This window comes from Atractosteus spatula, chromosome 4 (assembly GCF_055471065.1).
Source record: "Atractosteus spatula isolate fAtrSpa1 chromosome 4, fAtrSpa1.hap1, whole genome shotgun sequence".
Taxonomy (NCBI): Eukaryota; Metazoa; Chordata; class Actinopteri; order Semionotiformes; family Lepisosteidae; genus Atractosteus; species Atractosteus spatula.
Genome location: NC_142709.1, coordinates 39512016 through 39573219, shown reverse-complemented (window position 1 = coordinate 39573219; position 61204 = coordinate 39512016). Strand labels below are relative to the sequence as shown.

Sequence of the window (61204 nt, the reverse complement as noted above, 5' to 3'; positions counted from 1 at the left end):
TTCACTCCTCTGTTCAACAGTGTGCTATAGAGTAATGTATATGGGGAGATGGCAGGAAGCCACAGGAGTATTGGGGTAGCAAGTTTTACTTGCTGAGTACCAGATTTTAACATTCACGTGCACTTATCACACAAATGTGGGTGGTTTTATCCCAGATCTATTGGGTTGGAATATTATGCATTACAAAGAATGACTATCCAGAACAGGGTATCACGTGGCTTCAACTGACTGTGATCACTCAGTATGTTGATGGTATTCTGAGTGCTTCCCCTGATGAGGAAACCCACAAGTCTGAGTTGCTTCAGCTTTAGAGTGTCTAATAGAAGCAGTTATGATAAGGCCCTTTTGTGTCTAGCATTGTGAAATTTTAACAGGGCCTGGGTGCAATGTTTTTACGGGGTGCACAACTCTTAACAGATCTGCTTAAGGGGGGAGTGCAGTACAAGGACAAGATTGCCTTGGTTCCAGCAGCAAAAGCCGCCTGTAATAATTTGAAACAAGCTCTCTTACAGGTGCTGAGACTGGGGTTTCCTCAGATGGATCAACCATTCTTTGTATGTAAGTGTGGAAAAAGGGTTCTGGGCAGCTGTGCTGACGCAGGAGCATAGAGGTAGGCACTATTATACCATTAGATGCTGTAGCCAAAAGGTGGGGGACCGTGAAAATTTAAGAAAATATAATACTGTTTATTGATGGGTCCTCTCTGATGCATGAGGGAGAACAGAGATCAGGCTGAGCCGTTACAACAGAATTCGAGGTGCTAACAATCGGAAAAATGCCCCTCCACTGCCTCAGCGCAGCAAGCCAGTTAAGAGCACTGATGGAAGATTGTAAAAAGAAATATGTTAAAGGGTTACTGTATATGTATATAATGTATGTATTTGTTGCATGTAGGCCACAATTCTGGATGGCTATGGAGAAATAGGATTCTCTCACAACGGCAGGGACTCCAGTTAAGAATACTGGGCTTGTCTCTGAACTGATTTGTAGTTTTACAGCTGCCGACAGAAGCAGCTTGAGTAAGGTGTAAATAACACAATAAATAAAGAATTCCAGTAACTCAAGGTAACAACCATGCAGATGCAGATGCCAGACGAGCGGCACTGGGAGAGCGGGAGTCTGAGAACCCTGTGAAACCTCTATTGGGGAAAAGGGAGAATTCAGGTTGAGGCCTTCAATAGATGTTTAATAGTGGTTAGAACAAATGTGTAAAGGGGTTGTATGATGATGGGATGTGGGCTGGCACATACCCAAGTGTATGACAAAGATGATCCCGTGGTACGGACTGCCCTGCCCCTTGGATACTGATCTAGGGGCATACTACACTGGGAAGGTGTGTCAGGCTGTAATTGCCTCACTAGGGGTAAGTTGGAAGTCACATTGCCCCCATCACCCACAGTCTGAAAGACCAACTAAGGAAATATCAACTGAAGGAACACCGTGGGTAGATGCTCTACCTGCAGTCCTGTGCGGTTTGCGGGCTGGAGCAAACGGAACTGTGAGACTGAGCCCATTTGAGATCATCACGGGCAGCCAAAGAAACTCCCTGGAGGCCAAGTTTGGCTAACACACTGATGAATTTACTAACTCTCTATTAAAGTGTTGTAGGTTTGTTAACTGAAGCGGTGCACAGGGCTCGTGAACAGGTGCCGGACGCTTGGGGACCTCCAGTAGAGGGGAGACACGACCGGATGCCTGGCGAGTGGGTGTAGGTGAAGAAGAGATACCCTGCCAGACGTTGCAATCCTGCTGGGAGGGACCATATCAAGTGCCACCAACTACTGACTGTGCCATCTGAGTGACAGGATGAGATCGCTGGATCCGCGCATCGCACTTTCACCGACCCACGGCACCAGAGACTGAGTGAACAGAAAGAAGGATGTTGTTACCGTTTCTGTGTTTGATGCTTCCTAAGACCAACAGTGTGCTTGTTAGGCCTGAGGAGTATTACTGGGAATATGCCATCAATACATTCCGGGTGTTGGCATATCTATTCAGCCAAAAAAATTATAATCGGAGTTGGGCCAATATTGCTGTTCCAAGATCCTGACGATAGATCTCCACATGACTGAGGTCTGCGTTTGGGTCCTGGGGTAGGACTTTATGTATTTGTAGGATTAGGATTGTTTTATGTGTATAATTGTAACTATCACTTGTACAAAAACATCAATAACATCTTGTTGTAACCGTGGAACGCACAATGTCATGGTAATGCATGCCCGTACATCTAAAAAGGAAAGATCTGCCCTGACATTGTATGTGTAAAAATAGGCAGTCCTGACGTATGCCATATTTTATAAGGGGGGAATGAAGTAAGAGACAAGATGTTAAAAGGGTTAATAACTTAAGTCAGTTCTGCCTGAAAATTAGACTTCTAAGCAACAGGGGTTTATGGCAGGAAAGGGGGTTAACTGATAAGGATTCCAGATGCGAGCAAGGAACCCCCTGGGGTCATAATCTTAAACTGACCATTTGGCCAAATACCATGACCTCCCCCCCCTTCTTACCATAACATCGAATGACGTCTGAAGCAGCAAGCAAGGACTATATAACCTAAAAGTTTGTACCGGCACATCGAACAATACTTCGGTTTTGTTGTTTCTTGCGGGAAACAAGACTTCGGCTTTATTGTTCCTTGCATGCAATAAACTCATCTGTTTTACTTCATCTCAGGATCAAGAACCTTATTCTTTCTGTTACAACACTTGTTAGCTGGAGTGGCTACAAAGGAATGCTACACACAGTCACGGAAAATCTGTTTACCAGTAGGGGAAGACATGACAAATGATATGATTGGCAAAGAGGCAGCAAATTGACTCGCCCATAAAAAGGGGGAACATTTTTAATTTAATTGACATTTTCACAAAAGCTAACGGAATTGACTGGGCAGGCTATGTGGAAATGTGTACTGATAGGGCTATGTCAGTGATGGAAACATAAAGGAGTTGTTGCTCACATCATGAAGGGTGGTTCCTCCACACAAAGCTTGCTCAACTTCATTTCTTAGTACATTGTAGCATTCATTAAGAGGCCCTTTCCTCTAAAAATTTGCATGAAAGTAATTAATGTTTACTTGCTGAATTCAAATGTTTTTACCACACTGCAACTAAATGGGCAGCAAACACGAGACACTTCTGCACATACAAGTGTGCTGGTTGTAACGCAGTGTAGCGGCGAGGCTTAATAATAAGGCAGAATTAAGTGTTTCTGAGCTTCCCAAATGAGGCCCCATTTCTCTGTTCATCTCTGTGGTGCAGCCACAGAGAGACCATTAGTGCAGGGTGATTTAAGGTTTCCGAGGACAGCTCCCAAAGGGGGATGCACTTAGCTAAGTCTGGCTATCATGATCAATGGTCATCCATTGGCGCCTATCTGTCTAGGGAGTGCCGGATGGACATCTGGACTGCATTACTAAGTGTCAGGACTAAGTGACTCATATCTCACCTTGATCAACCAATCAGGGACTGGTAGGGCTGAGTAACCCACGTGGGAATCTGATGCCCATGGAACTTTCAGCCAATCAACGAGCTGAAGTTCCTCCAGGTAAAAACAGGCAACACAGGCCTGGAGATTCAGATTCGGGAGATTCAGTAAGATTCTGGAGAGGATTCTGTGGACTGTTCTAAAGGGAATTCAAAGGAGAATTCCAGGGCAGGACGGCCCAGGAGCAGAAGGCTCCCAAGGGCAGGACATTCTCGCAGCGCGCCTCCTGACCATCCTGAGACTCAGCCCGGACAACCACGGAACGGCCAGTGTGTCCGAGTGCCAGAACTTTCCTTTGTTCTAAGAGTCTAGAGTGGAGGTTGCCAGAGGGTAACCAGCAGCAGGCCTCGTGAACAGGTCAGAACTGTGGACAGCTGAATCACTATTCAGAACTAGCTCTTCATCAGGAACGAACCGGTCCTCTTCCTGACTTGCTGGGACCCACAGTCATCTTTTCTCCTGTGCACAAACTTTGCTAGTTAAAGCCAACACTAACTAGCCGGTCAGTGAGCATCAGCAGCGCACCGTCGCAAGCCGCACAGCACAGCCTGGCACGGAGCCAGAGAGCGCGGATTGGACAGCAACAGCCTGCAACTGTTTCTTTGTGCCCGCAGGAGATCTGAATCCCCAGAAATTGGATGAGTATTCAACTTCAATGCATTACAGCTCGAGAATTCAATTGTTATCCCAACCAGTTGATATCAATTTAATTCCTAAGAGTTATGTACTTGTTTTGAGTATCTAATGTAGAAGTTATAACCAAGTTCATTTACGAAACGGTCTTAATGAATGATATACTGAACGTATGTCCTCTTGATATGTGTAACACTTCGTAACTGATTGAATATATATCTTTTGTATTCTGATAACCCTCTCGATAAGATCTGTTAGGTTTATATGCATATTCTATGTATTAATAAATGTATCCTCGTGTATTAGTACCTGTGTGTGCGCGTTGTTTGAGTTATGTCGCATGGTTGGATTCTAAAGCCATCAAAAGAATCAACTTTGTGATTTACTGCTACAATTGATAATTGTCTCAGTAAATGCCCAAACCCTACAGAACTGGTGCCTTCAGAGAGCCACTATGATTACATATTTGGCGTCCCTGAATGGCTATGAAACACTACAGCAGCAATGTTTAGACTTTTTTTAACTGAGATATGAAGTTCACCAATTTTTGGGGACAACTCCAAAACATTCTAGTTGCCATTTTTCTATTTTGAAAAAAACTTATTTTAAAGTCTCCATGTTATCCATCACAGTGTTCAACATGCAAGACAAAGTTGTAGCAATTTAAAAAAATGAAATTCTGGGCTAGTTGTGTCCAACACAGTTCTCTTCAGTGCTTTTCAACTCTTGAATGAATTCACTGCAACAAAAATTATTTAATAAGCACCTGAAAGGTCTCATAATTGAATGAACATCTCAATCAACAGCTATGAAAATACTTTTCTACAATGGGTGCATCTCCGAGTTGGATCCAAAATCATTTTTGAATTTATACCTGAACTAAAATGAACTATCAGTTCTCAGACAAGCTCGGGTTGAGAAAAACAACTCCTTGTTAGGATTTTCGTTATTGCTTACATTCTCAAAACAAGACATTCGTCTTCCCTTTTTACTACAGTACATTTAAGGCATGAGCTGTATTTTTCCACTGACCTATAGATGCCCCCTGATATGTTTCCACTTGCCAGGGTTATAAGCAGTTAGGAAGCTAAAAGATAAGCAGTTTGTTAGCTTTTATAAAATTTATAACATTCCTACACATACCAATATATGGAGAAATGGACCATTATTGAGAGACAGGCTCACTGTTCCTCAGGCTGTGACAAAATCACATCCTGGGCTGCCAATTCAACAGAGATCCCTCCTCCCTCTCCCAGTAGGGGAAGAATGTTGGTCTAATCCCAAAATATTTGTTACAGTGCAGTAGGAAGTGCATTTCTGTCTCTATTTCTCCCCATTGGCAGTGGGAGCATAGCTTGTCCTCTCTGGGCAGCCAGGTCTGCCTGTGTTGCTCAGTTTCTATGGCCAGGCTGTAGTTAGGGTCTGTTAATTTTTGCTGTTATTTATCTTGTTCAAATATTCAGCTAGCGTGTATTGTCTGTTTAGGTTTCTTTAGCATTCTAATTTATAATAATAATAATTGCTTACACTTATATAGCGCTTTTCTGGACACTCCACTCAAAGCGCTTTAGAGATAATGGGGACTCCAACACCACCAATAAGCAGCATCCACCTGGCTCATGTGACGGCAGCCATAGTGCTCCAGAACACTCACCACACATCAGCTACCAGGGGGGAGGAGAGCAGAGTGATGAAGCCAATTCATAGATTATTAGGAGGCCATGATTGGAAAGGGCCAATGGGAAATTTGGCCATGATGGCGGGGTTACACCCCTACTCTTTTTCGAGAAACGCCCTGGGATTTTTAATCACAGACAGTCAGGACCTCGGTTTTACATCTCATCCGAAGGACGTGCCTGTTTACAGTATAGTGTCCCCATCACTATAGTGGGGCATCAGGACCCACATGGACCGCAGAGTGAGCGCCCCCTGCTGGTCCCACTAACACTTCTTCTAGCAACAACCTTAGTTTTCCCAGGAGGTCTCCCATCCAGGTACTGACCAGGCTCACACCAGCTTAGCTTCAGTGGGTTGCCAGTTGTGAGTTGCAGAGTAATGTGGCTGCTGGGAATGTTGGTTATGGCAATGGTTATGTTGTGTTTGTGTGTGTTTGTCCCAGTGTGTGAGCTACTGCTATTTGATCTGTGCTGTGATGTCGTTGATTCTGATTTGTGGTGCTCTAGCAGTGCTGTCCTGAGGCTGGCCGGTGCCGGTGAGGCTCGGGTCAGTGAACGTCAGGACCAGCTGGCTCAGTGGGGTCTTTGTTGGGCTCAGCTCTTGGCTCAGCATGGCCTTGTTGTGGTAGGAGTTTTGGTCGTTGCTTTTTAGGTATAGCCAATACTTTATTACTCTCTTCTGTATATTGATTAGTAAAGGGTATTGGCCTAACTCAGCCCTGCACATGCTGTTAGGAGTTTTTCTCAGCATATGGAGGAGGTTTCTACAGAATTCCATGGGCAGAGTTTCTATGGGTTGTTTGTCCCATTTAGTTTAATAGGGCAACAGATTGGATTACACTTTCAAATATTTGAAGCCAGATTCTTGTCAGCAGGCTGATGTTGAAAAGCCTCCTTCTTATTGTGTAGAAAGCCCTGTTTTCACTGCCAGATCAAAACTCCCAGATAAGCTGATAGTCAGACCAAGGTATGTGCAGCTTGATTTGTCTCTGGTCTTGTCCAGATTGGCTGTCACCCTGGCCTGACAGTACTGCTCCAGCAATGCCAGGTTCTGCTGGAGCCCCTATTCTGTGGGTGACAGCAGGACTATGTCATCCGCATAGGGCAGGAACGTGATCTCTGTGTCATTAAGTGTGAGACCAGGCACTGCAAACTGTTCCAACATTCCTGCTAACTCATTGATATTGATATTGAACAGTGTTGGGCTCAGGCTACAGCCCTGCCTCACCCCACAACATTGGGTAGAGAATTCTGTCCTTTTGTTTCCCATTTTCATTGTACATTTGTTCTCTGAGTACATTGATTTAATTATGTCGTACACCTTACCCCCTATGCCACAAGTATAAGTCCTTCATGCCAAATCTCGGCAAAAAAAAAAATCCTTTGTCTTTTTGATGGATGTGTTTATCTATCAGTGTGCATAGGGTGTAAATGTGATCAGATGTGCGGTGATCTGGTAAGAAGCCAATCTGACTCAGGATATTGTGTTCGGTAAGGAAAGATTCAGGATACTGCAAAATACTTTCCCCAGATTACTGTTCGCATAGACGCCCCTGGTAGTTGTTGGGATCAAGTCTGTCTCCACTCTTATAGATGGGCATGATCACTCCTTGATTCCAGGCCTCAGGAGAACAACCTGCTTTCATGATGAGGTTGAAAATTTTGAGCACAGCTTGTTGGAACTTTGAGCTGCTGTGTCTATTGTTGTTAACTCCATCTTGGCCATAGATTTGCATGGTCTAAGGGCCTGGAGTTTGTCCAATAGTTCCAACTTAGTGATTGAGGAGTCTAATGGGTTTTGGTTGTCTTTAATAACATCACTTTATTAACCCTTTACGATTTCTTGCATTAGGAATTTGTCTTTTCGCATACTCCAGCTTGCTCTCCATGAGACACACAGACAGGGAGAGAGCCCGCGGGCAGAGTGCAGGGTCTGCCATTGTACAGCACCCCTGGAGTAGTTGGGGTTAAGGGCCTTGCTCAGGGGCCCAACAGAGTAGGATTCCTCTGCCAGCTGTGGGATTTGAACTGGTAACCTTCCAGCTACAGGCACAGATCCTTAGCCACAGAGCCACCTATCCCCTCCCAATATAGCCAATTCCAAACTTTTTAGTTTTTCATAAATGATGTTTTGGTCTGATTTATTTATTTGATTATTTGGGAGCATTTGGTACAGATTTCCAAAATATGTTTGCCATAGTGTTCCAATTCTTCCAGAAGCAGTTCTGATTTAGTGACTCCTTAGTTTCTGCATGTTGTTTGTTTATGTATGTGTTTCTTTTCTTTTTCAGTGTGTATTTGTAATGTCTTACCATTTCACAGTAGATGAGGCACAGTTTTGTGTTGTGTGGTTGTCTGTGTTTTTGATTTGAGAGTTTCATAGTGCTTTTCTAATGTTTTTGCACTCTTTATAACCACTTTTCTTTTGCTTTTGTTTTTTGGTACAGTAGCCTTTTGATTTTGTTGTTTTTAGCTTAGATTTTCATGCTAGATTGTGAAATAGGTGATTTAGTTTTTGTGTGGCCAGGTTTATGCCTATTTTTTTGGCTTGATATGGAATGTTTAGGAATCTGTCCAATAATGTCTGAATTTCTTTATTGCCCAGTGCAGTTTGATATCTGTCCAGGCTGTCTGTGTTCCATCTGCACACCTGGTTGAGGTCGTACAGCTGGCTAATATCCAGGGCCAGATTTTGGTGTTCGTAGGCCCTAGGCCACCTGTGGCAAACTACGGCTACGGGCCGGACGTGGCCCGCCAAACCAGTTTTAACCGGCCCTTTAGGTAAAAAATAAATTAGTCAATATTCACCATATTCCATTTTGTTTGGTGCTGTTTTTTGTTACATTTCTTTTTTCGTGCCATTAGAAGGCACACAAAAGTTTTACCACAGTGATTCCATACTGTACATCGCGCCACCTAGGGGAGGTGCCATTGTCGGTCAGAGTATCTCAGGAATAGCCAGTCAAAAAATTTATTACGAGCAAATCCCGCTGTTCATGCGCACAGAATGTATGAGTCGCGTGCTACCTACCTACCTAGGCTGTGTCACATGACATTGGCCACAAGAGTCGGCAGTCTGTAAGCAGCGTACCAGTTGATATAGCCAGCAGCCATTTCAAACTGCAACTCACAACTGGTAGCCCACTGAAGCTAAGCCGGTGTGAGCCTGGTTAATACCTCTCAACCTCCTGGAAAAAGCTAAGGTTGCTGCCGGAAGAGGTGTTAGTGGGGCCAGCAGGGGGTGCTCACCCTGCGGTCCATGTGGGTCCTAATGCCCCAGTATAGTGACAGGGACACTATACTGTAAACAGGCGCCGTCCTTCGGATGAGACATAAAACTGAGGTCCTGACTGTCTGTGGTCATTAATAATCCCAGGGCGTTTCTCAAAAAGAGTAGGGGTGTAACCCTGGTGTCCTGGCCCAATTTCCCATTGAACTTTACCAGTCATGGCCTCCTAATAATCCCCATTTATGAATTGACTTCATTATACTGCTCTCCTCCCCACTGATAGCTGATGTGTGGTGAGCGTTCTGGCACACTATGGCTGCCGTCGCATGATCAAGGTGGATGCTGCACATTGGTGGTGATGGAGGGGAGTCCCCATTACCTGTAAGCGCTTTGAGTGGAGTGTCCAGAATAGTGCTTTATAAGTGTAACCAATTATTATTATAAATTATTATTATTATTGACCACTTTGGTGTTTCATGTTTCTATGAGTGGTCATTTTGAGTTTTTTGTTACATGATTGCAATTGAGAAGTTTTTAAATATGAGTAAAAAATGTGAAGGACATGGAGCCTACTTCTTAAGAGAAATGGAAACGCAAATACAGAAAGTATGACGACAGTTTCTTGAATTTTCTGTTTCATGTGTATAATTGTGGACACTGAAGAATGTCCTCAGTGTGTTGTCTGCCTTAAAGTGTTGGCTGCAGAGAGCATGCTCCCCAATAAATTGAAATGTCATTTGGAAACTGTTCACAGTAGTTTGATAAGTAAGCCTCATGAGTATTTTTCACGTAAGCTTAATAAATGAACAGAAAGCTGCTTTTTCTAACCAAACTACAGTCCCCAGCAAAGTTCTTTTTTGTCATACAAAGTAGCGTACCGAGAAGCACTATGCAAAATACCTCATACTATTGGAGTACCAAGGAATAAGCAACAGCTCTGTGAATTCTGCTTCCCTTTGCAATATCCTGACTTTGTGAAGCTAGGTTTTCAGCACTTGCGGTTATCAAATCCAAGTTCAGATCAAGAGTCAATGTTGAGAAAGAGATGCACATTGCCATTTAAAAAATACTACCCAGTATTTTTGGTGAATTATGTTAATATAATATATGAAACAAGCCTACCTACCCATTACGAGGCACAAACAAAAATACATTGTATTTCTCCCCCTTTAAAAAAAACAAAACATTGATGTTAGATTTTTACATTTTTATTTAATCATTTTATTTGCATTTTACAAAGATGTTGACTGTTTAATTTTTTCAAATTGTTTGCACATTCAAATAATTTCAATAAAATGTGTTGTCAAGTATTTTTACTATTTTCATCAAGCCTATTGGCTTTGAAAATTATTAAAAATAATAAAAAAATTGGATCAACTTGGTTTTTATTTTGACCCATCATTTCCTTTTCAAATTTATAATCTTTTGTTAAATTTTGCACTGCCATAGAACTTATTTTTGACACAGGGAAGGCATGTGGAAAATTTGACAGGTCAAAGGAAGCATGGACCAAAATGTTTGGGAACCCCTGCTTTACCAATTTGATTCACCAGTTAGAGTGAGTCCATCATACTGTGAGTGAACCTGCACCAAAATGAGCGTATTGAAGAAGCAGAAAGTTGACAGTGAATGCAGTGTTCAACAAAGAATGGACTGCAAAATACTTTATCACAGAGGTTGGAACAAAGGCTATATGTTTAATTTGTAAGGAAAGTGTCGCAATATTCATAGAATACAATCTCAGTTGGCATTTTTCTACCAAACATGCTAACTATGCTAGCAATCTGTCATGCGAGGAGCGGACTAACAGAGCCTCCAAACTAGCCACTAGTTTACAGGCTCAGCAAAACGTATTTTTCCGCCCTTCTACTATTCAAGAAGCCAGCACAAAGGCAAGCTACCTGCCTGCATATAAAATTCCTAAACAAAACAAGCCGCTCTCTGAAGGGGAGCTTTTGAAGGAGTGTATGATAGAAACTGCAAAAATTCTTTATCCAGAGAGCAAGAACAAATTTGAGAAAATACGTTTATCATGCAGAACAGTTACCCATCGGGTCGAGGAAAGCCAAAGACTTGGCTTGTGAGTTGAAAGTCAAGTTTTATTCAATTTTTATTTTTTAATTTAATTTTTTTTTTCTCTCAGGTTATCGTTAACCTTGAACTAATAAGCCTATGTTGGATTCTAAACTTATATAGGGCATAGGCTATCTGTAACAACACCCTGAAGTGGTCCGCTATACAGTTTCAAAATTTTATGTGTCCCTTGGGACAAAAACGTTTGTCCACTCCTGTCCTAGGCACTTTCACTCCGAAATGTGCAAAAAGAGGGGTAAACGCCAATTGAATTACTGTACATCGATTGACATGATGCACCTTAAACTATTGTAATGACAGGGGGATTTGCATAGAATGAAGCTCGCACACCTCTGATGTGCCGGCAACAACACGTTTATTTACCTCCACCCCTCGGACTTTGACAGACAGAGATTGAAACTCCTTGAAAGGGTTACACACACAGGGTAAGGATTAAGTCATGGGCTAGTCATGGGGCACATTAAGTCAAGACTCCCCTCCTCTCTGGACCCCCTCCAGTTTGTGTATCATCCCAACCAGTTTACCAATGCTGTATTCCTCGCCCTTCACCTTGCCTTGAGGGACACTTATGTAAGAATACTGTTCATTGACTTCAGTTCAACATTCAGCACAATCATTCCTCAGAAACTGATAGAAAAACTTGCTGAATCTCAAAGCCTCCCTCTGCAACTGGATTCTGGACCTTCTGACCAAGAGACCTCAGACAGTCTGAATTGGAAACATCTCTAGTACCGCGATACTGAACACCGGAACCCACCAGGGCTATGTACTCAGCCCACTCCTGTTCACCCTGATGACTCATGACTGCACTGCTAAGCACAGTGCAAATTACATCACGTTTACTGATGACATGACAGTGGTGGGCCTCATTAGTAACAAAAATGAGGCACCATACAGAGAGGAAGTGGAGCAACTAGCGGACTGATGCTTAAACAACAATCTGTCTCTGAATGTAGATAAGACAAAAGAGATGATAATTGACTTCAGGAGGGCCCGTGCTGATCACTCCTCATTGCACATCAAAGCTCCCCTGTGGAGACAGCTAGTACTAAGTTTTTTGGTATGCATATCACAGCTGACTTCACTTGGACCGTCAACACCACCTCCCTGGCTAAAAAAGCACAACAACGTCTCCACTTCCTGTGACGACTGAGAAGGGCAACTATCACTTTGATACTTGTAGTTTCTAGAATAGAATAGAATTTCTAGATAGCGTTTGATTATTGATTTGGAGCACCTAGAGTCGATTGCAAGCATGCATCAGCTTGTTTTTCATTAGTTACTAGTGTTCCCCTTCTTCACAGGCCCTAAAAATTGCATGGGCCCTAGGCAATGTGCCTTCAGTGTCTAATGGGAAATCCGGCACTGCTAATATCATCGTGCTAGCATTATGCTATCAAAGTAACATGCCTGTGTTCCAGTTTTTTGCAGTGCTTTCACACTACATACAGTAATCTTGAAATTATGAAAAGGAATGCCTGCATGCATTATAGAATGTTGTCACTATAAAAAATATTTGCCCAGTTAAATATTCATCCAGATATTAACATTCAATATACAAAACAGCTAAATGCAATAAAGGAACATTCTATTCTAATTGTTGCATGTTGTGAAACATACTGTACAGCACACACATTTTATTATACACAATAAAAATCTTTAAAATATATATATTTTTAAAAGTGCTTGGGTGAAGATGGGGAATGAAAATGAAACAAGCATGTAAGAAGCATGATATTTATTCACAGGTGGGCAGTGTACAAGCTTAGGGTTTGTGCTCCTCCTGAACTTTTGTTTGAAACAACAAAAGGCAGACAAAAGAGAGCTACTATGTCAAATGTCAAACTATTGCTTTGTCACTAAAAAGATTAATCAAAGCACTATATAATAACTACTGTATGTTCTATTAATGTTAATACATTTTGATTAAACACAAATCAGTATAGTTAAATACAATATAAATAATGTAATGTTAAAACAACAGATCACACAAATATCTGACATTTAAAGTTTTTATGTTCAAAATTATCTCCAGAAAAAAAGGTTTAATGCAGTAGAAATATTGCTATTGTAGTAAAAAGGGTAATAACTGTGTATTTTTTATTTTATATACACCAGTTTATATTTCTTCTTAGTTCATTTGACTTACCTTCACAAATCTCATACTATAACAGGAGATATGAAACCAAAATAGACTAATCCCCAGAAGCATTGTTTGGCTGGATGTCCTCTTTATATAAACTATGTTAGCTCAGTTCTCCAAAGGCAGCACTAAGGCACTTGGGGAAGGACAGAAGCACTTCTCACTGATATCACTATGATCCATTCACTGATACACTGCAAGATTCCTGACAATCCATAAATTTGCTGCTCCAGTTCAGGATAAAGGGACTGACTATGATCCCTCTAAAACCCATCCCTCAGTCCAATGCATAGTGTTATTTGCCGAATCCCAGCAGAAGTAATCCATTGATATAACTTGGTAGCCCAACACCCCGAATTAAAAAAAAATACATGCCTTGTGTTCCATGATAGACGCACAATGACAATGACAGCTATTTCCCTTTTATTCACATGGCACATGGCGAAAAGCTTCTGTCAGGATGTTCACATGCCTCTGTTTACTCTATCAATTTGATGCCAGCATCACCATAAAGTGTTTCAACACTAAATTTCAGTAAGATCCGAGTCTGCAAATTTGAAAAATAGAAGGCTGTCATGACTTCAGTGCCTGATCAGTTTCATTTACAGGTGGGTAATTTTTCCATTTGATGTGTTTTCATCAGTGTGAAATCCACCATTTGTGAAAGTGTGTGGCAGTTCCATCTTGCGTTGAGACGATTCTTTCTCACACTCATCCCCTTGATCCTTGGAGAATTTTCTCTTGTATAACTGATAACCTAATGGAAATGAAATAAATATTATAAATCATTGTTAGACTGGCTGTATCAGGTCTTTTTGCAATATGTCTTCTGGTCATATCCAATACAAAGCATGAGATGTAATTCAAATTTAAAATATCTAAGCTTATGGTGTATACTGAAATCCAGATCGCAGGCCAGATCTTTTAGTATGCTAAAAGTGCAGGAATCTTAATAACATGATAAAAAAGTGTGTTATCAGTTTTAATTAAGTCACTATGCTAGGTCACATAAAGGTGAGTATACAATTGTGTTTTGTGTCCTGACATATGAGTTTTATAAGCATCCTATTGACTGCATTATTTTTCTCAACAAATGGTTATGAAAGTTTTTAGAACAAAACAAGAATTAAATTAATTTATATCTATGAGATTTCACTTTTGGTCATGTTCCCTTTACCCACAAATTTATTCATAAACAAACTGAAACTTCTCACTTTATTTCCCACAATGCCTTCAAATCCTCTTTTCCAGAATAAGCATGAAATACTGAATTTTAGCTCTATGCCTAATTTGTGGTAATGTTGTGAATACACTGAGGCACAATTTAATTAACCTCACAACTGTGAATCAATCTAATCTTACAATTAATTTTTCTTTGCATTTCTATGACCTGTTGTTGCTTGGATCAGTAGGTGATAATCTACAATTTGCACTATATTTTCCAAACCAATGCCACAATATAATGACTGGGTACACAGTACTGTAGGATCAGAAGTTAAACTGAGATCTTGAATACTTGGTCATTTATATTCCCATTACATGTTTCAAAACAGCGTGGATGTGAACTCTGATGTGCTGACTAAATTATACTCTAGGTTTTCACAATCTTTAACACTTAAATTTCTCCCTTAATTCACTTGTGCAATTATGAATGTCCCTTTCATATCTGCCATTGAGTGAGACTGCTGGCTCAATGGCTATTGTGCACTACCTTGGTAGGTGTCGTGTTTCAGAGGTGAATGAAGTGGGCTCCCTTCTATGTGGAAAGAGATTTAAGATCTTTTGGGATGAAAAGCTCTGTATAATTGTAAGGGATAATTATTATTAATAGGTCTTGTTTGCAAAACCTGCAGACACTGAAGAAGCTTGTGAATAAATATATGTAGGACTTCTAAGACAAACATCCTTCTATTAATTTATAGTATACGAAATATACAATATGTGTGTTATCTTAATATAGTTCTATAGGTTACATTTGTAATCCAATCAATTTCTTCCTCTTAGAACAAGTGCATTGCATGATACAACAGCCTCAACATGATGGGGCTTTACACAAAATTAGTCTACTAATTACTACTGTCTACTAACTTGCAGAAAAAACATGAAACAATAGCTGAAATAGTTATTTTTGTTAATTTATTTCTCTTTACCATGGGAAAGAAATGGTATTCCAAAATGAAGTCATCATGCATCTTTTAATAAATGCACATGATGCAAAAAGAGATATGTATTTGAAAATTATGTTACTCCTGTACATTGTTGCTGTTCTTTTTTGGTCAAATTCACAGCCATCATTACAGCTGTGTATTTGGCTACACTTTCATGCTAAAATATAAATATAGCTCATTCATTTAGTGGATGTTTTTTTTTCTTGTATGTGATCATGGGAGTAGAACAAAACAAAGAAATAAGGAATATTTAAAAAATAATTGTGACCCACTTCCAACAATAGAGAGAGCGAAGACCAGCTGAAAAATACTGTAGATTAGTGGAAAACTGAACATCACTTCTAGCTCTTCAGGCGTAAAGGACAGTTGAACAATTGTGCTGCACAACTGTGAATTCTGGAATCCAGTCTCTAAGGCTATTGTCCGACACCTGTAGAAAGATACAAAAATAGAATGTTCCTTTTTTGCTTCCAGCTAGCATTCAAGCAGTTACAGTTTTGGGGTGTGTTTTATACAGTAAATAAGCACCACATTGCACACATGCCATGTGTACAGGTTCCAAATGAATGATTTTCTTTCAATGTAGTAGAACTTCAAATAAGGTTTATGGTGATACTGTATGTTTAAATTAAAAGTCCCAAGACCTCCCTAAATGTATGTCTATCTAGCCCCTCATATTGTCTGAAATTTAAAATTCTTATATTCCGAAAACTTTTTTTGACAAAATGAAAAAGAGAGCCAAATAACTTTCTCTAATTGCAAGTCCATCTCTATTAACTGTAGTATACATTAAAGATTTACTTTGTTTTTTCCTCAATAAGCATTTATACTATATGTGAAAGTATGTCATGTTAAAAGTATGTCAAGTTATCTACTCATACTAATAATTAAAATCTACTAATCAAGTATTAAGTATTTTTTTAAATGGTCAAATAAGTAGAAAGAAAAATGTTTTATACCTATAGTAGGGCTGTCCGACTACTCGAGCAAGAAGAAATCCAAGAGCAAAGCCAATAAATGGATATATAGTTCCAATAATCCACAGAGCAGGGGAAATGACCCAGGAGGACTGATACAAAACACCTCCAACTACAGCAATAATTACAATCAATAGTGTGCCCATGATGGAACCAACCTATAGAAAAAAATGAAAAGACAATTGTAATCAGGAGCTAAGCAATTGTGTCAGGCTTTCCTACCAATGCATTGAATATTAATGACAAAACACAGAATGATCCTTTTAACAGGGGATTTACAGTGCATACTTATTTTAATTTAAACAGGGAAGGCAATCCTTATCTCTAAGAACCAAAATAAGGAAATTGATGAGGGACTGAAGGGAAACATCATAACACTTTAGTCAATGTATTATTCATGTTTAACTTAGATGTTACCTGCACATTTACATCCTATATTGTACTGTATCTTGCTGCTTTGTTAACTACAAAGACAAGTCAACTGCACTACAAAACCTGACTACAGCTACAATAAAAGAAGGTCCCAAACACCGTTGAACTAGTCTTTTATCACACATCCATTGCTCAAAAAACTATTTTTGTCTTGTATTCTCTTGCTTGTATTCTCTTTAATTTATTTAAAATATAATGTCGTTAGTCCTTGGGGCTTACAATATATTACACATTTTTTGTAAGGATAAAAAATAACATGAAAAAGATTGTGTATCTGTGACAGCCAGGCCCCAACTACCCCAGGCGAGTATTTTCTGGACCTGCATCACAAAAAAATGGTACTACCTAAACTCGAATAAACAGCATTCAATAATCACTTTTTATTACCACTACAATAAGAACCAAGCTATATACTTCTCACTACAATTTTCAGTTTTATATGACAACAGTGATGTTATAGTTTGGAATCTGAGAACCATATATAACTTCTTTTTATTTTTACCATATTTATAAAGAATACAAATCTCATCATCCCAGTTCCAGTAAATTCAAAAGGTATACCATACCTATTACTACATGTAATATACAGATCTTTTTTCGCCCCATGAAGACAAGAAAAGCAGGTTTGCTCTCAACTTCCTGACAGCCGTGAGGGCAGGTGATAATTGTCACGCCCTCTGCAGCCAGTGGGTGCTCCTTCTCTGTCCTGTCTCTTGTTTCTGGTGCTTTGCTGTCCTTCCGGTGTTTCTCTCTCTCTGGGGCTATATATTTCTGGGTCTTTCATTTGCTTTCGCTCAGCATTGATGTTCGAATGTCCTGAAACCCACCTAGCACCAGGTCACCCCACGTCCGCTACCTGAGGGCATTGCTTTCTATACGGCATTTCCTTAACAGCTAGGCCCGGGCTATCCCCCGTCTCGGTGCTACGCATAGGGTCTTTTACGCTCTTCTGCCATTTCACAGTTCATCCTTTCCGACATCCGTGACAGAATGCTGAGCCATTTTCGACCCCGCGAGCGGCGTCTTTTGTTTTTTCCGCAGCTTTTTTCTTTTTCTCTGGGTTTTTTTTCAGTTCTTCTATTCTAATCACGGGATGCTACTCCTGGCTTCCATGTCTGTGAGCAGGTCAGTCTGTGTCATGCTGTTCTGACATACACTCCTGATTACCTGGCTTTCCTTGGGTTGTCTCTCCCGGCGTGTGTGATTGAATGTTGAGCTGGCTCTCCCATCCTTATTGCTGGATATCACTCCGGTCTTCCATGTCTATGAGTGGGTCCTGTGCCTGGCTTTCCACGGGTTGTCCACTCCGATATCAGCGTTAGTTTGGTGAGCTTTTTGCCATTCCTCCATTCTTTTCGCTGGATATCTCTCCGGACATCCGTGCCTGTGAGCGGACTACGGTCTGGCTTTCCTCGGGTTGTCCACTCCGATATCAGTGTTAGAATGTGAACGTGCCTATTACCCAGTCTGCGGTATTTTTCCCCGGGTTTTTTTTTGTTTTTTATTCTTGTTTTTGCCTGGTGTTTTGATTTTTCTCTTCCTGGTTTCCCCTTCTATTTGGCCCCCCCCCTGCTCCCTGTGTCTTGGAACTTTTGGTTCCTATCTGTTTTTTGTAGTTTGTCACCCTGGTCACCCAGGTTTATGTTTGTTGTGGTTTGTGCTTGTGTACTTGTCTTTTTTTTGTTTTTAGTCTCCGGAGCTCTACTCGAACCCCCCTTCTTCTACCCAATAAAGGTTTATACCCTGGAGGAGGGGGCAGCTCTCAGCCGTGGACTCCAGGAGGTTTCCTTTCAGTTAAATGAGGTTTTTCCTCCCTCCAGTGCTGTGCAGCTTATTTACTTGTATGGGCGTCAGGAGCCGCCCATTAAGGGGGGGGTACTGTCAAGCCCTCTGCAGCCAGAGGGCGCTCCTTCTCTGTCCTGTTTCTTGTTTCCAGTGCTTTGCTGTCCTTCCGGTGTTTCTCTCTCTCTGGGGCTATATATTTCTGGGTCTTTCATTTGCTTTCGCTCAGCATTGACGTTCGGATGTCCTGAAACCCGCCTAGCACCAGGTCGCCCCACGTCCGCTACCTGAAGGCATTGGTTTCTATACGGCATTTCCTAAACAGCTGAGCCCAGGCTATCTCCCATCTCGCCGCTACGCATAGGGTTTTTTACACTCTCCTGCCATTCCAGAGTTCGTCCTTTCCGACATCCGTGACAATAATAACATCATTGTTGGTTGACTGTTTTGGGATCTGTTCGTACGATGGTCTGTTACACTTCAGGGGGCAGATGTCAAAGGTAGGTCTTGGCTAAGTAGATAAGATCATACATCTGGAAGTGAGTGGAGATGTGCGGATTATAGAATCACTCCTGAAAGCACAGCACCAAGACTCAGGTCATGAATCCTTCATGGGTAAGAATTTCAGCTTTTAGACGCTTAAAGTCTGATGCAGTGGTGCTGTCAAGGTCATAGTAAGGCTTCTGTGCTTCGCCACAGATGAAGGCAGCCATAATACTCACCCGGAGTATAGAATGCCAGCTGTGGTGTTCAGCCGTCTTCTCAAAAGCCCTCAGGTATGCTTCAATGTTATCTTCTGCAAGACGTGAGCAGGCTGGACTAGAACCTGAGCTGCGGTGGCAAATTCAGGAGGAGGGGATATTGTTTTTTCCACAAAGTAATGGATTTGTGCCAATGCTGCCTCTTGGAATGTTATGAGCTGAGCCCGAAGAATATCCTGGGATTGTTACTGTAATCCATTAGCCTTATCTTGAGCAGCAACCAATAGGGCGACCACGCCTTCTATCATAGCAATTCTGTCAGCCACAGTGATTCCCTTTTAGAATGTAGCTCCACATTGGGTACCACAACGTGATAGTGTGTGGAACTTCTTCTCTACTGTTATCGCCAGCTTTATACTCAATATCTCAGGATGAGATAGAACACTGGTCGGAAATCACTCTTTAAGTACTTTAATTTTAAGGTCAAGCATTAATGCGTGTGATGGTAAGTTTTCTATTTTTGAGGAGAAAATTTTGGCTTAGCTGAACTATGCCGAACGGAGCATGCATGTGAGCATCTGATATAGCTGCTTCTATTTAGAGCAACAGCTATAGGCAATGATGTTATTATTACATTCCCATGAAGCTTTTAGGGAGGTTAGTCGGAGCCCTATGTCTTCTCGTGGTGACTAGTGGATTTTTGTGACAAAAAAAGATCACCTCTGTGTCACACATATGTATACAAGACTTCATCTATTACTATTATCAAGTTCCATATAAAACTCACAATCACTGTGCAGTGTCACTGCAGTTATGTCTTACCTTAAGAATCATCTTCGCTTTTTTGGGCCATCTGTACTTAACATAGATTCCCAGTCCAACAGGTATAAGAAGTGCTACCAAAGTGATTCCTAGACATAGAACAGTTAAAAGTTAGAAATATAATGACATATGGTTGGACATAAACAAATAAATGCTACATTAAAAAGTTTGTATGCAAGAATATGTATAGTATGCATTATTATACTGTCTTAATTCAATGTTTTCCCATCTTTATGCCTTCTTTATGCAATATGCAAGAATAACAATTCTATGGAGGTATTCTACTTTATATTTTGCCAATTTAATGTCAGCTAGTAGTTTATCCTGCATCTGTATATTGTTTTTCAGCTATATGAATGTGTAGAGAGGAAAGAATTGTGTAAATGCTAGGAAAAATCTGACAATGGTCACCTGATGTGACATTATCAATTACAATGGAAATTGTAAAGAAATGTTGCTAGAGCTAATAAAGGAGCTAGGGTTTAGATCATTTCGAGAGAGGCTTGGTTTTAACTTCTGTGTCTGTTTCCCAAAACCCATGTATTAAGGTATACATACTACCACACCTTGTCCCTGGCAATGACACATTATATATACTGTAAGAACATAAGAATTGTTACGGATAACAGAAACTATCGTTTGATGTTAAGTGATCCAAGAATCGCATCCAGGTGTATCTTGAAGAATCCAAGGTATTGGCTTCAACAACAAGGCTGGGTTGCTAGTTCCATATTCCCACAACCCTTTTGATAAAGACGTGGCTCCTGTTTCAGTTTTCAATGTATTACCATATAGTTTCCTCTTGTGCCCTTTGGTTTATGTTTCTCAAGAAATCTGCTGTGTTGGTTTAATCTAAATATATCACATTATACTGTATGTCTGTGCATCCATGACTTTTTTGATGATTGTTCAAAGATCTGCACATAGCTGGTTAGGCACCACCTAACTTGCCTAATTTCTAGAATATGCTTTACATATACAATCAAAAATGTAAGTGCTAGGGCAGTGAAATTAAATTTGTCATTGTTGCTGTATACTATTAAAATTTTTACACCAATAAACCCATCAATCTAAATAAACCCATCAATCTATTTTCCAACCATTTGATCCAATTTAGGGCTGTGGGGGAGCCTAGCAAGCAATAGGTACAAGGCAGGGTACATCCTGGATGAGACGCCAGTCCATAGCAGGGCAGACACTAATACATGCACACTCTCACATCCAAGGCCAGAAGCCAATTAACCTACCAGTATGGTTTCGGTTTGTGAGAACATACTGGAGAATCTAATGAAAACGAAAAGAACACAAACAGATAACACCCCAAGTCCAGAATTGAACCCAGAGTCCTGGTGGTATGAAGCAGCAATGTTAACCACTGTGCCACCTTGCCGCCTTGCCACCCTCAAAAGATAAGGCAATAACACAGAATGTCAGCTTTTAGAGCCCTATTAGAACAAACATGTTTATGTGTTCAGCCCCGTTCAATTTCAGGTCAGCATAAATATTACTCACATACCCCTTACATGTAATGACTGCTTTAAGCTTACAACCCATCAACATCACCAGACTCTTAATATGTTCCTTTTCAATACTTTGCCAAGCCTTAATTGCAGCCACTTTCAATTTTTTACATTGTTGTAGAGTTTTCAGACTTTAGTTTCCCCTTCATCAAGTAAAATGCATGTTCAATAGAATTCAAATCAAGAGATTGACTTGATCAGTTAAAAAGTGTCCATTTTTTCTTTGTGATGAACTCCTTGGTTAAGTGTGTAGTGTAGCGCCCTTGCTTGGTGGTGAGGAGGAAGCGCACCTAGGCACTCATGGTACTGCGAAGCAGGCTGGGACTTGTAGCCGGGGGGGGGAGTCTGAGGGTCAGTTGTTAACGAGTTACCACCCTAACCATGTGTATGTGTTCCATCGGTCTCCTTATGTGTGTGTAGAGCTTGTGTTTGGTTTTTGTGTGGTTTTGATAGGAGAATAAAAGCAGTTGCTTGTTTCGCTATCTCATCTCCTCCTTTGTCCTGTGAGAACTTGAAAATGCTACAGTAGTATGTTTTTGATCATTGTCTTGTTTCAGGGTGAATCCCTGCCCATAAGTTTGGAGGTATTTCTTTGGATATGGGCAGACACCATGTGTCTGAACATTTCAGAATTTATTCTACTGTTGCCATAATCAGTTAGATCATCAATAAAGAAAAAATTAGCCTGTTTCAGATACAGTTATGCATGACCAATCAATGCCAATATCTTCACTATAGTTAACAGATGAGGTGATTTGCTTATTATCATTTGCAGTTACTCTCTTTCTCCATACTTTTGTCTGTCCAACTTTGATACAGAACATCTTTGACTCATACTTTTATTTCTTTTCAAATTCAATGAAATCTGGAGTTTAAAACGGTCAGTCAATATAATTTATCTTAATTTATCTAATTTATCTAAACAACTAGTTTTTGTGAATTTGAATGAATTATTTGGATTGTTGTCTTGTTGAAATATTCTTGTGTCCCTGCTTGAGACAGAATTAAGCATTTTCTCAACTTTGGCTTCATTATTTTTATGCCGTACATACTGCTGATGAGCAAAAGCTCAATTTTAGTTTCATCTAACTATACAATTTCAAATGTCATTTAGATGCAGTTTGTTAAATGTGATTTTCCACTTTTGCAAGAAGACAAACAAGACAAAGATGAAGAAGACAACGAAGAAGAAGACAAACAAGATGAAGAAGAAGACGAAGAAGTAGAATCCTTACAATTTCTTTTTACTGAAACATGGCTAGCAGACAGTATTACGGACTCGGCAATACACCTAGACGGATTTTCTGCCTTCCGCGTGGACAGAACTACAGAGTCCGGTAAAACCAGGGGTGGGGGAGTGTGCATTTTTATTAACAACGTGTGGTGCAACAATGTATCTACCATCACGAAACACTGCTCACCTGCTCTGGAATTTTTAATGATCAAGTGCTGCCCCTTCTATCTGCCGAGGGAATTTACAACTGTTATTATCACCACTGTCTACATCCCCCCTGACGCTAATGGCAAAGAAGCGCTAGAGGTACTGCACACTGCAATAAACAAACAGGAATCTGCACATCCCGATGCAACCTTTATCGTCGCAGGTGACTTCAATCAAACAAATCTCAAATCTTTCTCCCAAAATACCATCAGCATGTCTCCTTCCCAACGAGAGGAGAAAACACTCTGGACCATGTTTACACCAAGATTCAGAACGCTTACAAGGCAGTACTCCTCCCCCACTGTGGAGACTCAGACCACATCACTCTGTTTCTCCTCCCGGCATACAGACAGCTGCACAGGCGAGTGAAACCAGTGGTCAGGACGGTGAAAGTGTGGCCTGAAGGAGCTGAATCAATCCTGCAGGACTGTTTTGAATGCACTGACTGGAATGTGTTTAAAGAGGCAGCCACACAAGGATCATATACCGACATACAGGAATATGCATCGTCAGTCACTAGCTACAGTATATCAGGAAATGTGCTGACGATGTCACACTCACAAAAGAAATAAGAACTTTTCCTAACCAGAAACCATGGATGAACAGTGAGGTTCGCACCCTAATCAAAGCAAGGGATGCAGCATTCAAATCGGGCAATAAATCAGAACTAAGGTCAGCCAGGATCAATCTTAACAATGGTATTAAACATGCAAAAAACACGCTCAAACAGGAATTAGAGGAACACTTCACCACTAATGACCCAAGGCGTATGTGGCAAGGTATACAGGCCCTCACAGACTACAAGAGGAAGAACATCTGTGCACCTGCCCATGATGCCTCCCTGCCTAATGAGCTCAACTTCTATGCTCGGTTTGAAGCCAACGACACAGAACCAGTCATCAGAACTGCACCCTCCGCAGCTGACCAGCTGCTCTCACTGTCTGCAGATGAGGTGAGGAGATCTCTGCTAAAAGTGAACACACGCAAGGCTGCAGGACCCGACGGCATACCCAGTCGCATCCTCAGAGCCTGCGCCAATCAACTGGCGGGTGTATTCACAGACATTTTCAACATGTCTCTGGCCCAAGCCGTAGTCCCCACCTGCTTCAAGACAACCACCATCATCCCAATACCAAAGAAAACCACAGTGACATGTCTTAATGACTACCGACCAGTGGCACTAACACCTGTCATCATGAAGTGCTTCGAGAGGCTGGTCATGAAGCACATTAAGGACACCATTCCAAACACAGTGGACCTGTACCAGTTTGCCTACCGGTCCAACAGATCCACAGATGACACAATCTCCATTGCCATACACACTGCCCTATCCCATCTGGACAAAAAGAATACATACACAAGACTACTATTCATCGACTTCAGCTCAGCTTTTAACACTATCATCCCAGAGAAACTAGTCAAGAAACTCAGTGCATTGGGTCTCAACACCACCCTCTGCAACTGGATACGGGACTTTCTGACAGGCAGACCTCAGGCTGTCAGGCTTGGAAACCACACCTCCGGCACACTAACTCTGAACACTGGGGTCCCCCAGGGGTGTGTGCTTAGTCCATTGCTCTACTCCCTCTATATCCACGACTGTAAGGCCAAACACAACACCAACTCCATCATCAAGTTTGCTGATGACACCACAGTTGTAGGTCTGATCACAGACAATGATGAGATGGCCTACAGGGAGGAGGTCAATCTCCTTATAACGTGGTGTGATGACAACAACCTCACCCTCAATGTCAGCAAAACCAAGGAGCTGATTGTTGATTTCAGGAAACTGCAAACCGGACATGCCCCTATCCACATCAATGGGACTGAAGTGAAAAGGGTCAGTAACTTTAAATTCCTTGGCGTCCATATCACCGAGGACCTCACATGGTTTCTCAACACCACCTGTCTGATCAAGAAAGTGCAACAGCGCCTGTACTTCCTAAGACGGTTGAAGAAGGCCAAGATATGTCCCCAGATCCTCACTAACTTTTACAGATGCACTACAGAAAGCACACTGACAGGCTGCATCACAGTGTGGTATGGCAACTGCAGTGCTGCTGACCGCAAAGCCCTACAGCGGGTGGTGAAAACTGTCCAGTCCATCACTGGGGTTGCGCTCCCATCTATACAGGACATTTATGACAGACGGTGCTTGAGGAAAGCTCTAAGCATCATCAAACCCCACACACCCCAGCTACAGACTTTATGATCTGCTACCATCTGGAAAACGGTACCAGAGCATTCAGGCCCGGACTACCAGACTCAGAGACAGTTTTTACCCCCGCACTATCAAACTATTAAACTCCCAGCCTCTCTCACTCTCACCTCACCTCTCACCTATGATCTGAACCACACAGTGCCTTCTTTCTTTCTTACCAAAAACCCAAACTCACATTGAAAATCTACCTCTACCATACATGTCAAAAGCTCACTCCCCATAATTTCTATCCCTTTATTTCATTCTGTTGATGTATGTTTTTGCACATAACCTGTTACCTTTTTGCTGTTTTGCACATTGCCTGTTGTTGTTTTTTTGCACATTGCCTGTTGTTTTTTGCACATTGTCTGTTGTTGTTTTTGCACATCGCCTGTTGTTGTTTTTTGCACACTGCCTGTTGTCTTTGTCTTTCTTTTGTTATACAATTGTATTGTTGTTGTTGTTGTTTTTTTCTTTGTACTACTTATGTCCGAGAGCTAGCTAAATAGCATTTCGTTATACCATATACCTGTATATGAGTATAATGACAATAAACTTGAATTTGAACTTGATATAGCAATTTTCTGGACTCTCTGGAGACACAAAGCTTTTAACAGGTAGTGGGGGCTCCATTCCACCATCACTGATGTACTGGCAACTTCAAATTGCAATTGTTCACACTTCGTATCTTGAAGTACCAAACATTCTAACTATTGCCTGTGGTGTCACTTACATCCTCTTCCTTACCAGTATCCCTATATTTCTTAATAATGGGTAGTGCATGGGATAGTGGTAGAGGCTGCTTTATGTGGATTTTTTAGCAACCATCCCCCAAATTGTGATCATTTGCCTGCAGTCTTTGAATAGCTAGGATGATGTATGTTGCTTTTTAATGTCTTTCATCTCTAGTTCTTTAATAACTGAGAGAAACAGAAAATCTTCTGCAGAGGCCTCTATATAGTTTTATTGCTCTACGGTTCCATTGCACTTCCAATGAGCAAAATGTATTTAAGGAACTACTTACAGTACATGTGTGAAGAAATATAACCTTCATGTTTTTTGGAATCCATTTATTTATGACAATTATGACTACGGTAAGTGAAATTCTATTGCTATATTATTATTATTATTATTATTATTATTATTATTATTATTATTATTATTAGCAAAACACATTATCCAGTCTGTAAGAAACTTGTTTTGTTACATTGTTATTTTCCTGTTTCATCATGGTTGTGAATAAATCTGGAGAGGACTGAAAATGGGTGGCACATTGAATATTCATTATATGGTGAATCCACTTGGGTTCTGGGTTTGATCAAAAAGTTTCGACCTTCTATCTGGAGTTTGGATGTTTCTTTTGTACTCCTGTGAACTCTACTATATCTCCATCATCCAAAGACATGCTATCTTGATTAATTTATGTCTCTCTCAAAATCTCAAATACCACTGTGTGACACGTGACGGTTTAGACAGTTTCACCTTAATCAGCATTGTTAAATAGCAAAAATTAAGTTTTGTTCTCTTAATTCTTAATGAATGCATGTGCTCAAAACACATCAATAAACCACTAAAAGTACAAGAGCTGTATAGCTTTAAATCTGAATTCCAGTATGATTACTTATTACTTATTACTAACATTACTTATTAGTTAATTACTTATTACTTATTAGCCTTATAATTAGGTATAAAGAAATGGAGCAGCATTACACCCAGCTCACACCTTACGAAATCTTCCAGTTTTCACTTAAACAGTCATTAGCCATTCAAAAGTAAAAGATCTTTGTTGGGTGCATTTTTCCAAAGTTAGTTACCTAATAGGTCATTAGTTGTTTTTTAAAACAATTAAAACAAAAACCCAGTATCCAGATGTGAAATATCAGTCTTGTCTATCATGTTTACTAAAGGTAACAAGCATACTATTGTTGATGTTACTATGATTTACAATAAAATTATAATTTCCAGTACACCAACAATATTTTTTTTCATTTTTCAGTTACTCTATTGTACAGAATTAAAAGAGAACCGTGAATTTGAAATAAAATCTTTTATTTATTTTTAATTTATTGTAATGAGAGCAGTAGATGAATTAATTCTTTAATTCTTACCTATGCTGTCATAAGGTATCTGAATTGTGTCAGATGATGTCCACATTTTGGTGTAGATCAAAAGACAGAGAGGCATCATCCCCATTGCCAGGATTGATGAACAGGCTGTCATACTTATGCTACAACAAACAAATTATTAGTAATCACACAAATTTGTAAATAATTTAAAATACATTAAATTATTAATACCTCCACTCACCAAATTAAAACAAATTTCATAACTAAGAAGGATATAGCACTTATTGTTCAAACGTCAATACATATAGTGCTGTTAGTGACAACCTCCACTGTACTGCATAAAAGCATTACTATACATGCTATAAGACATAATAGAGTACAAACATATGAAAACAATCACGTGCCTTCTATTCAAAATATTATTTGGAAAATATCCACTCTTCCTTTCTTGTAAAGTTCCATAAGTTACATGTCACCAGAAAAGTTAGCTGTTTTGGAATGCAATTTGGACCACTGAGTTGAACCACATCAGAAGTTTCTCCTGTTGTGTGTACATTTTATCTTACATAAACACTCTTCTAACATTTAAACATTTAAATTGATATAGAATGCTAATCAAATCAGAGACAAAATGTAGAAATCTTATTCCCTATATTTTTTAAATATTACATTTTTGTCGTGATTCTTTATACTTTTTTTCATTCTGTGAATATTATGTCCTACTTGACGTACTAGCTCAATAAAAATGAGTTGTTACCTGAGATCCATGTCTCCATCCAGCCAATAGGCTAAAATATTTGATCCAGATCCCCCTGGACAGCATCCCATGATCAGGATTGCTACTGCTTGAACTGGCAACACATTGAAAGCAAGAGACAGCAGAAAGGCTGTGAGGGGCATGATTCCAAACTGACAAAGGAAGCCCACGAAGATTCCCCAAGGTCTCTTGATGTGCCCCCATAGCTTCTTTGCTTCCACCGTGCAGCCCATAGCAAACATCACCATTGCCAACATGATTGTTAAGACCGTGCTCAGAACAAGGCTTAGGACCTCATTAAAATTGCTAGGAGGTACAAGGCAGGATGTGCCATCACATACTGTGGCATGTGTGGAGCAGTTTGGAGAAGTCATGTTCATGACTATAGAAAGCAGATGTCTTGTCAGTTACCAGCTACAGGCAGAGAGATCCAAGTGTCACTATACTGTACATGTGAAAGTCAGAATGTCAGTTCCCCTTCTAATTCTATCCTTTTAAGTCATGAGAAAGCAATTAAAAGAAGTCATTAACTTGAGTTTCTTTTATGAGTTCAGTGTTCAAAGAAGAAGAAATGAGTAGCATTGTTCCAACTAAAGAAAAACCACTAGGTTCAATGAACATAATCATCACTTTGTTTTTTTTATCACCTTTGGTCTTAACTTTTATTGTCCCTTTCCAGACACGGCTAAGCACCTCATATTAAAATTCTTTTTACAATGCCACACCAAGAGTAAGACACCACCATGTGCGTCATACTAAATTTCTTCATAAAAAGTCAGCAAAAAACATTATGATACTAGAGCAATCTGAATTACTGTAGAAAGGTCATTTGCTAACCTTATGTCATGTATAGCTGGGCTGTGGCCCTTTGTGATTCCTGTAAGAAACTAGAGGTTAAGCTTTAAAAATCAAAATGGGATGATTGTTTCACATGTTCCACTTAAAGTTTAAAGTACACTTTCAGAAAAACCATCCAAAGCATTGATTTTATTTTTAATCAAGAGCTTTCTATACTTTAATCTATTTTTTTAATCTTCTAGCAACTTGTGTAATCTATGTTTGCATTTATTCAGTTAATTTATATTATGTGTTGTAGCTGGTAGGGTGAGACTGCAGTTTAAAGGAATTTATAAGTCCTCTTAAGAATATTAAAGATATCAACATTAAGGGGCAAGAGTTATGCACTTATTGAATGCTGAGAGGATGAGTCTGAGGGGATGAAAGGATAACTGAGAGGATGATTTGTTTCCATTTATTTTTTGTATTTTTCTGTATCAAGTACTGAGTATTTATAAACTGTCTAGGCATTCCAAGGAAATTGACATTAGCAAATTCTGCACTGTTGTAGTATTATCTAATTGACTCTCTGGTATTAGAATTTATTAATGAAGAAAACATATGTAAATAACACATTCATACATAAAATGCTTACAGGAGGCCTGTATTTCAAATTCACATGAGTACATTAAAGGTCAATGGCAACATCAAGAAGTTTTAAATACCTCAACACATCAGTTTGTCAAATGTCTGCTTCCATTTTCTTTGGTTCGGTTGCGCGGTTACTGAAACGTCTATAGTTAATATGTAATGTTTTAAATAGCTGTTAGTTTAGTCATAATTTTAGATGCCCTTCCACATCCACAAATTCAAGAAATTACCAATTACATTTACTAAAAGTAAACAAAGACATTGATCTATGTGGTCAGGACAGGACTAGGATTAATCATTTCTTTTTATAACCAGGAACAACCTATAAACGTCTTTGAATTTGAGACCTTAAAATGCAGAGACATTTCTATGTCAGATATTTAGTAAATCCTTTATTGAAGACTGGTGTTGAAAATGGTCCAGGCAAAACTGAATGTAAAAATTGTCAACTGGCATTTCTTGGCACCCTCCGTCCTTTAAAAATTAACTGAGGACTCTATTGGAACATATTTAAGTCATACGTAAAAGTCAATATACAGTATGGTATCCCTTTAAACACTGGCAGAATTATAGAACAATGCAGCCCCCTCCCCTCTAAGTATGTGCCAGCTTTTAACTTGTGATATGACTCATAGTTAGAGATTGTCAAATGCAACAAACTGAAATCAGAGTACAAACTGAGGGTGAGACCATGGTTAGTTCACAACTCTGTAATAAACTTGTATGCTAGGTAATTACAAATTGCAATAAACATGGCTGCTGAGATTAGTCATTTTGTACTACAAATGTTCTTAATTGTGGCAAACCTAAAGTAACAGCTTATGCCCTCTAGAGCAGTGGTTCACGGACCACCAGTGGTCTGGGAGTGTGCACCAGGTAGTCCATCTGCCCTAATCATCTTTCTTAAAGCAAGTCTGCGCTGTTTAAGTCAGAGGAAAGAATATTGTAGTGTCCGCTATGAAGGGGCTCCCCCTAGGAGCACTGTTATGAACTGCAAGCTGTAAATAGTGGGAGGAGGGAGTTGTGTGTTGGTTCTAGGTATCGAGGTTTCACTAGCCCATTAAGGGGACTATGTGTGTCAGTAATGGGGCAAGCACCAGCCTAGTTGTAGGCTTGGCTAGCTTGAGGGTCTGCCGAAAGGGCAACGTTTCCATTCATTCTCCTTGGTTGTACCCTTCTGTTGCCTTCGTGCTTTAATGCAGCTTGGGTTATGGCAGACCATCTCGCCTCTTCATTCTCCCCATCAGCGCTTATCGCTTCAGTGTTTTAGTTTTATGCACCACGAATGAAATGATGTCACACATTGAAAACGAGACAGTAAGTTTGGCAGCGACGTCCTTACCGCCATGCAGCAGTCTATTGCTGTTAGTGAGGCATGGGTCAGCTTTTTTTTTACCCGCACCCACCTGACCCCATTTAAAATGATAAAAGTACTGTCCCGAAGCCGGTCCGAAATTGCTCCATTAGAAATTAAACCGAACAATATTCAAATATATATCAGATCAACATTTATTGAAACAGCATATCCAAATTCCTTGTTTTAAACAAACTAAAGTAGCCTTGTCTTGTGACTGTCATTTTTGTAAAGTGCCTCACAACCAATGCAGATATCGTAACCTGTGCTTTTTTCTTCTATTGTGCTGACAAGCTCACCAAACTTCTCCCACCTGGCTCTTTTGTCCCTCTCACTTCTTTATTTTTATCTCACTGTTCTGGAGTTGTGTCCTGATCTGCTCTAACGAGGTTGCCATTATGTTTTTTTCTTACACTGTTGTCTGCTTACGTTTTCTCACACTTTGCCTTGTGATACAACCAATTGGGGCTTAAATATGGTAAACGTCAGTTTTAAACCTTAAAATCGCTTTAATTTAAGATACAAATGATCGGTTTTCTGCAATATTTTGCTTTTGGTCATATATCAACCCAGACCCGCCCACCCGATCTAAAATCTTTTATTTGAACCCGTGTCAACCCACGCATCACTAGTTGTCATGATTGCGTGGTTACCTGGTTTATGTTTTGATATGTGAGTGTGGTTCGACCATTGCACTTATTATTGTTTGTACTATTTTGTTCTTTTGAATATCTCACTTTGAGTTTGAAAGTTTAAAGTGTAATTTAGAGAAGCAGTCAAAGCAGAAGGGTTATTATGGATCACTGGCTTAAATCTGGGACTCAGGAATGCAAATATAGCTAGGATAGTGACAGCGCAAGTGCGAGTAAGATGCAGAATAGAAGTGAAAATGCAAGTGAGGTAATTTGCTAACCAAACCAGCAGTGCTGTAATTCTAATTCCAACAGCTTGATGTGATATGTGATATGCAAGGAAGCAGAAAGTATGCTTGATGTGATGTCTTTGTCTGCTGACATGAGACTAAAGTTGTCCAGCTTGGATCCAGATATCACTTCTCTGATTGCTCAACAAAAGCAGCTCCATTATTCACATTAACTTTTTAAGTAATAAAAACATTTGCAAAATATGCAGCTTTGTTTGTAAAAATATTAGTACTTTTCATAAAATATAATTCAATATTAGTTATTTTTAGTACATCAATAGGTGTTGATTTTTACAGGGTAAGAAGTGGACGTAGGCATAGGTGGTCCACTGCATCTGTGACTTGGTGTAAGTGGTCCATAGAACTTTGAGAACCACTGCTCTAGAGGATACTAAATTCTGATACTAAGTATGTTACTCTGCATCATTTGTCAGAAAAAGCTGCAGCACAGTTCTAAGGGTGCTACTTTGGTTAAACAGACCATGATGGTGTTATGGTAGAGAAGTGGTGGAAGCAGGCAGATTGCATGGCATCGAAAGTTTCAGTGACAAAAGTGTGCCTGAAATCTGTAGCAAGGAGGGATGAAGCCCTAAGCAGGGAAAAAAATGGGAAGAAAATTGGGTGTGGTGAAATTCCCAGCAGGAAAAAGAATGGAGAGAGCCCATGCTAGGGGTGGGATTGCTAAATGCATGGTATTTCCAGCATGACAAGATACAACTCTTTCTATAGACTAAGCAACCTAGTAACGTACTGTTGTAACAGACAAATAAGTTCTGGACCCCGAGACGAGCTGAACAACTCAGTTTTTTGCATGCAAGGAACAATAAAATCAAAGAATTGTTCAGAGATATAGATACAAAGCTCCAGTTTATATAACACATTTCAGCCGTTTCTGACGCAAATTGTTACCATGGTAATGGGGAGAGGTCACCTGTGTTCAGATATTCTCTAGACCTTGAACTTTGAATGGCTGGTCTCTTCTTCCCATGGATAGGGAGTCTCAAGCTTGCACTTGGAATCTCTTATCAGTTAACTCCCATCCCTGCCATAACTCAAAAGAGCTTAAGCATGGAATGTCTTGTCCTAGAAGAAGTCTTTGTGCAGAAGTTCCGAATATAGTGGCAGGCTATTACTAAAATAATACTGTCCTTATGTAATGATTTAATTTTTCTTCATTCCCCCCTTATAAAATAAACACACACACAAACACTGTGAGGACAGATCTCGCCTTTTTAGGAGTACAAGCATGCATTACCTTGACTTTGTGAGTTACACGATTACAGCAAAATGTGATTAAAGTCTTAGCGAAAGTGACGATTACAATTACACATATAAGCAATACTAATCCTACAAATAGATACTGTAACAAAGTTCTACCCCAGGACCCAAACATAGACATCAACCATGTGGAGATCAATCAACAGGATCTCGGTATAGCAATACAGAGCCAACATGAACTCTGATTATTATTTGATAATGTGATAATGTTAATGTTTCTTTATTAGCCCTATACAATTTCTTGCATTAGGAATTCGTCTTTTCGCATACCCCAGCTTTTCTCCATGAGACACAGACACACAGACAAGGAGAGAAGCTTGGGGTCAGAGCACAGGGTCAGCCATTGTACGGCGCCGCTGGAGCAGTTGGGGTTAAGGTCCTTGCTCAGGGGCCCAACGGAGTAGGATTCCTCTGCCAGCTGTGGGATTTGAACTGGCAACCTTCCAGGCACAGGTGCAGATCCTTAGCCATTTGTGATAGATATGACAATACCAGGAATGTATTGATACCATATTCCCCAATATCAGAGTGATGTTCCTCAGGCCTAACAAGCACACTATTGGTCCCTCTTAGGAAGCCTGCCAGACACAGAAAGAATAACAACAGCATTATTTCTGTTCACTCTATCTCTGGTGCAGTGGCGCGGTGACAGTGTGACGCGTGGATCCAGCAATCTCATCCTATGACTCGGACGGCAGAGATGGTGGTGTATAGCACGTGATATGTCACAGAGGCAGTGGCCTCAACCCACCAGGAAAACAGATCCACCATCATTAAGAGTCCATTTTTCCCTTTACATATCTGCAAGCTACAATACTCAATTTGCCGGTGCATGAAAGGTCCCTCAGGGGCAGGCCTTTTGAGCTGTAGCACCCGCACCTGAGCTGTAGTTGAGTTCTTTTGACAAGCATCACATTGAGATACCACATCAGTGGCTATTGCTTCAAACTCAGTCTCCTACTAGTTTTTGGGAAAACCGGAGCACCATTTGACTTACACCTGGGTGTCAGAAGGAATGCATTGGTTGGGCAACAAAGGGCATTAGGCTGTGAGGGCATGCAGGGTGTCCGGTGTGCTGGCAGCACCACACCCCATCATCATGCAGCCCCACATTCTTTCCTAACCATGTCCAGTTCTCTGTTTTGGAGGCCTCAGCCTGATGTCCTGTAGCTGTCCCTTTTTCACCAACAGAGGTCTCACAAAGGTCTCAGACCCCTACTCTCCCAGGGCCGCTTGCCTGGCAGCTGCATATGCAAAGTTGTTCCCGCGAGTTACTCAAGATATTTCACAGCTACTTTAGTCGGCAGCTGCAAAGCTTCTAATAGTTCAGAGACCAACCCAGCATTCTTAACTGGAGTCCCTGCTGTAGTGAGGAAATCTCTATTACAAGCTTCAATCAGTGCTCTCAACACGGGGTTGCTGCGCTGAGGCAGTGAGGGGGGGGCATCTTTCTAGTCATTAGCACATCAAATTCTGTCGTAACAGCCCAGCCTGCTCTCCACTCTCCCTCATGCACCAGAGAGGACCTATCGGTAAAAAGTATTAAATCTTCATTAATCTTATTAAATCTTCAAGGCCCCCCACCCTTTGGCTACAGCATTTAATGGTCCCTAATAGTATCCCACCAGGCGGTACCTACATCAGCACAGCTACCCAGAACCCTTTTTCCACACTTACATACAAAAGAATGGTTATTCCATCTGAGGAAACCACAATCCCAGCACCTGTAAAAGAGCTTGTTTCAAATTATTTAAGGTGGCTTTTGCTGCCGGAGGCAAGCCAAACTTGTCCTTGGACTGCACTCCCCATTTAGGCATATCTGTTTGTGCTCACTCTGAAAAAGAGTCCACCCAGGCCCTGTTAAAATTACACAATCCTAGACACACTTGGGCCTTATCATAACTAGCTTTATGTCCCTTGTTATCTAGAAACTCTAAAACCTGAAGCAGCTCAGACTTGTGGGTTTCCTTGTCAGAGGAAGCAATACCAATATAATCGACATACTGAATGATCACAGAGGTCAGTAGAGGTAGTTCACGTAAGTGCTGTCTCAGAGCCATGTGATTCACTGTTCTGTATAAAGTAAATCCTTGTAAATGCTGCACGACATTCCAGCCCAATAGATCTGGGATGGAACCCACCTGCCAAGTGCACGTCTCCTCCTAAATCAATGTTACGATCTTGTACTCAGCAAGTATAACTCGCTGTCCCCCTACTCCTGTGGCCTCCTGCCATCTCCATATATACTCTATACCACACCATTGAGCAGTGAAATAAGACAAGCATGACAGGTGTGCTCCAGTATCCCATAACAGAGAAACAGACACCACATTAATAGTACATTTTAGTTTAAACTCATTTTGCTCAATGGATTGGGACATACTTCGAGAGGCTACAAGGGAGGTCTAGTTAAACAGATCTCTCAAAAGACCATTTATCCCCCTCAGACAAATCTCTTATCTGGGAGATAAATCTTTTCCTCTGTTCTTCCCTATCAGCTGAACTACAGGGCAGGTCCTTGCTTTCTTCATCCTGCATGCGCTTTCTACAGTTTCTCTTAAAATGACCTGTATACTTTATTTTACAATAATTGCAAACCGGAGATCTCCCCCGGTCACCCTGTCTATTTACACACCTTAGCATACACATTTCTCTCAATCTGTCAGCAGAGTTTAGCCAGTTCTACAAATTTCACAGTGGTGTTATCCACCAGTCATGATTCTAAATCGACAGCGTTTTAGCAATATCTGGTTTCTAGCCACTCAAATAAATCTGCTTAATTACCGATGAGGAATCTCCCCTTTAATTGTACCTAAGGCTAAGCAGTACAAAGCACAAATGCTAACCACTGCGGGACTGTACTGTCCTCATATATTTCAACTTTTGTTTCAACTAATTTTATACAAATACAAAAACTATGTTTATCTCACTCATTTAGGTCCACCTGTATTGTGCTGGTATTTGTGCTTATACGTTTTAGACGCTCTTATATTTTCTAGCCACTTAAGTTGCTTTTTGATTTACTTTAGTCAAGTCTCTTTAGTTAAGTCTCTAGCCAGTACGGCTGGATACACACACTCGCACCATCATTTACTGTACCAAAACTCATAGTTATGCACTGAGGTCTTCTGCACACACACACAGACACACACACGTGCCGACACACACACGTGCCGGCACACAAATCCATAAAACACACATACACGTCTAGAATATTTTTTTCCTTACTACACCCTTAAATTATTAGATCATGTGTTATGCCTCATGAACATTATAGTTTCGATCTTAGCGTAAATGTGTATTTTGTTTCACCTCTACATGTATCTCTATTCACGAGGAATGACAGCATCCGAAAGCTTGGGAGAAATTAGAATCGTTTATTGTGATGTGGAGATTTGGCTAACCCGCTTGGCTGAGGGCCAACCTCCCGGCCGTTGGACGGGGAGGATAGGACCCCCATGCGACCAATTGGGTAGCTGCAAAGGTGGAGAGGGGGTGGAGGAGGGATGCAGAAAACGAACGAGGAAGAGGAGAGGGTGACGTTTGATATTTATGGAGACTGGTTGCTTACGTCAGGATTAGTGAGAATTGCGGCAGCTGTGTCGAATGAGCGCGGCTGCCTTCATTCCTCCCGAACTTTCATTAGAAACTCCATTTCACGAGGAATGACAGCAGCCGAAAGCTTGGGAGAAATTAGAATCGTTTATTGTGATGTGGAGATTTGGCTAACCCGCTTGGCTGAGGGCCAACCTCCCGGCCGTTGGACGGGGAGGATAGGACCCCCATGCGACCAATTGGGTAGCTGCAAAGGTGGAGAGGGGGTGGAGGAGGGATGCAGAAAACGAACGAGGAAGAGGAGAGGGTGACGTTTGATATTTATGGAGACTGGTTGCTTACGTCAGGATTAGTGAGAATTGCTGCAGCTGTGTCGAATGAGCGCGGCTGCCTTCATTCCTCCCGAACTTTCATTAGAAACTCCATTTCACGAGGAATGACAGCAGCCGAAAGCTTGGGAGAAATTAGAATCGTTTATTGTGATGTGGAGATTTGGCTAACCCGCTTGGCTGAGGGCCAACCTCCCGGCCGTTGGACGGGGAGGATAGGACCCCCATGCGACCAATTGGGTAGCTGCAAAGGTGGAGAGGAGGTGGAGGAGGGATGCAGAAAACGAACGAGGAAGAGGAGAGGGTGACGTTTGATATTTATGGAGACTGGTTGCTTACGTCAGGATTAGTGAGAATTGCGGCAGCTGTGTCGAATGAGCGCGGCTGCCTTCATTCCTCCCGAACTTTCATTAAAAACTCCATTTCATGAGGAATGACAGCAGCCGAAAGCTTGGGAGAAATTAGAATCGTTTATTGTGATGTGGAGATTTGGCGTAACCCGCTTGGCTGAGGGCCAACCTCCCGGCCGTTGGACGGGGAGGATAGGACCCCCATGCGACCAATTGGGTAGCTGCAAAGGTGGAGAGGGGGTGGAGGAGGGATGCAGAAAACGAACGAGGAAGAGGAGAGGGTGACGTTTGATATTTATGGAGACTGGTTGCTTACGTCAGGATTAGTGAGAATTGTGGCAGCTGTGTCGAATGAGCGCTGCTGCCTTCATTCCTCCCGAACTTTCATTAGAAACTCCATTTCACGAGGAATGACAGCAGCCGAAAGCTTGGGAGAAATTAGAATCGTTTATTGTGATGTGGAGATTTGGCGTAACCCGCTTGGCTGAGGGCCAACCTCCCGGCCGTTGGACTGGGAGGATAGGACCCCCAAAAGAACCAAGCGGGACCCCCAGTCACCAGTGCAGAAAAACAAAAACAAAAGACTATTGGGCCAATTCAGCTGAGGAGAGAAAATGCCTGCTTGAGGATACCGGGGTTAGTTTTAATGTATGCATGGTAAGCCTCGGAGGATCGACGGCCGAGTTGCTTGATGAGATACTCGGGTATGCCTTGGCGAGCGGCGGAGGATGTGGCCCCTGATCTAAAGGAGTGCCCGGAGAATTGTTTAGGAGGGTATCATGATACGGACCTTCTCTTTTGAGGGACAGAGGGAACAGAGGGACAGTAGGCGAAGCTCCGGCGGAGGTGCGAAGATGTGCGTAATGGGATAGAGGCTTGTAAGGGCTTATGTAGGAACAGAGTTTGAAATAATAGATGAGAGTGGCGGATCTGAGTTGGTTGGTTTTGCTTTTCTTGAGATAGAAGGTCAGTGTCTCGGAAGATTAGATGGAGATGTTGGATAAGCAGGGTTGAGAAGAAGGATCTAAGGACGTGGAATTAGCGGTAATTTCGGAGCACCTTAGGAAGATAAAGAAGGCTAACAAGAATAAAGATTCAAGAGGGCGGTCGACCCAGGGTGAGTGGTAACCTGACCTGACAACGTAGATGCAGGATTCAAGGATGTCTGAGGTAAGTGGTGCGCGTAGGTTCGGAAGTGGTTTTTCAAGCCAGTGAAAGCCTTTAAGGAGAATGGATGGCCGAATGGATGAGGACGGTTTTTGTTTCCAATTGTGGCCCCAAAGAGAAGCAGCGACGACAATTGGAAATATTTCTAACAAGGCCGATGACTGGTTGGCGAGAGGGATTGGAGAGAAATCAGGAAGCCAAGGGGCCGCAAACCATTGGCCTTTGTAATAGCCTCCGAAACCGACTGAGGGGGCTGCGTCTGTGAAAAGCTGGATATCCTCAGTGTCAGAGAGGAGGTCATCGTAGAAGAGAGATATGCCATTCCAGTTGGCCAAGAGAAGCTGCCAAAGCCTGAGCTCGGATTTACAGTTGGCTGAAGGGCTTACGTGGTGGTAAAGAGAGGGCACGGAAGAGGCAAGGTCGAGAAGGTAGACCGTCCTTGAGGAATGATATGCATGGCATAAATGAGGTGGCCGAGCGGAGAGAGAAGTTCCCTCTTTGTGCGAAATTTGGCGGAAGAATAGATAGAGATATACATCTGGAACCTGTCGATTTTGTCGCGAGGCAGGGAAGCGGAGAAATTAATGGAATTGAGGGGTGATCCCGAGGAATTGGATTATATGAGAGGGGCCAGTTGTTTTGTCCATGGCAAGGGGTGCCCCTAGTTTCCAAAAAACGGAAATAAGTGTGGAGGAGGCTCTTGCAGGTGGGGTGTGAGGAAAGTCTATGGTAAGGAAATCGTTGAGAAGGTGGACGAGAAAAGGAAGCTTATAGTTATTCGACGGGATCCAGCCGAGAGCTTCGGCTAAGGTACCGAAAATGTTTTGGGCTACTCCTACGTCCGAAGGTAAGGCGGACTGCGAAGAACTTGTTCCGCCAATGAACTCCAAAGAGGTGCCAGAGGTCTGGGTCAGGAGGCATAACTTTAACGGCACTGGAGATGTTGGCCTTAGCGAGCCAGGCGCCCAGACGGACCGCTATACCGATGGGATTGATGTGGTATGCGGGGAATGGGGAAGAGTCAAGTGGGCCGATCATGAAACCATTCTCGACTTTGGATGCTAGCAAGGAATCAACGGACTGGGGATTGGCGGTGGCAGATTGCAAATTTTTGCAAAAGACGAAGGAAGAAGGAAGTGTGCACAGGCCTGGTGAGAATCCAAAGGAAAGGCCGTCGAGTAAGATGTGGGTGGAAGAGGGGTCGGGGTGACGGAGCAGGCCGAAAGCAAGAGTGGGGATGTCAATTGGGGTAGACGGAAAAGCCAGTAGTATTTTGGGAATGCTGAAGGTGGAGCGAGCATGGAAGGGCCGGCGGGGGCAGGCAGAGCGAGCACGAGCTTCGCCGCAGAAGCTGCAAATGTGAAGGAAGCGACGAAGGGGAGAGGTACGTGTAGAGGAATTGAAGATGTTGGAAATTTGTTGGCCTCTGATCATCACGATGGGGCGACCGCGAACGTCTTTGGACCAGGAAGGTTTGAAGAAGACCTGGCGGGAGAATAGATGCTGTGGGGGAGAAGGGGCGGAGTCAAGGTTGGGCTTGCGGACGGTATCTGGGCAAAGATTTGATGAATGTGTCCAAGAGGAACAGAAGTCGCAGGAAAGAGCTTGGACACTGGTGAAAGTGCGGCAGTAAAGCTCAATGTCGAGGGCTCCCCAGTAGGTGTGCTGGTTCCGTTGGAGTAGGCGGGCAGCGGCCTCGGCCAAGAACTGCTTATGGTAATCGTAGAGCAGGGAGCCCTCGAAAAGAACAGATAGATCGGGGATGCTGTGCATGTAATCGTCGAGTTCCTGACGACGTTGGGGAAAGGCGGAGCATGTGATGTCGCGGGAAATGCTGAAAGCCAAGCAGAAGTCGAAAATTCGAAGGACTGAAGCAGAGTGAGCGTCAGAAGATTTGAGAGTAACGGAAATCGAGCCGCAGTCGACTGTTCTAGAATCGGAGTTGTAAGTGAAGGAAGAGAGAAGGTGAGCTAGATTGACGTTCGCACCTCAGAATTTGCTGCCGGAGTTAAAAGGGGATGGGAGGAGGACTAAACTTTAGTGTGTTAGGAGGAGCTGGGAGAGGAACGGCTGTTTGGAGAGGAAAGTCCTTAGTAAAGGGGAGATTGGAATCCAGGGCCGAAGGCATGGGATGACGGATGCCGTGTTGGACACCGGGGAAGGGAGAAGATGAGGAGGGAAGAAGAGCGGAAAGCAGATTGTGGTAGGAGGGGTTTGACGGATCTGGGGCCTGAAGCTCGGTGGCTTGGGATATGGAAGCCGAAGACTGTTGAGGAAATGAAGCAGGGGCGAAGGCTGCGTTAAGGACTGAGGAGGCTGCCGAGTCGTCTTGGACGCCAGGGGGTGGGGGAGGGTAAGGGCCGCCTGCTGGCTGAGCTGGGGGTCGTTTACTAGCTGGCCTTCGGGCCGTGGAGACAGCAGTGGGGGCCGAAAGAAAAGAAACCGGGGCCGAAGGCACCAAGCTGGCGGAGCTTGAGCCGTGTTGGACGCCGGAGGTAGAGACAGAGGAGAGTGCAGAAATTAGATTAAGCGGAGAAGGGGGGGGGGAGGGGCGTGAGCCTGGGGCCTTAGACTCGGCAGCAAGGAGATTAGGGCAGGAGGCTGGGTGGAAGAGGCTAGGTGCAGTTGTTCAGCAGAGGAATGGATTGCTTGGGGGAAGAGACAGACATGGATATATCAGGACAAGACAAGACAGGAGATGCGACAGGCAGAGGCGCGGGCGGCCTCGGGTCCTCACGTTGGGATGAGTGGCGGCGGCGCGGGTGATGTCATCAGAGGGCACCGGGGGAAGCTGGGGAGTTGTTTCCTTGTGTAGACTGCGGTTAAGTACAGGGAAAACAAAGCTTTTTTTTTTGGAAGCGTTTCTTTTAAAATGGATGCCATGTTTTCGAAGTATCCTCTGGAGGCTTGCTACGGTCTGGTTGGAAGTCGCGAGAGATGATCCAGGAGGAGGGGGAGCCGATGTGCGTGAAGCGCGGCGGCAGGGACATCCTCGAGAGAAGCGGGGGTTATTTGGAGATTTTGCCGTGGAGGAACGGGAAGGCTGGGTTTGTAATGAGAGAGGGACTATGACGGCGGAACGCAGTCTTCGGCGAGGAGTTGGATCTTGTGAGGACTGGCTGGGAGATGAGCGGCGCTGATGTGGCACGGCGGCTGAAGGAGGCGATGAGATGGAGGTGAGGGGAGCTGTGGGGGGTGGACTGGACGAGAAGGGTAGGAGAGTCTCCTGCGCTGCAGAAAAGGTCTTCATCGGAGCGGCGGATTTGTAGATCCATGAGAAGGGATTCGAGCTAGGCGAAAACAAACCATGCAGAAAACGAACGAGGAAGAGGAGAGGGTGACGTTTGATATTTATGGAGACTGGTTGCTTACGTCAGGATTAGTGAGAATTGAGGCAGCTGTGTCGAATGAGCGCGGCTGCCTTCATTCCTCCCGAACTTTCATTAAAAACTCCATTAAAGTACAGGAATTAAGTTTTCTGTTCCCTTGCCAGTCCCTCTCTCCTTCATCTCAGTGGTGCTTGGTTTCATTTGGTTCACAATTAAGGTGTTTTTCTAGCTGATAGAGTGTCCTGATAAGGAACAGTTCCCCAATTCCTGAGATTCTCCAGCAACCTTACCAAATGGTTATCTGGCACCTTAAAGTCTGAGATTCCAAGGGAGAGTCTGATTCAAAGTTTGTTTACAACTCTAAGGTCAGAGGGCATGGTTATTCATCATCAGCCAATCAGGAACTGGTAGGGCAGGTTAATCCCACGTGGGTCTCAGATGCCCATGAAACTTTCAACCAATGAGCGACCTGCATTTCCTCCAGGAAAAACAGGCAACACAGAGCAGCTCCGAAGGGCAGAACAGTTCCCAAGGGAACACAGTTCCCAAGCGCAGGACAATCTTGCAGCGCGCCTGCTGGACTTTCAGCCTCAGGGCTCCACCTGAGCATCCTCAGACTCAGCCCGGACCACCATGTAACGGCCAGTGTGTCCGAGTGCAGGACTTTCCTTTGTTCTAAGAGTCGAGGACGGAGGTTGCCAGCGCGTAACCAAAGGATCCACCCGAGGTTAGCATCAGCAGCAAGCCTCGTGAACAGGTCGGAACTGTGGACAGCTGAATCACTATTCAGAACTAGCGCTTCATCAGGAACGAACCGGTCTTCTTCCTGACCTGCTGGGACCCGCAGTCACTTTTCTCCTGTGCACAAATTCTGCTAGTGAGCCAGAACTAACTAGCCAGTCTTCAGAGAGCCCACTGCTAGAGCATCACAGTAGAAATCTCTCTCACCACGTCGCAAGCAGCACCACTGCCTTGCACCGAGCCAGAGAGTGCTCCTTGTGTCTGCAGGAGATCTGAATCCCCACAGATTGGATGAGTATTCAACATTCTGCATTACTGCTCGAGAATTCAATTGTTATCTCAACCAGTTGATATCAATTTAATTCCTGAGAGTTATGTACTTGTTTTGAGTATCTAGTGTAGAAGTTGTATCCAAGTTCATTTATGAAACGGTCTAAATGAATGATATACTAAGTGTATGTCCCTCTTGGTATTTGTAACTCTTCGTGATTGAATGTATACCTTTTGTATTCTGCTAACCCTCTCGATAATATCTGTTATGTTTATATGCACATTTTATGTATTAATAAATCTATTATCGTGTATTAGTACCTGTGTGTGTGCGTTGAATTATCCCACAAGGTTGGATTCTAATACCATCAAAAGAATCATTTTGTGACTTACTGCTACAATTAAAAATTGTCCCAGTAAATGCACAATCCCTACATTACTGGTGTCTCGTGAGAGGACACTACATACACCTATCACCATTTACTCCTGTCACTATTTTTAGTTCCCTTGTTCCTTACTTCCCCGCTCACTATTGCGGATACTCCTAGAGCTCCCTAGTGCCTGTTATTGTCTTACTAGCTTTCATTTCGGTATTTGATCTCTAGTCTGCCCCTCGTTTTTCCACTTTGCCTTTCGTCTTGGATTTTGCTCTCTCGTTGTCTTTCCCGTGTTCAGACCTACTCGCTTGCTTCCTGGTTTTGTTTTGCTTAGTGATTTGGATTGGTAATCTCTTCCTCCTGAGTCCTGCACAGGATCCATACACCTTACCTGCCTGTCCTCACAGGTCTCTTATTCCCATGGTTAGGGAGTCTCTAGCTCGCACTAATTCCCATCCCTGCCATAACTCTGAAGTGCTTAAGCATGGAATGTCTTGTACCAAAAGAAGTCTTTGTGTAGAAAGAAATCAGTTAACCCTTTTTTCACATCTTACATCTTTCTTCAGTACTAAGCAGAACATTGGAATGCACAAGTTCCAAACATAGTGGCAGGCTATTACTAAAATAATACTGTCCTTATGTAATGACTTAATCTCTGGAAAATGTAATTTAACATTCAACTAAAATTACATTTCATGGGTAACACAATAGGCCTTTGTTTCATGTACTAATCATTGGTCATGTACAATCATTGAGTAATCAGTAGTAGCTAATAAAGCACATAGAGCCTGTAGTATGTGATAGTTTTGAGATATATAAATGCAGCCACTAAGAATGTTCATAATGCCTTTCTGAGTTTCACAAAGAATATGCTGCCAGACACCTTATTTTTTTTTCAAATGATGATGCAGGACTGTACTTCTCTGTAAAATTGCCAGGTGGTGCAATGAATCCTTAATGTTCCATGTCTAATGTACATTGAATCTTATTTTAATAATAAAAAATAAATGTGTATTAATCCATAAGTGCTTTCCTGCACTAGAATACTACCCAATAAAAGGCAATAAATCCCCAAAGAGAACAGTTTTAAAAAACAGCTGGCAGGATGGAAGGGATCTGTGGACACCTTCTTAACATTTCTGTTTGATGTGGCTGTTGTAATTAAAGGCAGAGGGAAGATCATATCCCATGATCTTGGATGTTGTGCATATGACACTTTCCAGCTGTTTCTTTTCTTGGGCAGTTGTATTGCCATACCACACTGTTATAGAGAAGGTGACCACACTCTAAGTCTTAGTTCTACAGTTCTAAATTATAGATTATTATTAAATAAATACGCAATTCAACTGATGTTTAAAGATTCGACCCGTCTTTTGAGCTATGTATTGAAGAAATGTTATAAATTTAATAAAAGCTAACAAACTGCTTGTCTTTTAGCTTCCTAACTGCTTATAACCCTGTCAAGTGGAAACATACCAGGGTGCATCTATACTGTAGGTCAGTGGAAAAATACAGCTCATGTATTAAATGTAGTAAAAAGGGAAGTCGAATGTCTTGTTTTGCGTTTGTAAGCAGTAACAAGTTTTAATAAGGAGTTGTTTTTCTCTATCAAAGCTTGACTGAAAACTAATGATTCATTTTAGGGATTAGGTAATCATGCCAAAAGTAGGAAGCTTGTCTGTTACTGTGTATAAAAAGCGCTGAGCTACATCTTTCAGGGAGACTAGCTTTTGCAAGCAAGCTTCTCTCCCGTGTGCACACGAACAAACAGCTCTTCTTTCACCAACATCCAAATTCTGTCATTTTAATGTTTCTTCAGTTGACACTGCGAGCAGGGTCCTCTTAGCTGAGGGAACTCTCGTTGGTCGGTGGAGAGAAAAGGGTAGGCACCGCTACTAAATGAGGTAAGGACTCCTCTTTTCTTAAAAGTCCCTTCTCCTCTCCACACCACTGAGTGGGATTTTCTTAGTGCTGTAGTGAGAACCGCAAATGACTGGATGTTGGAGAAGGGGGTGTGTTTGAGGTACCTGTGTGACTGTGCAGTAAAGCTACTGGTTTGTGCAGTTGTGACAGAGGAGCCTGTCACAAGGTACAGATAGCACGGGAAATACATATTCATACATCTTCCGTTGAGCGGTTGCTGGATAAGTTCCTGAGGGTGTACACTCAGGGCTTGACTAGTAACTGCTATTACTTAATTTCATATACACTCACATACTTAAACACAGGTATGAGTGAGTACCGTGGTGTGAATGGAGAGCGCTCTCAAAATGGATGATACTTCCTGTTTGTTTGGTGTTGGTACTTCCTGGGTGGGTCAGCCTATGGTGGCCTCAGAAGGCCAAACCTAACCCCACTTCTCAAGGCTTATTTAAGGAGATGGGAAAAACCATGCATTGAACTGGAGAAATGGTTTGTTCCAGAGGGGGAGGGGCTTAAAGCTATTTAAGCTGCCTCCTCAGCCTAAGAGGGAGTTGGTTGTTGGTGGTTGATATGTCAGGTAGTGTGACTGAAAACAGAGAGAAAGCAATAAAGAGGATTTATCTTCATTTGAAGAATTAGTTTTGTTTCTTTTGGGGGTTTTGTTTTCTGGTGTGGGGGACTGGGAGCACTGTAAATAACCTGCACTTATTTTACTTGAGTGTTTTTGTGGCTGAGCCATTCTGTTATAAAACAGACCTACTTTGGCCTTCCTCAGGCCATTGTGTGACAGCAGTGTTTTGCGGTGTGCGGTAAAGCCCGACGTGGTTTGTGTATCAGGGCCAGGTGGGTTGAGATAGAGGGGTTTTGGATAATACCTCACCCATCTGGACGGAAACACACGGTAAAGCCAAATGGGAGTGCGTGGGTCTGAGAAAATGAGTTGGTGTACAGACAAGTTAACGGAGGTTTCTGACTGGGTGTCAGAGAAAAAGAAGTTAAAAGATGTAGAAGAAAAGCTGAAAAAGAAATATGGTCTGTCTGATGGAACGTGGACAGAACCAGGGATGAAACATTCAAATACAGATGCAGCCATTCAAAATGCGCGGGCGATACCGCATTATTTTGCGGTACGCTGTACGCAGTCTACCGCAAGCTACCGGTAAATACCGCGAGTTACCGTAAATTATCCTATAATACGACAAGCAAAATAATAGTATCCGGAATTTCCGCAAGGTGGAGCTAAGAAAGCTCAACCTCTCATGTTTGAGCTGTGGCCATCAAAGTCTTTAACGAAGATATTACTAATAGTATTAATAATGAATGACCTTGGACAAGCTGTAAGTGTAAACTCAAAGTATTGCCCTGGTCAACATTCTTTTTTTCATTGACCATCTTTGTAAAAGTAACACCACAGCATTTCGCAATCACGCATTTGTTTCCAATCATGCAAAGTACAGTGATTCACCATGCCTTTCACATGCTCATAAAAGAGATTGATTTAGGAACATAAACATATTACCGTATGCAAACTGTACTGTATACAGTATGTATATGTATATTTAATGTCTTAACTGTGCCCGTTTAAGTATTGACTATTCATATCTAATTTTACCACTGAAGGGAAATCTTAGTAGCTGAGCATAAAAAGAATAGGAGCATACTGCAACGCGTGTGAAGGCCATAAACGATATTAATTTTGGAACATAAACATACAGTATATGGCTGGTCTCGGTACTTTAAAAAAAACATACACGAAACATGGTTTCATTATGACCAGAATCTGTCTTGAGATATTTTTAACTTGATTTACAGTATTTGAGAGGTATGTCTTAACACCGATACTACAGTGCTTAAGTACTGCTCACGTATATGTTTCTAGGTTTATATTATGCATTTCATAAGGTCAAATTACTTTTGAGCAACTAATAAGAAGCGCGAAACGGTATGCGTTTTAGTTTCGTTTCGTGCTGGGACCCGTGGATTGATTAGAGATATCAAGTACATACAAGTCATTTTTTAAATGTTGTAGTTCGTCTTGAAAAAATGTTACGAGTACATCATCTATCAACAATTACACAGGTTCTGTTTCCATATTGCGGATTTTGGTTACGTAATATTATTTTCTAGATTTCACGTTGTGAATATATGATTTGGGCAAACAGAGCCGCAAAGAAGTACATTATGGGTTGTTGTTTTTTTATGCAGTTTTATCTAGAACAAGCGATGCTTAAACCTTTGTCTGATTCTTGTGAAACTATCCACACGACAGTTACAGTACCTAGGAGTTGACTTCAGTGATGTCACTGATGGGATGTTTCTAAAAATCCATCCTCTGTAAAACGTCTTCTCTAGTTGTCCTGCATATGTATTCGCTAATGAAGCTGTGTGTTCTGAGCCTGGATCTCTACATTTCTGTATGAACCAGCTTAGAGGGCTAAAGACAGCTTGTGTTTAAATTGAGTGTAAGGCAATTTATGCTTCTAAAGTCATGGTCAGCATTTATTATTGTACTGTGCTGTAAACTTGTTCTGTGCCAAGTCACATTATTTTATAGCGTTTTTATAGCGTTATCAAATCCGGTGGAGTTTCCTGACTCCCATGTCACATGGTCTGTGATTGAAACTTGTAAAACCGGTTTAATTCGTCACAGCCAGCACTCCGGTTGTAAAGTAGAAGCAGGCGAGATTTCCAGCGAAAAACACCTCCCCCTTCTTCAGGTGTGAGGGTCTTCTGCTCAGAATGAAACGCTAAAATGTAATGTAGGCTCTGAATGGGTTCAATTGTGATTTGGGCTTGATTAAGGTCGCTGCCTTTCATCTAAAACCCTACTTGAATCCTTCTAAACTAAAAATCAGTGTTTGTGAGTTCTAAATAAAGAGGTATCCAGGTTACAGTGAAACGGGCGGACAGTCTGGGGAGATCGCCCGTTTTCCATGTAAATAGTTCCCTGGTTCCGCACCCCTTGGTGTTTCTCTCGCTCTCTCTCGGGTCACCTGATCATTAGCTCGAAAGATTTGAGTGCTTTGTGTATATTCTAATGGTAGTGGGGGCAGGGTGTGTGGGAACAGGTTTGGTTGAAATTGCATTGGAGATCTATGTTCTTCACACCTGAAACATTTTCTCTGAAAGCATTTTCTTCGCAGTTTAACCGATCTTGTTACAGCATGTTACAGTTTACTATTATTAACCATATTAATTTTAAGTGCTTAATGTAAAATCTTGTAAAAATATATTTTCATTGTTCAAATATACATTAAGTCTGACTATCATATAATAAGTTAAATACAAAACTAAAGAAAAAATAGGGTTAAATATAATTCAAAATATTTTGCTAACAATGTTAACTGTTTATGAATAATAAAATGTATTAGCTAAGGAGTAGGATGGCACAGTTGTTAGTATGTTTTTTGTTTTGTTTCTTTTTCATAAATACAACAGTAGTACCTGATGTCTCAGTGGCTTTCAAAATTAAATTATGCATGCAAACCTGTGAACTAGAAAGATAACTAAGATATCCATCCATTTATAATGGTGGCAAAGTGGTTAGCATTGCTATCTTGCAGCACTGGGGTCCTAGGTTCAATTCCTGCCATCCTGTGTGTGTGGGGTTTACATGTTCTCTCTGGGTTACATGGTTTTTCTCCATATGTGTGATATGACTCCCTCTCGCACTCCAAAACATACTGGTAAGTTCATTGGTTTATGGGAAAACTGGCCCTGGTGTGTGTGTGTTTGTGTCTGTCTGTCCTGTGATGGACTGGCGCTATGTCCAGGGTGTATTCTGCCTTGTGTCCGTTGCTTACTGGGATAGGCTCCAAATCCTCTGTACTGGATAAAGAGATTAGAAATGGAAGTAAAGGCACTGTGTGGATGGAACTATACACAGTGTTAGAAACCCACTATGAAATGGCAGCATCTCACTGAGAATAAAATATTTTATACTGCTGGCTTAAGGAAACAGCCTTTCCACCTCTCTTGCACATCAGTATCCATACCTAGTTATTTAAACAACTTGCCTCTAATTATAAACATCTTAATATGCTGGCTCTGTGGATCCGCATCAGCTATGTTTGCCCATTCCTTCAATTCATGTGCATTCAACACACAGTTCAATGCCAGCAACTACACATAATCTAAAATACAATCCTTATTTCAGTATCTATGTAAACATATAGTCTGTTAACTTCATCATCTTCATCAAAAGTATGCCTAACCCCATTAGGAAGTGTTCTTGTTATAAGTGTATTCCTCAGCTTTCCCCAAACTATCTTCTTCTTGCCAACATCTCTAGTCTTTTATCCTGCAATAACTCAGCCAACACTTAAATCTCCAAAAGCTGCTTGTGTTAATTTCTTTAAATCACAAATATCATGTGTAAATACTGGCCATGTAATACTCTGCATTGTGGAATAATAGTTTATTTTAAAGGGAACTAGAGAAACTAAGAACTAGAGAAATCTAGTTTTTTTCTAGAATTAATAAATGCACATCCTGTTCACTGAGGAAATTAAATCCACACTGAGCAATCTTCAATATGTTCAGAATATGACAGCAAGAATCCTATCAGGGATGCATTACACCTGTTTTCAAGTCCTTGCACTGGTTACCTATCAGATTTCGAGTCAACTTCAAAATCCTTATCCTCCTTATATACTGTCCTACAACTGTTATTATTGATCTCCGAATTATTGTACTTGACATGACTTCATTCAGCCTTTCCTGAACGTCTATGACAGGCAGAGAGAGTGCTGTTTCTGGTGCGATCTTTTACAGCTGACATTTCACTGTTTTAAACGAACAAGAAATTAGATTGCTCATAAATCACTTATTCTATATAAACACAGCGTAATTGCCCTCCGAAAATCTTCTTTTTCTTGTTCGTTTTAGAGACCTTGATCGAAACTGATTTTAGATGTCAGAAAGGATTTATTTTCTCTGTATTTCCTACATTGCTTTGTCGAGATTTTAACTTTATATCTAACTTTATATCTAGGCTCAGATTTCAACTATAAATCGTACAGTAATTAATAGCAGTAAATACTGATGTTTATACATAAAAAAGTCATGCCTTGGAGTATAGACCCCCAAAGGAATGCCATAGACTCAAACTGCAAAATAAACACATACAGAAAGAAAGTATTTGTATTGTAATTGCAAATCCTGGTACTGTATGAGTGATTGGTATGACTTTCCTCATTACAAATCTCTTATTAGAATTTAAATTTCTCTGTAACTCCAGGTCAGAACAGAGAAAATTTAACTGCCTTAAGGAGTTTACAATTATGAAAAATAGAAGGATAAGCATGATACGTATGTCTTCTGTCATTTTCTAAGTCATGTTACTGAGCACCAAATCTTATTGAGAATATGAATCCATTTAAGGTTTATACCATTAAAGTAACGGTTTATTCCATGCTGAAAATGTTTGTACCAGACTTTTTTGAGGCCTGTTTAATTGTGTCTGAAGTCTGATGTTGTAAATTTTATTGTTAAAAAGATCCATGAAAATGTCACTACTAAAGTTAGCTGGTACTGTTGGTACTGTAAGTGGCAAGTAGAGCTCATATTTTAGATTTTGTGTAGTTGCTAGCGTTGAACTGTGTGTTGGATGCACATGAATTGAAGGAATGGGCAAACATAGCTGATGCGGATCCACAGAGCCAGCATATTAAGATGTTTATAATTAGAGGCAATTTGTTTAAATAACTAGGTATGGATACTGATGTGCAAGAGAGGTGGAAAGGCTGTTTCCTTAAGCCAGCAGTATAAAATGTTTTATTCTCAGTGAGATGCTGCCATTTCATAGTGGGTTTCTAACACTGTGTATAGTTCCATCCACACAGTGCCTTTACTTCCATCCATTTCTAATCTCTTTATCCAGTACAGAGGATTTGGAGCCTATCCCAGTAAGCGACGGACACAAGGCAGAATACACCCTGGACATAGCGCCAGTCCATCACAGGACAGACAGACACAAACACACACACACCAAGGCCAGTTTAAATCTAACCTCAGAACCTTTCTTTTCAGAAGACTTAGTGTCTGTATCTGCTTCATTTTCTAATTTTGGTAGCACCTCTAACTGCTTGTCTTTCTTATATGCATTTACTTTGTAATCTGTGGTCCTTTTATCTGTTTTTACATCTACTGTATTGCTTTGAGATGCCACCTTTAATGGTGATATATCAAATAAAGTTTTTTATTATTGTTATAGGGAAACATGATCAGATTGTCCCTGGTTCAGAAAAAAAGATCTAAAGTATACTAGTTTGTCACTCTTCTAATTCCCTTTGCTAAATGACTTTTCATACTAATCTGATCAATCTAACTGCCAGTTTTATGTGCTTTCTCTATCCTGCTAGATTTGCAATTATTCTGAAAATTTTCATCTTGAAATAACTCATTTCTAAATACCTTTTTCACTGTTAACATCTTGCAGCAACTCTGCGACAAAATATACACTCTGACAGTTCATCCTGCTACCAACATTAAATAGAACAAATCTTAAGATTTCTATATTTATGTCTTTATTTAGTGGTTTCATTAGTGACAAAGGCTAAGCTTTCTTGGAAAAATGTCTTTTATGTGTTGTGGAAAAAACTGACTTGCTTTAACAAAATATGTTTACAAATCCTTTCACCTGGCATTTTCGTAGTTAGAAATTATGGAACGCTCTGTTAAAAGCAAGGGAGTTTTTATGTCCGTTGCAGTTCTTTTGCAACATGAATATAATTATATCGTTATTAATTTCTTGAGATACGCGATTCCATATTATATTCCCTTTTAATCAAATTCTAAAAGTATGCTTGTTGACTCCGGTATCGTGTTAGTTAAAGACTTCGATGCTTAAAATGTTTAGGGAGAAATGGAATACTGGTGTGTATTTTTTTCTTTAAAGTACCAAGACCAGCCATATACTGTATGTTTATGTTCCAAAATTAATATCGTTTATGGCCTTCACATGCGTTGCAGTATGCTCCTATTCTTTTTATGCTCAGGCACTAAGTAAAAGGAGATGCTTCATATTGCTTGACTAATTTTAAAAACTAAGTTAGAAATGCAGACGCTCCCTCGGTGCGCTGCTCTGGTGCGTTACAATATACATACCCAACACTGCTTGTACCCATCTGTCATGCAAATAAAACACCTTGAATTGAATTGAATTGAGGGGAGAAGGGGGGGATACTAAAGCCAATACTGGCTCAATGGGCTTTGACGTGCTAATGCGTTGGTTTAACAGTCCGGGTGTGGCAGGCTTCCAATGTCAACTTGACTCGATTGGAAGACAATGAACGTATTTTAGCCCTAAATGAATTAATAGCAAACATGGTTTACATAAAATACATTTTTCCAAGAAAGTTTATAATAATACGATCTATAGTTGAAATCTGAGCCTACTTTAAAAATAAAGGAAAAGCATTTTCAGAGAGCAATCACGCTGTGTTTATGTAGAAAAAGCGATTAGGTTTATGAGCAATCTAATTACCTAATCGCTTAAAACGCTATATAAAATAAAGTTTATTTAGAGATGAATGATCAATGTGGTAGTTTAAATAATGTGAGTCAGGAAACTAACACAGCGCAACCGGATTTAATAACGCAATAAAAACGCTATAAAATAATGTGACACAGTACAGCACAGTACAATAATACTGACCATGACTTTAGAAGCATAAATTACCTTACACTCAATTTAAACACAAGCTGTCTTTCTGTATGAACCTCTAAGCTGGTTCATACAGAAAATGTAGAAATGCATTAGCCTGATTATGATTAAAAACACATAATTAAACACGTGTTTGCGATTTAAATCAGAACACGATTTAAATCAATATAAATGTTTATATTGTAACGCATACTGTCCAGCCTCCATTTCTCTATAAAAATTTACTGTTGCACACACACACACAATAGAAGCAGGAACCGCTGTCAGAAGGGAAGATATGTTCAAAATATCGCAAATATCGATCATGTTGCGATATTTTGAAATATAAAAGTCAACTGATTGTCCATAATATCGCTTACCTATTTTTTCGAAGAAATGTTTGTTAAAATAAAAGTTCAGCACCAGCTGGATTCGAACACACAACCTGCCAGTTGGTAGTCACGCACCTAGACCAGTAGGCTACAAGAGAGCTCACATGATCAGGCAGGCGAAACAGCCCTACACAGCCCTGCCGCAGTACACGGATATAATCATACCGTTATTAAATTCTTTAGAATTGCTTTAACAAAATATGTTTACAAATCCTTTCACCTGGCATTTTCGTAGTTAGAAATTATGGAACGCTCTGTTAAAAGCAAGGGAGTTTTTATGTCCGTTGCAGTTCTTTTGCAACATGAATATAATTATATCGTTATTAATTTCTTGAGATACGCGATTCCATATTATATTCCCTTTTAATCAAATTCTAAAAGTATGCTTGTTGACTCCGGTATCACGTTAGTTAAAGACTTCGAAGCTTACAATGTTTAGGGAGAAATGGAATACCGGTGTGTATTTTTTTCTTTAAAGTACCAAGACCAGCTATATACTGTATGTTTACATTCCAAAATTAATATCGTTTATGGCCTTCACACGCGTTACAGTATGCTCCTATTCTTTTTATGCTCAGCTACTAAGATTTCCCTTCAGTGGTAAAATTCAATATCTACAACGGGCACAGTAAAGACGTTTACAGTAAGTCTTTCTACGACAGACCAACGGACCACGAGTGCCCCTGTCGGTCAACCAATCACGCGCACTTTGAATGGCTGCATCTGTAGAATACAGAACTTTAACAAATAATTAACTGAAATGAAACAAAGTTATATACTGTATGCAGAAAAAGAAAAAAAAATAAGAGAAGAAATAGAGCGCCTTAAGAGAGAATCTGGGAAAAGGGTGGGAATTAGTGTAGAGATTTTTGAAAGAGCATTACAAACCAAAAACAGATTGGAGAAAAGTAACAGCATGTCAACAGAAGGAAAGTGAGCATGTTTCAGATTTTACAGAAAGGTTTATAACTTTATGGATAGTATCCTTGGGGTTAGCCGATGAAAAGGAAGTGAATGAAGATATTTCCACAGTAATAAAACAAATTTACTTGAGTGGGTTAAAATCTGATGTTGCCAAGTATGTACAGATGCAGCCATTCAAAACGGGTGGGGTATTTCGCGGTACACCGCGGTGGGCGTGTCGCATCAAAATACGCAGTATTTACAAAAAACGCAGTATCACGTGGTATATCGCGTCATTTGACATCATGCCGGAAAGTATCTGGAACCACCATGTAAAACTGCCAGGAGGAGCCAATAAAGCTTAACCTCTCATGTACAGCATTTGAGCTTTTAAATTTAAACTGTGTATTACAGCATATTAATCATCAGTCATTAAAAAGTTGGTATATTTTATGAAAGCAAGATTGCTCAGTTGGACAAAAGTACACAACCTACCTTTATCATAAATATTTTAATTATGCAGAAATATTTTATGCATCAAAGCCTTTACCGAAGATATTACTAATAGTATTAGTAATGAATGACCTTGGACAAGCTGTAAACTCAAAGTATTACGCTGGTCCACATTCTTTCTAACTGTCATTTTAAACGAAAATACTTTTATTTTTTTCTTTGACAAACACCACAGCATTTCGTTGATCTAACTAACGAGGAAAGGACATTAGCTAGCCAATACGATAAAGGAATGACTTTTTTTGCTCATTTCTTAAGCACATTTGTACAAGCACTTGGAATCTGTCCAAGCCCTACTTTGTCAGGCATTTTCTTTTACTGTAACGGACATAAAAACTCCCTTGCTTTTAACAGAGCGTTTCATAATTTCTAACTACGAAAATTATTTAAACTGCGACACTTATCATTCAACCAGAGCTCAAAATATCACAAGGATCCTCAAGAGCACAGCAAAGACTGTATTAAAAGATACTTGTATCAGATACATGAGAATCCAAGCTTTTTTATCTACGCTTTCTTTTCCATATACCAGAGATTATGGTACCACTTCAGAAGGGTGTCAGCCAGTCAGATTCCAGGAATCGGTACTATAAAGAAAAAATACACACCAGTATTCCATTTCTCCCTAAACATTTTAAGCATCGAAGTCTTTAACTAACATGTGAAATAGCGTGTATAAAAAGTGGTAGTTTTAAGCTTTTCTGCTAATATAATATTTTTTTTAATAAACAGTTCTTTGAAAAAATAGAATAGCAATATTATAGACAATTGATTGACAATAAATATACAAAAGCACATATTAAATTTGGGAAATAGTTTTAATATGTAAATAGTTCCCTGGTTCTGCACCCCTGGTTTCTCTCTCTCTCGCTCATTCGCCCCTCCCCCCTCTCAATTCAATTCAAGGTGCTTCAATAGCATGACCGATGGGTAGAATCAGTGTTGCCAAATCACATAAAATAATGAACTCCCTTGCTTTTAACAGAACGTTTCATAATTTCTAACAGTGAAACCACAAACCACAAAACTATTCTGGATTGTATTTCTGAATATGTTACACTTAGTTCACTGTTTTAAATACATCTAATTAAGAAAGTTACTGCAGGTGTTAGCATAAACTATTAGTAATCAATAATATTAAATTTAGCACTGTAATAAGTTGTTTCACTTTCCCCCGCATCTTGTAAAAATATATTTTCATTGTTCAAATATACATTAAATCTAACTATCATATAATAAGTTAAATACAAAACTAAAGAAAAAACAGGGTAAAATATAATTCAAAATATTTTGCTAACAATGTTAACTGTTTATAAATAATAAAATGTATTAACTAAGCAGTAGGATGGCACAGTTGTTAGTATGCTTTTTGTTTTGTTTCTTTTTCATAAATACAACAGTAGTACCTGATGTCTCAGTGGCTTTCAAAATTAAATTATGCATGCAAACCTGTGAACTGGCCTGTGATACTGGCCATGTAATACTCTGCATTGTGGAATTATAGTTTATTTTAAAGGATAGAGAAAGCACAGAAAATAGGCAGTTAGATTGATCAGATTAGTATGAAAAGCCATTTAGCAAAGAGGGAATGAGAAGAGTGACAAACTAGTATACTTTAGATCTTTTTTTCTGAACCAGGGAAAATCTGATCATGTTTCTCTATAACAATAATAAAAAACTTTATTTTATATATCACCTTTAAAAGTGGCATCTCAAAGCTATACAGTAGATGTAAAAACAGTTAAAAGGACCACAGATTACAAAGTAAATACCCAGACAAACGCAAACGCGTTTTTAATAAAATGCTTTTATTCATTCAGCAGAGAGACACACACACCGGTTTTCATTGACAAAAAGTAATTGTTTTGTTTTACATTCCTCTTGTCTAACAGGAATGTTTTGTTTGTAGACAGACTGTTAGACTAGAGGAAAAGAGCGCCTTCTTCTTCGAAGCATTTCGTTGATCCGATCACAAATTCTTTTCCAGTCGCACGAAGTAAGTGAAATTTTAGTAGCTGAGCATAAAAAGAAGAGGAGCATAATGCAAGGTCATAAACAATATTAATTTAGGAACATAAACATATTACTGTATGTAAACTGTACTGTATATGGCTGGTCTTGGTAGTTTAAAGAAAACATACACACCAGTCTTCCATTTCTCCCTAAACATTTTAAGCATCAAAGTTTTACGAAACGGTCCCCAAATATGCGATTGCTGTATAGAATGAATTTTAATTTTAAAAAATTATTTAACACGAAAATTAAGCTGTTTACATCTTCCGCCTGAGAATATAGTCACTCGTTGCTACGCAACGCAGAAACACTTTGATGCTTAAACACAGCCACAGGTAACTAGCAAAGAGAGGACATTAGCTAGCCAATATGATAAAGGAATAAATGACTTTTTTATTTCTTTTGCACATTTATTTGAACATTTCCATCGATTGTACAAGCACTTGGAGACTGTCCAATCCCTAGTTCGTCTGCATTTTTTATGTCCGGGCATTCTCCCGGTCTGGCGCCGGTCTGTGTCTTCTAGGATATAATGCCGGCAATTTGTGTTAAAATTGGGTTTCCAATAACGCCGCAGCAAACTCTTGTTTTTATGTCAACTATAACGGACAATCTCCCTAGCTTTTAACCGAGCGTTTCATAATTTCCTAAAATGAAAATGCGACAGAATTCTGGGCTACCCCTATACCAGAGATTACGGTAGGCTTCAGAATGGTGATTGGCTGACACCATCTGACACCCCTCTGATTGGAGAAAAAAAAACATGCTGTTCTGTTCTACATAGCAGGAAGAAAACATCATATGCTGCTTCTATTCGAAACGCGTATTTTAAAAGTTTAATTAGGAAGTAAAAACCTTACAGCGTACATTGATTTGTAAAGTGATCAGGAGGAAGAAAAATCACCCGTGTTTCGCACATAAGAAGTGGTTATTAACTATCGAAACCTGTTTTATTTATTTTATTTTTATTTAGATTTAGAGTTCCCGTCACCCCCATTTCCATTAAAACACAAACCCGTGTTTAATTAAATATTTTTATTGATTCACAATCTGGCAATGCAACGTAAATCGTTCTCTTTGTCTTCTGCATAATAATGTTCACCTCTCTGTCTAGCAAATTAATAATAAACTTTATTTTCGTCGTCTCGGCTTTAAAGGTACTCCCGTTGTGGAAGAATTTGACCTCGGAACGTTTACCCGGCGTAATATTGTATTTCATTGCACTTTGACAGATTGTCTTTAAATCAATTGTTGTCAGAATATCCCCACCTCCGAACAAGAACAAAATTGCAACGATTTTATTAACTGGCTGTTTCAGTAACTTAAAATATATATTTAAAGTAATAATTTAACAATATATGTAATTTTTTAAAGATATGTTTATGTTGTGAATGTCTGTAGATTGTATCTTATTTTTAGTTTTTGTTTTGTTTCACGTTAATTTTATAAGCGAATCTTGATTAAAATACTTTTATTTTTTCACAATCTGGTAATGCCAGACAGAATTCACATTCGCTGCAGCCAAATGGCCTTGCAGATCAGAAAATCAAGGAACAAAACAATTATCGCGCCCGGCTCCTCAATGTAATCGCTTTAACATGCTAATGCGTTGGTGTAACAATCTCTGTCTACAGTACATTGTGAACAAACTGGTTTCACAGGTATTTTCAACCCCCAGCCACTGTTGTTTCATCGGTTGTTATCCTGTAAAGCGCTTTGAGGAGCCACCTTTAAAGGCGTTATGTAAAATAAAGTTTATTATTATTATTATTAATATTGATCATATTTTTCCTCGCAGAACTTGCAAATTGTTGTTGTTATCCTGTAAAGCGCTTTGAGAAGCATACTGTCCAGCTTGTCAGGTGCATTCTCTTTGGGGTTATTAGTGCTCCACTTACAGCAACCCAATGTAAATACATTTTGTCTCCAAATCCACCACCACTTGTATGAATCATAGCCCTGCCAAACGATGCAAATTCCGCTGCAATGGTTGTGTGCAGGAATTATTCAGTATGGCATCTCCATGTTCAAGTAAACACTGCTCTGTGTGCAAATGCAAATGCATTTAAAAAAAGTTTTTTTTTAAAAAAGCCACCTTTAAAGGCGCTATATAAAATAAAGTTGATTATTATTATTATTAATATTGATGATATTCTTCCTCCCAGGAATTGTAAAATTGTTGTTCTTATTGTTGTTATCCTGTAAACCGCTTTGAGAAGCATACTGTCCAGCATATTGTATTTCATTGCATTTTGACAGATCGTCTTATAATCACTTGTTGTTAGAATGCAACCAGTCTAACCCCAGGATACAGTCCTCGCGGACTGGGGCAAGGTAGAAGGGGTGTTTCACCCTCGCAGCCCCAAAGTGCACGGTGAGCACCCTGGGGGTCCGTCCGTGCAGGTGGATGCTGCACATTGGTGGTGGTGGAGAGAGTCCCCATTACCTGTAAAGCGCTTTGAGTGGAGTGTCCAGAAAAGCGCTATATAGGTGTAAGCAATTATTATTATTATTATTATTATTATTATTGATGATATTCTTCCTCCCAGGACTTGTAAAATTGTTGTTGTTATTGTTGTTATCCTGTAAAGCGCTTTGAGAAGCATACTGTCCAGCTTATTGTATTTCATTGCACTTTGACAGATCGTCTTATAATCACTTGTTGTTAGAATATCTACCAAGAGGATATTCCCCCCAAGAGGTATCCAGGTAACAGTGAAACGGGCGTACAGTCTGGGGAGATCGCCCGTTTTCCATGTAAATAGTTCCCTGGTTCCGCACCCCTTGGTGTGTCTCTCTCTCTCTCTCTCTCTCTCTCTCTCTCTCTCTCTCTCTCTCAATTCAATTCAATTCAATTCAAGGTGCTTCATCAGCATGACCGATGGGTACAATCAGTGTTGCCAAAGCAAATAAAATAATGAAATTCACATGAAACAAAACAAAAAATAAAAGTAATATAAAATCTACAGACATATTACAGACATTTACAACAAAGACATATTATAAAATATTTACATATAATGTAGACAGAAGGAGCATTATTGGGAGACAGGACCACTGTTCCTCAGGTTGTGACAGGAGATCACATACTGGGCTGCCAGCTCCACTGAGTTCCCTCCTCCCTCTCCCAGTAGGATTGGGACCCGTTGTGAATCTGGCAGGTGTGGGAACTCTGGGATTAGATTTCTGAGTTTAGGGAAGAATGTTTCTCTAATCCCAGAGTATCTGTCACAGTGCAGTAGGAAGTGCACCTCTGTCTCTATTTCTCCTTGCTGGCAGTGGGAACATAGCCTGTCCTCTCTGGGCAGCCAGGTCTGCCTGTGTTTCCCAGTTTCTATGGCCAGGCTGTGGTCACTGAGCCTGTACTTCGTCAGGGTCTGTTTCATTTTGTTGTTTCTTATCTTGGTCAAATATTCGGCTAGTGTGTATTGTCTGTTTAGGGTTCTGTAGCATTCCAGTTTATGTTGTGTTTGTGTGTGTGTGTCCCAGTGTGTGAGATATTGCTGTTTGATCTATGCTGTAATGTGGTGGAGTCTGAGTTGCGGTGCTCTAGCAGTGCTGTCCTGATGCTGGTTAGTGTCGGTGTGGTTTGTGTCAGTAAGCCTCAGGACCAGCTGGCTCAGGGGGCTCTGTTTTGGGCTCAGCACTTGGCTCAGCAGGGCTTTGTGGTGGTAGGAATTTTGGTCGCTGTTTTTTATGTGTAGCCAATACTTTAATATTCTTTTCTGTATGTTTATCAGTAGTGGGTACTGGCCTAATTCGGCCCTGCACCCGTTGTTAGGTGTTTTTCTCTGCACACGGAGGATGTTTCTACAGATCTCCATGTGCAGAGTTTCTGTGGGGTGTTTGTCCCATTGAGTGTAATCCTGGTCTGTGAGGGGACCCCACACTTCACTGCCGTATAGGGCAATGGGTTGGATTACACTTTCAAATATTTGGAGCCAGATTTTTGTTGGTGGATTGATGTTGAAGAGCCTCCTTCTTATTGCATAGAAAGCCCTGAGTGCCTTCTCCCTCAGTGCCTTCACTGCCAGGTCAAAACTCCCAGATGGGCTGATGGTGAGACCGAGATATGTGTAACTGGATGTGTGCTCCAATGTGTTGTTGTTCAGTGTGAATTTGTACCTGTTTCCCTGAGGTCTGGCTTTCATCTGGAAAACCATAACTCCGGTCTTGTCCAGATTGACTGTCAGCGCCCAGGTCTGACAGTACTGCTCCAGCAGTGCCAGGTTCTGCTGCAGCCCCTGTTCTGTGGGTGACAGCAGGACCAGGTCATCTGCATAGAGCAGGAACTTGATTTCTCTCTCTCTCTCTCGGGCCCGCGCTCTTGGCGGGCTTGTCTTGTGTCTCTCTCTCGTCTGGGCGCGGGAGTGCTGCTGGCGGGTGGTGATGGAGAAGAAATAAAGCACAGTTTTTAACTCCACAAGATTGAGTCTCTGTGTTCATCCTCAACGAACCCAAATTCATTACATTGGTGTCAGAAGCGGGAGGATGGACAGTGAACGGCTGATGATGTCGGACTCAGAGAAGCGCCAGTTCCCCCAGCAGCCGAGTGACCCTCTAAAGCGCCTTTTGGGGGCGAGCAGCAGCC

The 61204-nt window shown here is 40.9% G+C and overlaps 1 protein-coding gene across 1 annotated transcript; it reads right to left on the bottom strand.

Moving 5' to 3' along the window:
- Nucleotides 1-13860: 13860 nt before the first annotated feature.
- slc10a2 (solute carrier family 10 member 2) lies at nucleotides 13861-28513 on the bottom strand. The gene is made up of 6 exons (XM_088914771.1): nucleotides 28125-28513; nucleotides 27410-27528; nucleotides 20141-20229; nucleotides 16386-16561; nucleotides 15699-15856; nucleotides 13861-14015 (listed from the first exon to the last, which is right to left on the bottom strand). Exons 1-6 carry the CDS (start codon nucleotides 28502-28504, stop codon nucleotides 13861-13863), a joined length of 1077 nt encoding a protein of 358 aa, XP_088770897.1. The 5' UTR covers nucleotides 28505-28513.
- Between the last annotated feature and the right edge of the window lie 32691 nt (nucleotides 28514-61204).

Coding starts and splice junctions, on each gene's coding strand:
- slc10a2 (XM_088914771.1), bottom strand. CDS start 28,504: ATGAACATGACTTCTCCAAACTGCTCCACACATGCCACAGTATGTGAT. Junction 27,529..28,124: donor GATGGAGACATGGATCTCAG/GTAACAACTCAT, acceptor TGTTTGTTGTAG/CATAAGTATGACAGCCTGTT. Junction 15,857..16,385: donor GTCGGACAGCCCTACTATAG/GTATAAAACATT, acceptor ATCTTTCTACAG/GTGTCGGACAATAGCCTTAG.